At 39.4% G+C, this 72,089-nt stretch overlaps 1 protein-coding gene across 2 annotated transcripts; it reads right to left on the reverse strand.

Annotated features, from left to right (window-relative positions):
- Window positions 1–20,611: 20,611 nt before the first annotated feature.
- LOC149024362 (influenza virus NS1A-binding protein) lies at window positions 20,612–33,742 on the reverse strand. Of its 2 annotated transcripts, none has more exons than XM_089144639.1 (11): window positions 33,526–33,742; window positions 32,431–32,606; window positions 31,676–31,857; window positions 30,896–31,555; window positions 30,716–30,793; window positions 29,112–29,460; window positions 28,825–29,024; window positions 25,598–25,674; window positions 21,709–21,810; window positions 21,145–21,331; window positions 20,612–21,030 (listed from the first exon to the last, which is right to left on the reverse strand). In XM_089144639.1, exons 2-11 carry the CDS (start codon window positions 32,603–32,605, stop codon window positions 20,938–20,940), a joined length of 2,103 nt encoding a protein of 700 aa, XP_089000765.1. In that variant the 5' UTR covers window position 32,606; window positions 33,526–33,742; the 3' UTR covers window positions 20,612–20,937. The 2 variants fall into 2 exon arrangements, with proteins under 2 accessions (XP_089000765.1, XP_089000763.1); XM_089144637.1 differs by having other exon boundaries at window positions 33,522–33,741.
- Between the last annotated feature and the right edge of the window lie 38,347 nt (window positions 33,743–72,089).

Raw genomic sequence — 72,089 nt, forward strand, 5'->3', positions numbered from 1 at the left:
TCTTTTACAAGGCTATACAACTTGTTCACAATGTTAGTAAATCTACTAAATAAAGAAGTAATATCCTCATAATCTAACATTTTAAACTCTTCATATTGAAGCATGTAGATGTCTAGGTTCATCCTTTTGATATGATCAGTCCCTTCATATGTGACTACCAACTTATCAAAAAAAAAAAATTGGCACTTTTGCAAATGCAACATCTATTGTAGACTTTTTCACATTGCAAAAACATTTTTGCTTTGTGGTTTAATTGAATTTTGACCTTGTCGATCGAAGTCCACTCGGTTCTAAGTTTGGATACCTTATGGCCATGTTCATCTGTTTTGAGAACCTCATTTGGTCCACATATTATGACGTCCCACACATCGATATCATGTGCACACACAAAGTCCTCAAACCTATTTTTCCAATAGGCAAAGTCTTCTCCATCAAAGTATGGAGGTCTAGCGCTGTTAAGACCTTCAGTTCTTGAAGGAGCTTCATAAAAAGGAAAGTCCATGATCTTTGACTCTTTTAAAGATTGATTTCAATCTTAATTTGAGCTCCCGCTCTAATACTAATTGTTGGTGCAACCTAGAGGGGGGTGATTAGGTTGCAACTAGTGGATTGTCCCTATTTTTCGGTTTGTGCGGAAATACAAGATAAATTGAGAATTCAAATGAATTTAAACAATGACAAGCAATCACAACACAAGATTTATAGTGGTTCGACTTTACAAGTCTATGTCCACTCCTCTCTTGGCTTCAAGAGAGATTTCCACTAATGATTCTCTTTCAATACAATGGGTAGAGATCAAACCCTTACAATAATCTTTGTTTAGCAAGTAGGGCAAGAGCACCCCTTAACAATCTTTGTTTACGGGCAAGAGCACCCAAGCAATCTTTGTTCACGGGCAAGAGCACCCAAAGACCAATTCTAATCTACCTAGACTAGAATTGAAACAATTACAAAGGAAGGATGTTACCTTACAAGAGGTATGACACTTTACCTCTTGTGTGAATGTGATGCAATGTGAGTTGTATGCTCAAATAGAGATGTATGCACCACCTACGCCTTCAATCACTTCAAGCTTGGCTTTCACAAGCTTACTTTGTACCTTGGTATTGTTCTTCAAGGTTGGGAGAGGGTGAGAGGCAAAGTACAAGGCTTTCTTGCAATTTGAGAGCTTAGGATCACTTGGGGAGTGGGTGATCAAGTGTGAGTGTTCTTACTCTCAAATGAGGTGAATTGGGTTTATATAGAGCACCTTTGAGTGCAAAAACCCAATCCCCAACGTATAGAAAACGGACACATTTTAAGTCCACTTTTTATCCCAGACGGACGTCCTTCTGGTCAGGCAGTCATCTGTCTGAAAAGAGTTGTTAAACTAGCCGTTATAGGCTGTTTTTACACCAGACGGAATTCCGTCTGGGCAGACGGTCATCTGTCTTTGAAAAGAGCCGTTGCAAACTAGCCGTTATTGGCTAAGTCAGAGCCAGACGGTCAGCCGTCTGCCCAGACGGAAATTCCGTCTGGCCTTCTGTGATTGAAAACACAGAAATGCTAAACTAGACGGGCATCCGTCTACCCAGACGGTCATCCGTCTGAGCCCTGTTTTGCTAAATTAAGTTGGGGCTTGGGACATGGCTTGGGTTTTTGGACTTTTTGGTCAACCCTAAGCATTGTACACCTCACTAACATGTCCTAGGTCACTCTAGTAATATGAATTACATATAATTGATGCATTTACATGAATGTGTATGCGAGAGTGTCCTAAGCCCTAATTCAGCCTAAGTCTTGATCTTCGACTTGATCTTCGACTTGATTTTGTGCAACGATCTTCATGTCCATCTTGGCATGGTCATCTTGACTTAGACTTCATGTCCATCTTCATTTCTATATTGGCATGATCTTGGCTTTGACTTGAGCATATGGCTTTGACTTGGAGTTGGTCCACTTGTTCTCATCTTGAACTAAAACATCATAACTCAATATAGCCATTAGTAATTTATGCTTATTATCATTAAAACCAATGGTGGCTGATGTGGCAAATGCTGACATGGCATTTTCCAACATTTCTTTTTGTAAACTCTTTCTTCACACACCAAAACTTGCCGTGGGGGGTCAATCACACCCTCCTCTGCTTTATCCAGAAAAAGATAATGCTTCTAAAGTCTCGGACTTTAGACCTATTAGCCTGTGCTATGTCAATTACAAAATTTTGGCTAATATTCTTGCAATAAGATTAAAACCCCTGCTACCTCTATTTATATCTCCGCTCCAAGGGGCATTTGTCCCAAGGAGCCGTATATCGGATAATATTTTTCTTACTCATGAGATCTTTCATTTTATGTCTCATACCAAAGGCAAGATGTGCTTAGTAACCTTGAAACTTGACATGTCTAAGGCCTATGACTGTGTCAAATGGCAGGTAATTAGCAGTATTTTTTCTTTCCTAGGGTTTGACCACAAATGGAGTAGCCTGGTGAAAAAGCTAATGTCGACTGCCTATTTCTCCATCAAATTAAATGGAACCCCCAATCATTGGTCTACCAGCACTAGAGGCCTCCGACAAGGATCCCGCCAAGTCCCTACCTTTTTCTTTTAATTATGGAGATCTTTTCTAGACTTCTCAAAGAATACAGAAGTCTAGATCTCTTCCGAGGTATCAAAGTGGCTAGAAATGCCCTCGAAATCTCTCACCTCCTCTTTGCGAATGATACGTTTCTCTTCTGCCGTGCAGAAAAAGAGGATATACTATCTATCAAAGCTGCTATGGAACTTTTTTTAGACATAACAGGGCAACAAATCAATTTTCAAAAAAGTGGTGTTTTTTTAGCAGGAATGTCGGACACCATCTTCGACCCCAATTATTTTCCCTTTTGGGTGTCAATGAATTGAAAAATGAATCATTATATCTGGAAACTAATACGGTCTAGGGAAGAGCAAATACCAAAAATCTCGACTTCATCTTGAGGAAAATTCAGTCAAAATTTGCAACTTGGAAAGCTAGTAGCCTTTCTTTTGTAGGTATAGAGGTACTCATTAAATCAGTCTTACAACTAATGTCTCTCCACCATATGCAGGGCTTCTGATTCCCTATATCCATCAGCAAGCAAATCCACCAAATCAAATCAGTTAACCCTAATTTCATGAGATAAATGCTGCCAACCAAAAGAAGCGGGAGAACTTGGATTCAAAAGAATGGAAGATGTTAATAGTGCTCTACTGCTAAAACAAGCGTAGAGACTATTATCTGAACCACACTCCCTATGGGCTACAACACTAAAAGCTAGATAGTTCTCAAACTCAAGTATCTTTCACCCAAATGTTAGGAAAAAGGGAGGCTCATGGCCTTAGAAGAGTATCTGTAGCATTCTACCACCATTGCGATAGATGGTAAGACGACAAATTGGCAATGGTACCAATACCTCCTTTTGGTATGATCCATGGCCACAACAGTTGACCACCATTGTAGGCAAAAATTCGAGGAGGAAAATGGGACACTAAGGTCACTGTTGCACAATTGTTACAAAATGTCCAAACAAACAGGGAGTATCTCCCTTCTCTTCACAACTACAACTCAATTTCAATAGCCTCAACTTTTTATCTACAGATGATAAATTGGTATTAGCGATTACTTCAACGGGCAATTTCTCAAGCCAAATTAGCTGGCAAAGCTTTGATGAAATAGAAACAATCCATCAAAACTGAATCCTCAACCTGGTGGAGATTCTTTTGGAAATTATCAATCCACCCAAAATTTAAATCTTTTTTTTTTGGCGCTACTAAATGCAGAATTACCAGTGAAAGCTATCCTATCACAATGGATGATAGTGAACCCAACCTACAACCTCTGTGGAAACTCAAATGAAACCATATGGCATCTATTTATTTCTTGAGAGTGGACCAAAAGGATTTGGGCGGCAAGGAGACTTGGACTCAGAACACAATCATTAGCACAAAGTTCAATCACCAACTGGGGCATTACGATCCTAAACCATGCACAGATGGATTACACAACAAAGCGTGGTGTCTGTCCATCTTCATTACCACCTGCTATTTTGTCTGGTAGAAAGGAATAACTTAGCTTTCAAAAAACAATCACCAAACCCATATAAGGTTCTCACCAACATTAACACGATACATAGTTTCAAGTTGGAAAATGGTTTCTTGGATTTGGTAGAAGAAACAAATCATAAACACTCTTTTCTCTATCAAAATGGTAGTAATGATTTAAATGTGACTTGCAATATAAACAGACAACTTTATTGTGTGCAGGGGTATATCACAAACCTTTAGGAGAATGTGCAGGGGTATATCACAAACCTTTAGGAGAATCGGCCTGGAGAATGGGGGTTGCAAAGGAAGCTGATGAAGCTGACCTACTAAAGTTAGGCAATGGAAGGAAAAAAGATGGTGATGAAAGAGACACAGCCACTCATGGCAATTTGGGATGGATTGCAACAAGTAGAAAAACTTCAAATCAGCATCAAGGAAATATGGTGCAATCAACCTGCATTAGTAAGCGTAGTATCCAAACCAGATCAGTCCATATGGCCTCTTATTCATACACCACTATTGGTTAAAATTTTACTTGAAGTAAACAATCTCTCATTTTGTAACTTTAAATCCCCCACCCTCCTACAAACTCTAACTAAGGACTTAACTAAAAGGACATATACAGTAAGAATATAGTTTCTATCCCCCATAATCCGGCCATTAGGCCTATCCAGACAAGAAGTTGTAACCTTTCAAAATATCTTTAAGTAATGCACTTTTCCTTTATGATAATTAAAATATAAAAAATAAAAAATAAAAAAAAACAAACCAACAACAACATCATCCACCGTCTAGGATCATCCATTGTCTCTTTAAGGTTGGTATTAGTTTCTGTAAACCTAGTCTCCCATACACGATCTGAGAGTATTGGCCAAATGACGGTTTCATCCCACTAAAAAAAATCCAGCTTCCCATGGGGAGGTCCTGGGTTCGCACCCATCCGGCACCTATATTAGTAATATTCCCCCACCTTATATATAAATTCTTCGAATTCAAAAAAAAAAAAAATATCACCGTCAAGGATTGGCGACACATGTGACAAAAGGTTAGCCTTCTAATCTAATTTAGGCCACACACCGTAATAATTTCATATTCAAACCTTATGCATGTAATTTATGGTTTAGACAACGTTAGGTAGTTGTTATTCATTTCTTAAAATGTCAAACAAAGTCTCTTTCTTTCTTTCTTTTTTAAATACAATCAGCAGAATTAAATTTAAAGTAAAGTGAAATATAATACTTAAATATAGAATGATTTGTAATTATTGTCATGATTTTTAAAGACTATAGAGGTTTCTTTTATAAGTGTGAAAATCTTTTCTCCTTTCTTTTCTAATTTTTCTTGCAACCAAACAAAAATTTACGAAAATGAAAAACATTTTTTTTTTGGTAACACTTAAACCCCTTCAAATTTTACTGAAGTAACTTTTGATCTATAGCAAGTGACATTTTGCATTGCCTTCCTCGTAGTATGTAGGATAGACAACTAATGCCATTCCTTAAGTTAGTTAATTTATCAATTAGTCATTTATAGGGGGAAAATATATATCAATAACACCTTCTACAATTAGGAAATCAAAATTAAATGTTGATGTAAGCAAGTTAGACTTTTCAAAAAATCAAAATACCCTTGAATGGAAAGCCCTATGCTCGACCCATCTTCTTCTACCGTCTACAATCACTCATCTTATTTCATTATCGCATCTTGATGATTTCCATTCTTGCATGAATATTATTTTTTCTCTCTTTTGTCACCTTCTTCCCTTAAAATGTGAAGGTAATATTAGAAATGGATAAATAAAAATTAGCTGAGCTAATAGGATATCCAACTTATAAATTAAAAAACTTAGGGAATAACATTAATATTAGGAGATGACTCGGGGTGGCACTGAAAAATTCCTGTTAAATAACTATGGTGAACCATTGAACCGACTTAAATACTTTGTTGACCCAACTTAATTTGAACCCTTTGAACCACCAGAGTGACAACCCCTGATCAATGTGTCCTAACAGCCATTTTTTTTCCTTTTTCGAATCGTTGGTTAAAGTATGATGACCCTTCTTTCTTTGTCTAGTTGGTGGCATCTCTTCTCCGGATCTCTTTCTTTTTCTTTTTCTTTTTAATGAAATTTCAGATATAAAAGTAATATAAACAGCCAATAAAAGAGTCAGCACACGACTAATCGTCCCGCTGATAGAGAGCTCTTCTGGTAGCGACTTATTGATCAAATTAATAATAAACAACAGGGGCTGGTTTTGGGCTTACCATGGCTGTCCTGATTTCTAGCAAGCCAGACGTAGCAGCAGGTTACAGCAAAGATCTACAAAGATTGAAGAAAAAATGATGGGCCATGTGCCTGCGTTGTGGGTAGGGGTGTAAACGGACCGGATTCGGATCGGATAGTGGTATATCCATATCCGCATCCTATTACATTCGGACGGATTCGGATAATATCCTATCGGTTTTCGGACGGATTTTGTCGGATTCGGATGATAATCGGATAGTTATTTTCTTAAGTAGATTCTTCTAAACGGACATGAATATAGATTGAATACAAGTTTTTGACCATCTATTTACATCTTTACCTTTTTATTTGTGAGGGCTAGGTTTGAAATTTAAGAATTTAACAACTTTAGTAGCTATTTTAGTAGAAAATTTAGAAAAATAGTCACATATCATAGGTAAAACTTATAAAAATAAGAATAATAAATCTAAATAATTAACTTAATCGGATAATTTTATCGGACGGATAATATTCGGTAAGAAAGGGGTATACCATATCCGCATCCTATTAATAATCGGACGGATTCGGATACATTTAAACGGATGCGGATGCGACACTCTTGGCACTCCTCTTAACACTAAGTTGTATTTTCCATTTACACCCAACTATTTTGGGGTTGGAAATTATATATTGCATGTTATGTGCTTAAGTAGTTAAGTTTATAATGCACTTTTTGGACAACTCTACATTGATGTTATGTACATTAAATGGACATAGCTACATTAATTTTTTGAGCAAAATACACAAATGTATTCTTTATACTCTAATTAGCTTAAATACAAGATCCCACCCCAAAATACTCTCTAAAACCTGTTGAAACTGTACGCCAATTTTGAGGAAGAAAGTCCCCGCTTTCTCGAAATTTCCCAAGTTTCCACTTAAGTTTCAAATTTTCACCCAATCGAAACTTGAGTTTCCCTCGAATTTTTTACCAATGGTGTGTGTGTGCGCGCGATTGGGTGTGCCAAATAACCATTATCATATCTAATGTTGTCGACAAAAGACCCTATAGCTCACGGTGAGTGTTGATTGAAGGCCCCTGTAGGTGTTTGACAAAGTTGCAGGCATAGGGTTAAGTTGCAGAGGTTGTGCATTCAGTTGTAGAGGTTAGGTTGAAGAGGAAATGGCATTGGGGCTAGGGTTCACATGGGTAGTAGTTGTGAGCAAGAGTGGGTTCACCGGAGTCCGAAGAGGAGTGGATGGTGTAGTGTGTCGCCATACGACTGCCGAAGTCGGCAGCGGAGGAGGATGCAGTGGACTTTTTGTTTTGAAAAAGCTTCTTAGCGAAGACAAAGATAAATGGATAGAAATTGATCAAAGGATAATTTTGTATTTTCATAAGAAGAGGGAATATAAGACATTTTCTAACTCAAAAACTTAACGGTCAAAGGGTTTGACTATTAAAGTGAATAACTTGTAATTTTTTAAGTTGAGCAAATGGGAGCCGTGCAATTTAACCCACTCAAGTGGATAGTCAAGAATTTGAGGCCCACTAAAGTGGGTGCCTTAAACCCTAATAAAAAACACTAAACTCTCTCTTGCTGCACTTTATTCCCTTTAAAAACTCGACAGAAACAGGTAAATTTGATCAAAATAAGCCATCCTCATTTGATCAATTTTCCAATTCAAAGGTCTTCTCTTCTTTTTTTTATACCTTCTCATTGTTGTTAGACTTCTAGTGAAGGCTTTTCTTTTAGAAGTTCCTTTGGATCCCAAATCCTTCTTTTTGTGGTTCTAATGCTGAATCGACTTTGATTAATAAAAATGATGAATTAATTTAACATCTAGATGTGTTTTTCGTATAAAAAATGTATTGTTGTGCATAGCAAACTGTGCACGCTGTGCGCAGCTGAGGATGTTTTTTCGTGTTTTTCTGGTACAGTGGTGATAGCCTCTTGTATAGAAGCGATAAAATCGAGAAGATCCTACGTTCAAACCTTCATTCCCTACACTTTCGCCCTCCCATCAATTGGACCTATGAGCTCCATTCCTTGTGACTGGTTTTTGAATGTCGGCAATAGTTGATAAGGGGGTTGAAAATAACCACCTTTGCACAAGCGTCACCTCATTCCTCCTAACACTTTCAAAGTCATTACCTTGCCCCTTGCCATGATGTTCCCATCTCAATTTGTGCATGGGTTACGGTGCCCCCTCTAGATCCCTCAGCTTGGACCGTTTGTGTTTATATCAAAATGCTCTTGTTACTGTAGCTGCAGGATTGACTACTTCAAACAAGCTAGTGTGGGGTTGATAAATTGTAATAATAATAAAGAATAATTACTATTGCCCCCTTATACTTTGGTTTTATTATTAATCAAATCTCATTTTTTATGAATTACTATTCCTCCTCACTTCTAATGGAGTTAAGAGACTGTTAATATTGAATATATAATGTCTATTTTGTCTTTCATTAAACTTAGGAAGTCAAAAAGATAAAATTTTCCTCATTTATAGAAACTATAATGAATGTCAATTACATCTTTAAAATCTTATATTTTAGAATTAACTTTATATTTGAAAGAGTACCTTAAAATGTGATGAAGATCCAAATCAATAAAGTTTGTGAATGAATTTTTTTTTGGTAAAAAGACACTTGATTGAAAAGAAAAACCACGATTACAACCTACAGAAAGAAAGTCAAATAACATAAACAGCCTGATAGAGGGAGGGGGTGTGTGTACATATAAAAAAGCCTCCTAAGTTAGAGCTCCCTCCTTAGCCAATGCGTCAACTACGAAGTTGGCTTCTCTTGGAACATGATTGAAGGAAATAGATTCAAATGATGTTGCCAATGTGCAGTTGTCTTTGATAATGGGATAAAGTTTTCAAGGCACCTTTTGGGGGTACTTTTGAATGATAGTGATCAATGCTTGATTATCACTCTCCATCATTATTCTTGTCTCTTGAAAATCATGCGCCCATAACATAGCCCTTCTCATTGCCAGTGCTTCCAAAGTAAGAATATCTTGAGATATTGATCCTGTTTAAATCCAAATAACATTTTTCCCAAATGGTTCCTAGCAATGCCACATATCCCGCTTGCCTCTGCTCCTGATATAATGAGCCATCCACATTGATTTTTATAAAGTTGGGAGGGGGGGGGGGGCTATCCATTTAATAACTCCATAAGATGTAGAAGACGCAAGAACTCGAGGCTGAGGAGAGTGGTAAAACTGTAAGCCCTTCCAAATCTGGAAACATAGCTGAGCTGGTTGAGTGGAGTTAGGTGTGTCAATATTGCTCATATAAGCTTTCCAAAGAAGCCATAAGGTGAGAAGATAATTGATGATCTTGTTTGCTTCTTCATTTTGCAGAGCTAGAGACATAGATTGTTCCACCACATCTTTAATGGACGAAGCTCCGATCAGGGCCGGATAATGTAGATTATGCCACACTTTGTTTGCATATCGACAGTGGAGAAAGATATGATCAGGGGATGTCTCCATATTGCCACAAAAAAGACAAGATGTTGGAATATTACAACCACGCACGGCAATCTTGTCTGCTCTTGAATGAATTACTTCTTGAAATCTTGTATCTTCTTCATCCCTAACTCTATTAAAATATGCATCGTGGTGAAGATGAACTGTTTTACACTATAAATTTAAGCCCAAACAAAAACATTGATTTGGGAGAAAGAAAAAAATGAATCTTTCTGTATTTTGTAATTCTTCAAATTTATTTAAAAGAACAAAATAACAATAATCTCTATTGCAGCGTAATAATTGTTATTGAAGGTCTTGCTGTTGCACTTAAGAATTTAAAACACATGGATTTTCGGGCAAAATTTCATCTTCAATAAAAGCGTTGTCCCTAAAATTACTTTTCTTTTGAGAATTTAATTCGGAGATTGATGGGACCACATGCTTATGGTTATTGAAACTATTGAACTCTATTTAAATTTTCCATAATCACAATGATGGAAATTTTACAAACAAATTAACATATAAAATGTTAATTGATAGAAAATTCAGTAATCTACACAATGGTTAACATATATTAGGTGATTTTCATTTCTATCTTTAAATTAAATTTGATATTTCTTTATCTTAAGTTTCTATTTTGAAATTTATTCAATCACATCTTTCCTTTATTCTATGGTTTATTTTTAGAGAAGAACAATCACATCTTTCCTTTATTTATGGTTTCTTTTCAAAAAAAAAATTTGATTTTAAGTTAATTTTTTTTCCTATAGTTAATTAAGGATAGTATTGTAATTTGACAAAAGGATAAATAAATACAGAAATAACATTAGGGTCATTTTTTAGATTTAAAAAAAAAAATGCAGATACCACATCATCAATAAACTAATGGAGCTTAACAGTAAGGAGCCATTAGTAATTGTATAGACAAAGTTAAATGTTAGATTAATAGTTTTAAAAATACAAGGAATAAGTAGTAATAAAACAACAATAATTACCCTAATAATAATAATATTTACTACTAAAATTGGGATCATTTTAGAAATTAAACATGTAGGGTTGGGAGGGATCTATTATTTTATTTAAACTTTGTATGGAATTCGTTTTTGGCAGCATGAATGAATGAAAAATTAAAAGATTTCTCTCTCTCTTGCGTGAGTCTCTTTCTTGGCGTGGATTTCTCTTTCTTAACTAAGTTCTTCTTCTTTTCTTCTACATAATTGCTTTCTTCTCTCTTTTCTTTTCCTTTTTATTGATCTCCCCTTCTTTCTTCTCTTTCTTTTTTTTCTTTCTTTTCCTTCTTATTGGTTCTTCTTATTCCTCTTCCTCTCGGTTCCCCTTTGTTTTTTTTTTCCTCCTCCTTTCCTCTTTCGCCGCTCGCCTATTGCCTTTCTTTGTTTTTGTTTTCCCCCGAATTTTCTTTCTTCTCTGTTGCTGTACCGTTCAGTTTGTTTATTCCCTTTCCTCATTTTCCCTTTCCCTTCTTTTCTTTCTCATTTTCCTTCTCTATTATCACTTTTATTTTTGAGACAAACAGTTGGTTCCCCTTCTCGCTCGTGGTTCTCCATTCTAATTTTGTTTTTTCCCCCCCATGGCTTCCGCTCCCATTCGCCCCGCCAGAGTTCACCACTAATTAGAAATATTTTTTTCTTTCTCTTTTATTTCTATTCCTTAGATGTTTTCTAACCCAAGGTGTTTTTGGAGGCCAAGACTTGCATAGTAACTGCTTATTAAGCCTTTCTTTGAATAATTATTTTAATTTATCTTTCTTCCTTTGCATTAATTTCTTTAAAAACAAAACTTCCATAGATTTCTTTGCATCAATAATTGTTGAATTCATTGTTAGAAACTTGATTTTGACTAGGACAATACTATTTTCTTTAGAATTCTTGATATTCTTGCATTCAATAGTTAGGACTTATTGTATTTTTATCTCTACTGTAGCTGCATGATTGACTACTTCAAACAAGCTAGTGTGGGGTTGATAAAATGTAATAATAATAAAGAATAATTACTATTGCCCCCTTATACTTTGGTTTTATTATTAATCAAATCTCATTCTTTATGAATTACTATTGCTCCTCACTTCTAATGGTGTTAAAGGGATATTAATATTGAATATATAATGTCTATTTTGTCTTTCATTAAACTTAGGAAGTCAAAAAGATAAAATTTTCCTCATTTATAGAAACTATAATGAATGTCAATTACATCTTTAAAATCTTATATTTTAGAATTAACTTTAGATTTGAAAGAGTACCTTAAAATGTGATGAAGATCCAAATCAATAAAGTTTGTGAATGAATTTTTTTTGGGTAAAAAGACACTTGATTAAAAGGAAAAACCACGATTACAACCTACAAAAAGAAAGTCAAATAACATAAATAGCCTGATAGAGGGAGGGGGTATGTATACATATAAAAAAGCCTCCTGAGTTAGAGCTCCCTCCTTAGCCAACGCGTCAGCTACGAAGTTGGCTTCTCTTGGAACATGATTGAAGGAAATAGATTCAAATGATGTTGCCAATATGCAGATTGTCTTTGATAATGGGATAAAGTTTCCAATGCACCTTATGGGGGTACTTTTGAATGATAGTGATCAATGCTTGATTATCACTCTCCATCATTATTCTTGTCTCTTGAAAATCATGCGCCCATAACATAGCCCTTCTCATTGCCAGTGCTTCCAAAGTAAGAATATCTTGAGATATTGATCCCTGTCCAAATCCAAATAACATTTTTCCCAAATGGGTTCCTAGCAATGCCATATATCCCACTTGCCTCTGCTCCTGATATAATGAGCCATCCACATTGATTTTTATAAAGTTGGGAGGGGGGGGGGGGCTATCCATTTAATAACTCCATAAGATGTAGAAGACGCAGGAACTCGAGGCTGAGGAGAGTGGTAAAACTGTAAGCCCTTCCAAATCTGGAAACATAGCTAAGCTGGTTTGAGTGGAGTTAGGTGTGTCAATATTGCTCATATAAGCTTTCCAAAGAAGCCATAAGGTGAGAAGATAATTGATGATCTTGTCTGCTTCTTCATTTCGCAGAGCTAGAGACATAGACTGTTCCACCACATCTTTAATGGACAAAGCTCCGATCAGAGCCAGATAATGTAGATTATGCCATACTGTGTTTGCATATCGGCATTGGAGAAAGATATGATCAGGAGATGTCTCCATATTGCCACAAAAAAGACAAGATGTTGGAATATTACAACCACGCACGGCAATCTTGTTTGCTCTTGAATGAATTACTTCTTGAAATCTTGTATCTTCTTTGTCCCTAACTCTATTAAAATATGCATCGTGGTGAAGACGAACTGTTTTATAGTATAAATTTAAGCTCAAACAAAAACATTGATTTGGGAGAATAAAAAAAATGAATCTTTCTCTATTTTGTAATTCTTAAAATTTATATAAAAGAACAAAATAACAATAATCTCTGTTGCAGCGTAATAATTGTTAATGAAGGTCTTGTTGTTGCACTAAAGAATTTAAATCACATGGATTTTCGAGCAAAATTTTAAAAAAATATACAGGTACCACATCATCAATAAATTAATGGAGCTTAACAGTAAGGAGCCATTAGTAATTGTATAGGCAAAGTTAAATGTTAGATTAATAGTTTTAAAAAATACAAGGAATAAGTAGTAATAAAACAACAATAATTACCCTAATAATAATAATATTTACTACTAAAGTTGGGATTATTTTAGAAATTAAACATGTAGGGTTGGGAGGGATCTATTCTTTTATTTAAACCTTGTATGGAATTCGTTTTTGACAGCATGAATAAATGAAAAATTAAAAGATTCCTCTCTCTCTTGCGTGAGTCTCTTTCTTGGCGTGGATTTCTCTTTCTTAACTAAGTTCTTCTTCTTTTCTTCTACATAATTGCTTTCTTCTCTCTTTTCTTTCCCTTTTAATTGATTTTTCCTATTCCTCTTCTCTCAGTTTCTTTTTTTTCTCCTCCTTCCTCTTTCCCTGCTATTTTGTCCATCAGAATTTTCTTTCTTCTCTATCGTACCTTCTTTTTTAGGCTCACCAACCAACCTGGACTTGGATTCTTATTATTCCTACCGGATATCAAAACCATAAGGATATTTTTTCTTTTCTTTCTCTTCTTCTCTATTATCACCTTTAGTACAATAGTCTTGCTATGGTTCTCCATTCTATTCCTCTGTTCCATTCCTGAGATTCACCACTAATTAGAAATATTTTTTCTTTCTCTTATTTCTATTCCTAGATGTTTTCTAACCCCAGTTTTGCAGCCAAGACTTGCAAGTAACTTATTAAACCTTTCTTTAAATAATTTTTTAATTTATCTTTCTTCCTTTGCATTAATTTCTTTAAAAACAAAACTTCCATAGATTTCTTTGCATCAATAATTGTTGAATTTATTGTTAAAAACTTGATTTTGACTAAGACAATACTAGTTTCTTTAGAATTCTTGATATTCTTGCATTCAATTTAGAGATATGGGGTCAATATCCCCATCCCCTTGTTTCCCCTATTAATTATTGTTTAGTTGCATTCATTAGTTAGGACTTATTGTATTTTTAATCAAAATTCAGGTGCTGCAATTCCTTTTTCTTTTATTACTTGTTAAGGGTAGGTGTCTCATTTTAAGAGTCTAGTAGCCCACTTTGTAGGTCCCCTAGTTTCTAGAGTTTCCCCTACATCAATTCTGGTATCAGAGCCTGGTTTAGAGTATCAGTACTGCTGGACTTTTAGGTTTTGGGTTGTTTAAAATTGTTGGTTTTAGTTTATGTATCTTTAGGTCAGATCGTGTATGGTAGTAACCAGAAGTGGAAACGAATATTCCAATATGACTAAGTTCATCGAGTGCCCAATTGACCCCTGACCAATTGACTCAACTACTCTAATAAAATGGAGAGATCTTAAAGGCCATTCAAACAACTCAAGAGGAGTTAAATAATCAAAAGGCAGCCCAAGCCACCACCATTCAAGCTATAGAATGTAATGTTCGGACCCTTGCAACACGACTTACAGCCATAGAGGGACAACAAGAGCAACAAGGGCATAGTGCTCAAGCCAATGGACCTAAGGAATGAAAACTACCAAGTGGACCTCCAAAACTTCGACCACCACTTCAAGGATCTTCATAGAACTGGGGATAATTTCCAAGGTAATGGAAGAGGTAGAGGTCGTGGAGCATGTGGACATCTTGGTCCTATGCATCATGCAACCTATGATCATGATGATGTTCTTGACACCCATGATAGAGGGTTTGATATTAGGAGGATAGTCTAAGTAGAGGCCCCATCTTATGATGGCCAAATAGATGTGAAAGTCTTACTAGACTGGATTAGACAAATGGACAAGTACTTTGATTTTTATAATATGTCGGAAGAGGTTCGCTTTAGGTTAGCTAAGATTAAGCTTACCGAGGTTGCCCAAGATTCTTGGATAGAATTAAAGTACCAAGAGAACAATCTAGGACCTGAGCCAGTGACCACTAGGGTTAAGATGCAAGAAAGGCTTAAAAGGGAGTTCTTACTTATCACCTATAGGCTGAACTTGTTGAATGAAATGAACACCCTAAAGCAAGGGAAATTAATTGTGATTGAGTACATGGCCAAATTCAATGAACTTAAGATTAGAAGCCATACTCGTGAGAATGTTGAGCAAACACTTTCTAGGTTTATTACTGGACTTAACTCAGATATCCGATCACGACTTGCACCCCACTTAGTGGGAGATGTCCCTCAAGCCTTTAGGATTGCTCTAGAACTTGAGATGTCCATGAAGACTTTTCCTCAAAAGAAGAGCTTTCAACCCGGAGAATCTAGTTTCTGAAAGTCTACCCCTAACACTACCAATTTCCAAAGACGCCCTGTTAATCCACAACATCCAATTGATAACAAGGGTAAAGGAATTTTGGGAACTCCCCCCATGAAAGCTAGCCAGCTCCAATGTTTCAAATGCCAAGGATTTGGACATGTTGCTAGAGAATGCCCCAACAGAAACCTTTATGTTAGAGGGCAAGACGATGATCAGGAGCCTAAGTATGAAGACCATAGACCAGATGAGAACATATCTGATGAGGACTTGATATGGTATATGGGTCAAAGCTTGGAGTTGTGCGTTTTATGGTATCACAACCCAAAAATACTGATGATTGGCGACGGACTAATATTTTTATTCCCTACACTTGCCATCAAGGTATGAACTATAGAGTCGTCATAGATAGTGGTAGTTGCATGAATGTAATTGCTCAAAGTGTTGTTTCTAGAATGGGGCTCAAACCAGAGGCTCACCCCAAACCGTACAAAGTTGCTTGGGTAGATCAGTCTACTATCCTTGTAACTCTTAGATGTTTAGTTCCCCTACATTTTGTTGGTTATGAGGATAAAGTGTTGTGTGATCCTAGAGATGGATGTTGCTCACATCATTCTAGGGAGACCATGGTTATATGATAGGGATGTCACTACCTATGAGAAATCTAACATCTGTATCTTTGAGCATAAAGGGAAAAATATCCAATTGACCCCTAGCGCCCCAAAAGAGCTTAAGGTTGTAGAGCATAAAGGCAGTACCATCAAACAAACTCGCTCTAAAACACTTGGCATACTAAATCAACAAGAATTTGAAGTTGAGTGTAAAGAGTCAGGAGTTGTTTATGCTCTAGTTGCCTCGCAAAGTAATCCAGATACACATCATACATCAGACAAATTTGTTAATGTTCCAAGAAAGGTGCAAACCTTATTAGAGGAGTTTCGACAATCGTTTCCCAAGGAACTACCAGATGAATTACCGCCTATGTGTGATGTCTAGCATGCAATTGATTTAGTCCCGGGGTCCTCATTGCCAAACTTGCCCCAATATTGCATGAATCCCAAAGAACACGCTGAGTTAAAGTGGCAAGTAGATGAATTGCTTCAAAAGGGATTCATCAGGGAGAGTCTTAGTCCTTGTGCAGTACCTGCCCTACTCACGCCCAAGAAGTTGGCACGGCAGGTGGCCATATAGATCCCTTTAGGTCCTCCGGCGATGCTGCGTGATGGCGGTTCATCATCTTTCCGGTTGATCTTGGCGGGTCCCGTTGGGTGCGGGTGTGGGTGGCCTTAGACAAGGATCCCTCGAATGGGCGCCTTTTGGCTCTCCCCTGCCGTGGGTAATGGCACCATTCTGCTTTTCTGATGACTCCTCATCTATAGTCCCCGCTTCCCATTTAGTCCTTGCGTCAAGTTTTCCAGTGCTTCACGAGGTTGTTCCAATCTCAATGTGCCTTCATGAGTGTCGTCTTTCTTAGGATTTTGTGTCGGCCCGGGGTATTGGTCCCGAGAAGTGAGAGCTATTGTTGAGTGGCCAAACCGACTAACATCCATGAGGTGCAAAGCTTCCATGACTTAGCCACCTTTTATAGGAGGTTTATCTACCGATTTAGTACCATTATGTCTCCTATCACGGATTGCATGAAAAAGGAGTTTCAATGGACTAAAAGTGTTGAGAAGGCTTTTAAAAAGATTAAGAAGTTGATGACCGAGGCTCCAGTCCTGCGCCTTCCAGACTTCTCTAAAGTCTTTGAAGTTAATTGTGATGCATTTGGCATTGGGATAGGTGGTGTCCTTAGTCAAGAAGGACATCATGTTGCATATTTTAGTGAGAAGCTTAATGAAGCTAAGCAATGCTATTCCACTTATGACAAAGAGTTCTATGCGGTTGTCCAAGCCTTGCGCTATGGCGTCATTATCTTTTACCGCAAGAATTTGTGTTATATTCTGATCACCATGCCCTAAAATACTTGAGTGCCCAAAAGAAGCTAAATTAGAGGCATGCTAAGCGAGTTGAATTTCTACAAGAGTATGCCTTTGTACTCAAACATCGGCCTAGTGTTGAAAATACTGCCGCTGATGCATTAAGCTGGGTCAATATATACCTCCGCCACACAAATGCTACAAGTCGAGCCAATGTGCTACTTCAAACAATGAGTGTTGAGGTTATAGGATTTGAGCGAATCAAGTGCCAATACCCCCACTTGCCCTGATTTTAGTGAGTTATTCACTTCCCTCAGTAGAGATCCTCCTATTAGTCGCTTAGATTACCTTCTGAGAGATGGTTTCCTTTTTAAAGGAACCAAACTATGCATTCCCAGCACCTCACTTCAAGATTTCCTGATATGGGAATTGCATGCTGGGGGAGTTGCTGGTCACTTTGGTCGAGATAAGACGATTAGCCTAGTAGATAACCGATTTTACTAGCCAAGACTCAAAAGAAATGTTGCTAGGGTAGTGAATCAATGTAAGACATGTCAGACTGCTAAGCAACAAAAACAAAACACAGGGTTGTATACTCCCTTGCTTGTACCACATGCTCCGTGGCAAGACCTTAGTATGGACTTTGTGCTTGGCCTTCCTAGGACTTTGAGAGGTCATGATTCTGTATTTGGGGTAGTAGACCGTTTCTCGAAGATGATTCATTTCATTCCTTGTTCTAAGACATATGATGCATCAATTGTGGCTAAACTCTTCTTCCATGAGGTCATCAAGTACCATGGGTTACCTAATACCATAGTGTCCGATAGGGATGTTAGGTTCACCAGTCACTTTTGGCGAACTCTATGGAGGATGATGGAAACCAAACTCTATTTCTCTTCTGCATTTCACTCCCAAACCGATGGTCAGACCGAGGTTGTTAATAGAAGTCTAGGGAACTTGTTGCGTTGCCTTATAGGAGAGTACCTTACTAGTTGGGACCGGGTCCTTACCCGAGCCGAGTTTGCCTATAATAGCTCTAAGAGCCGAACCACTGGTCTGTCACCTTTTGAGGTTTGTCTAGGATACCAACCTAAGGCTCCTATAGACCTTATTTCAGTTGTGCCTAGCTCTAGGACTTCCCCATCAGCCGAGTCTTTTGCACAACACATATTTGATTGCGAATAGTACTGAGTAATGATCAATATAAGTCCAAAGCTGATGTGCATCGACGACTACAAGAGTTTCAAGAAGGAGATATGGTGATGGGTAGGATCAGACCGCAGCATTTCACTAAAGGGAAAGCGAGCAAGCTACATGCTCATAGTGTGGGACCATTCGAGGTTCTGAAGAAAATGGGAGCTAATGCCTATGTTCTTAATCTGCCAACTAATATGGGGATTAATAATATTTTCAATGTGGAGGACCTTGTCCCCTTCCATGGCACTCCTACTACTGCATCTTTTTATCCATACAACCTTGACACCCTTCCCTTTGTTTTTGATGACCTTGCTGGTAAGACCCTTCACTCCCTACTACTTCAGTACCACCTATACCTAAATTTCACAACAGAGTTGAGACAATTGAAAAGATCCCTGATGAGAGAGTTACCACTACAAAAGAGGGAGGTTACAGAGAATTCCTAGTTTAAGTGGCGGAACATCCTGAGATTGATAGCACTTGGATCACGATGGAGGAGCTACAACGACTTGACCCAGACATCCTAGAGTGTTATAAGAGCCTTTCAAAGTTGGGGAGAGTTGATGAGGACATCAGTGGGCAGTTTCAAGTTTACCGGCAATGCCGACGCAGAAATTATCCCACTACAGCATCTATGTGGATGGACGATGAGTTCAAAGATTATCGGATTGCTAGGATCCTATGGTTCAATGAGAAGCATTGCCCATAGGTAATTTGTCATGTTATTTTCCTTAGTCTTAGTGGGCTGGGTAGTAGTTTGCTATTGAATTTTTTAATTTCATGTTTGAGTCTTTATAGGCTGGTTGGGCTTAGAGTCTATTTTGGTCCAATTTTGAATTATTTTGAGTTTTGGTTATATTTACTACTTAAGTTGAGATTATTTTGGGAATTAAACATGTAGGGTTGGGAGGGATCTATTCTTTTATTTAAACCTTGTATGAAATTTGTTTTTGGTAGCATGAATGAATGAGAAATTAAAAGATTTCTCTCTTGCGTGAGTCTCTTTCTTGGCGTGGATTTCTCTTTCTTAAGTAAGTTCTTCTCTTCTTCTACCTTCCTCTCTTGCGTGGATCAGTTTTCTCTCTTCTTTTCTTCTGCATAATTGCTCTCTTCGCTCTTTTCTTTTCCTTTCTATCGATTCTTCCTATTCTTCTTCTCTCAGTTTTTTTTTTCTTCCCCTCTTTCCTCTTTCCCTATTATTCTGTCCGTCAGAATTTTCTTCCTTCTAGGTCGTACCTTCTTTTTATTTCTTCTTTTCCCTCTCCTTCTCTATTATCACCTCTTGTACAACAATCTTGTTGTAGTTCTCCATTCTAACCCTACTATCCATTCCTGGGATTCACCACTACTTAGATATATTTTTTTCTTTCTCTTACTTCTATTTTTAAATGTTTTCTAACCCCAGTTTCGTAGCCAAAACCTGGTAACTTTATTAAGCCTCCCTTTGAATAATTTTTTTAATTTATCTTTCTTCCTTTGCAGTAGTTTCTTTAAAAACAAAACTTCCACAGATTTCTTTGCATTGTTAATTGCTAAATTCATGGTTAGAAACCTAATTTTGACTAGGACAATACTATTTTCCTTAGAATTCTTGATATTCTTGCATTCAATTTAGAGTTATGATGCCAATATCCCCATCCCCTTATTTCCGCTATTAATTCTTGTTTAGTTGCATTCATTAGTTAAGACTTATTGTGTTTCTTTCTCTGCTTTAACTATCATATGAACATGCTTAATCAAAATTCAGGTGTTGCAGCTCCTTTTTCTTTTATTACTTGTCAATGATAGGTGTCTCATTCTAAGAGTCTAATAGCCCACTTTGCAAGTCCCCTAGTTTCTAGGGTTTCCCCTACATAACCCCCCCCCCCTCTTTTGTTTTTTATATACTTGATAATAATAGAAAATATTAATCAATATCCTAACACAGTTCAACTAGTGACTTCGTAATAACATCATTATTAAGTGGTTAGTCATTCATCACCAAAATATTGCATATGGTCAATTGGTGATCATCTTTCTGCACTAAGGCTGAGGCAACAGATCACAGTAAGGGCCATTCTCATTCCTCAGTACCATGAGGATTCCTTCTCTATGAATTCCTCACATTAAAGATACACCAAGAACAACCCAATCAGTCTCTCCTGTAGATGTTCAAACCTATTCTACATTTTTGACTATACAAAACTCTTGTCTCCATTTCCAGCCATGCAGGGACCAATTTGTTTGAAAAAGTGCTATATCAAAAAACTCTCATTTATACCACCTTTAATTAAGAACAATGGCAGCGAAAAAGGATCTTTTACCAATGCCTTTCAAGTTGGTCACCTCCCAACCGTTGCTCTCAGTGAAACGCTCAACCTGTCATAGTATTACACAGAAGGATTAAGCAAGGGATTTCATCAGCACTTAGAACCTCCAAGGGACTTCACACAAAACAAGGAGGAAACAAGAAGAAAAATGTCGTACACATACTGTATCTATGAAATTATTCCCATGGCACACCCCTCCAATAGCATATAATGACTGTCCAATGCCTGCTGCAGCAGCATATCCCCTAGGTTGGTTCATAGGATCACCAGCCATCCATGAACCCATTCGGGGATCAAATATCTCCACACTGGAAACCATTTCAGTTCCATCGTAGCCACCCAATGCATACCTGCACAACAAATCTTCATAGTAAAAGCTCCTTAACCGTAAAGCATCTGATCCCTAAAAATAAAGCACATTTGGTTTGTAGTTGGCCGCTCCCAAACATTTATTCAATTACTCATTCACTATATCAATCACAGCATTCTTGACTTACAAATAGCACTGAGTGAGTTTGTTTCAAAACAGTGAGGAACTAAAATAGAAAGGTAATCTTTCTGTTGGTGACGAACGGTGTGTGATTGACATCATTCCTGACAATACAGCATCTGCACATCACTTGGATGTGGAGCAGGAAGCCATACAAAATGCTACTAGAATTGAAATGTTTGAGTGGCACACTAGAGCAAAATGATACCAATAAAGGGAGGAAAAGAAACAACTTACAATTTTTCATTCAAAATAACCAAAGAATGACACCCTCTCCTTGTACTCATGCTAGGAAGCCTTGTCCAAGAAACTTCTCTGGGATCAAATCTTTCAGCGGTGCTGCAATAGTATAGATGAGCCAGAAAAACATTTAAGAGGAACTAATTATCATTTGAAATCAAGACTACGGCTAAGAGATACTGACTGTTCAGGTGCTCGTATATTTCCACATTCTCTTCATTAACACTAAATGGGAAGTGCCTTTTCATGGGTTAAGTGTAAACAATTAAACATTGCAAATGAGGTCCTGATTTGTTTGTTGGCATCATTAAATTTATAGACTTCATGCAAGACATTTCAGGGATCTGCTACATTGTAGGCCCTTCCCTTCTTGTAAGACTTTTTTCTCGTAGCCAATAAAAAAAACTAAAGTTAACAAAGTGGAGGGATTAACGAAAAAATGAGGGAATAAATCCGCAGCAACTGCTCCCTCCACCCCCATGGCACCACCTTTCTGTGACAACTTTAGCAACTACATTGTTTATACCAGAAAAGAAACCTTGTGAGCATGATGAAATGGATCATAGAGAACTGAAAGCAAGAGTTTGACGCATGAATCCACATGTGAAAGAGATGACAGAGTCAGCATTTGAATAGAGGGCAAAAACTTTGTGGAATGCCATAAGATTCACCAACTTGTTAAGAAACTTCCCCTGATGTTTTCAAACCTTGGACCAGCGGAGGGTCAAGGTAGAAATTCTAACGGGCAAATAGAGGTGGAAGTATTGATTGTTAGTCTACCATGAAAATACTCTATCCCTTTGTATTATCAGCCACAAAAAAAAACATGGATCAAATTTACCCATCAATTTTGACAAGGCAGCATTCCTAAACTGGAGTTTTCCACAAGTGATGCATACAATTTGTTGACAAAATCTGGAAACAGAATAAACAGCCACATTACGAGCTTATAGCAACCAGTGGCACTTACCAAAGAATGTTATCTAGATTTGTGCATCATGCTAATTTGTACTCATATCTAATCAGCCATAAAGGGTGCCTGTAACTCACAATATAGGGTGATTAAGAAGAGAACCATTGGTGGAACAAATCCAATAGTGGATCCAACCCATCTGACAGGAAAGTAAATATTCCAGACTCTGGTGCCATAAACCAGGCTATGTCCTCTTTAATTCAATATCAAGAAAGCTCTAGAGTCTAAACACCCTCAATCAGGCTTTTCATTTCAACCTTCCCTAAGACAGGGAAGAGAGCCCTTTACATGAAAAAAAGAACTTTGTAGTCTAAACAGGAGAACCTGACCCCAGTAATCATCAGAATTGACTACTACCCAATTCAACAAAGTGGTCCCAAATGCAAGTCCTAAGCAACTTAAATTCATTGTTCAGAGCACAGTAATCCCATAAGGATCAACAGAAAGATTTAATCACTTCTGTTTCAACATACTACTGCAGAATAACCCGTTTGATGTAGATTCAATTGAATGAGCGCCAGGTTTAGCAGGGTATTTTGGGGTTTGTATGCAGGTTCCAAGGATACTAGGGTATCAAAATTGGCTAAATCTGATGCCTGGTTTGAGAGCCCCTAAATTCGGTAAGAGTTTAAATCCTAGTAGGACTCCTATGGTTAATGGGTCTTAGAAGACTTGGATAGAGCTGTAAAACTTTTTTCCTTTTTTTTTGGGTTGGGGTGGGGGAGGACTTAATAGGGAGGAAGGGTTTCTCCAAGTTTAAGTCAATTCCAATGGTTAGATTGACATAGATCTGACATTTAAATTTGAGTCAGTTGAGAGAGCCTACCAGATATCTGAATGGGGCCTTCTAGATGATTGGATCGAGTGGAGAGGGAGTTATGGAAGGTTGTTCTTTCAGCCACAGCTAGGAACAAAAGTTGACTTCACCTAGGACCTTAGCATTTCTTCAATCCTAGACCAACCAAATTCGTTGCCACAGCAAACACCCAATAAGGGACCTCAAAAACTGAAAATAATCTGAATCATTCCTAGTGAAATTAGGTCTCAGAAACTGACATAAACTAGGACAACAGCTAAACTAGTTCTAATTAACAAAGACTTGAATGCAGAAAGCTGAATATAAAACTGTTTTGCCCTTATAAATTAAGCTAGGCAGAACTTAAATAATTAAGCTATTCACATATTTAGCGGCACCTAACCTTTAGTCCCATGACCACATAAATCTATTGAACAAAAGCCAAACATCCATATTTATCAACCCCACGTTGATTTCAAAGGAAAATAGCCAAATCCGATGCAGGATCTGCATCATCTCTACATGGCACCTCAATGGAGATCAAATGAGACAGCCTAGGGGAATCACAGGGGAGAGAGAGAGAGAATTTGCTGACACTAATTCACAGGGCACCAATGCTCAAAGTAAACTTTCATTGACTAATCATGGGCTCAACTGAACAAGTACATTGATACATGTAGCCACATTGGCTGACATAAGACTTAGGCTAGACTAGGGCAACACAGACTAGGGTTACAATTCACAGATATTGTTCATGTGATAAGTAACTTCAGCTTTCCTGTTGGAATTACAACACCAAATAAAACTTAAATGAAATTGTGATTTGTGAATTGGCTAATTGAAAATCAAAACAACATAAACTGCAACCCATACTTTTAGCCGCTAATGTGGGGGATCCCTAACACCGGACTACACCTAATGATGCTGGTCTTGGGAGTAAACCCCACACCCGAGGCTGTTTTTAGACAGCCAATTGTATCAACCCTTTTCGGTTCTATTTGATATGGTAATATTTAAGATCATGGAAGACTTGCCCTGGTGGATCCTCTTCTATCTAGGGCTACATCAAGCCAATGCCCAATGGAGATTTCTGTCCAATTCATAAGTTACCTTTGACAATCTAGTGCCAGAGGGAGAGGAGTGTGTGTGTGTGTGTGTGGAGAGAGAGAGAGAGAGAGAGAGAGTAGGCCAGGGCCCCTATAGAAATTATCCCTTATAAAATATCAGAAGATCTATTAAGCAACTCTAGGTGTTCATGCAATAGAAGCTCACGCCTGTTTAGAAGATGAAATGAAGCAATTAACTGGACAAATCCCCCTAACTTCAGCTTTCATCAAACGTGGGTCACCAACAAGTGAACTTGTCAGTTTATATTAGGCTCATAGTAGTGAGCTTTTCAGTGACAACACCGGTTGGCAGCATGTGTAATATTGCAACATTATGCCTCTCTTTTCTTTTTCCTCATCCCCCCCCCCCCCCCCAAAAAAAAAAAAAAAAAACTGTTTTCAAAATTTCTGGGCTTTTCTTGGTGTTCTGTTGTTCTGGGCACCTAGATGCCAAAAGAAAGTGACTGCCTTGGTGTCCTTGGCTGCTTGCTAGCCAATTTGATACCTAGAACCACATTTCTTTAGATCATAAGGGAAGAAGCAGAAAGATAAAGCTGGATGCCCAGGCATCCTTTTTCCTATGAGGGAGACAAAAAAACTTGTCTATTTTTTCATGCAATGCTTAAACTCACCCATAGACAAACGAGGTTTGTATCAGTAAGATTATCAGTTTGCAAGCTTCACAAGAAGTCAACTGCCTTTGTTATTGTATTCCCTTTTTTTAACCCATGCATCATAACAACCTTCTGAATTAGATAAACAGATTCAAATATGTTGAAAGAACAGCCTTTTCAAGGCAACCACCACTGACAAACACACCAACAGATCATTGCTTGGAAATTATTTGTTTGCACCTACCAGGGAGACACCAGTTCAAGTTTGCTTCACTACCACCAGACTGATACCGGCACAAGATCACCAAAAAAATAAGTTCTAACTAACCTCAAGAAAACAAGCACTTCAATAAATTTTAAACCTTTCTGGAGAAATGAAAGTAATGTGATATCTTACTTCAAGTAATCTCTACCATCAAAACCACCTACGGCATAAAGCGCACCATTAAGCACTGTGGCAGCAGCAGCAAAACGCTGCAATAATGGGAAATACAGAGAGTCCTCAGCACAAATCAATTTTCAGAAGGAACAAAACATCCACTAAAAAGCCTCCAAAAAGTGGACGGAGCTAAGCATTCACAGGAATAATAAGGATTTAGGAGGAAAAGATGATTAACAATTTAAAATCACAGCAGGATTTATAATTCAGCTAGGGAATTTAAGTAATTGCAGACTAGACATGATCAGAAATGTCTAAGGCAATTTTCCAAGAAAGAAGTCTCCAGCCATGATTGTAAAATCTGACAACAAACAAAACATGTTAGTAGGTAAGTAATTAGTTGGTACACTGGATAGACTCGCTCTATATAAAGCCTACACACATAAAGCATAGTAGCTACACTGAAGGTCATGCTGCTCATGCATGGCGTGGTCAATTGCTCCTTGCTGAATGCTAGGCCAGGGGTTCAAACAAATGCTGAAACAGGGTTAAGGCTGTGCACATTTGACCCTCCTCATAGCGGGATCTCGTGTATTAGCAGTATGGCCTTTGTTCATTTACACATCATGCATCTCAACCTATATTTAAGATGCAGTAGGATCACCAAGTAAGACTTATTTTAATGAAAATAGGCCATGGTTCGGGGTATATGTGCCAGGGCTTTGGACCATGGGGTTTTCAATGTAATAGTCAAGCCTATCGGACCCAAATAATTGGTATTAAGTATTCATAGGGAATGCTTTTATTGGGATTTAATTTGATTATTCTTATGAATAGTTTCATTGAACAGGTATATATAGTTGGATTTAAGTTGCAAGTAATAGTTATTCAGTATTTTAGTTGCACTGGATTTGTATTCCACATCCTACCAAGAAAAGGATTTGTATTCTACAAATCCTGAATACAAATCCAATCTTGTTACAAGTTTACTTCATTTTTCGGGTCAGTTTAGATTTAGCTTATTTATTTAGGACTGGGTTAGGCCATTCCTTTTTCTTTTTTTTATTCTTTTTTGTGTGCATGGTGCATAGGGGACAGGTTGTCTATGTTTGCTTGCCTTCCTTCTCCATTAAAGATCCCATCGGTTTGACCAAGGAACCTCTTGTGTGCAATAAAGGTAGATTGGTGTTTGATCCGACGAAATTCAAGGGGTTTGTAAATTCTTTAGCGTATGAAGTTCAGTGAATTTGTGATGGTGGAACCGAGAGATCTAAGATGTCTTCAGAACTAGGGTTTGGAAAACTAAGATGGAGGGGTTAGGGTTTAATAAAAAAGAAAGAAAAAAGCGGGAAATAATGAGAGGGTTCAAACTGGATCTGAAACTGACCTGCTGATCTTCAATGGAATAAGTTAGTTAATGGATATGGCATATGGAGACCAGTCACAGATTTATGGATTTTGCTTGGCAGCAGTGCCTATGTGGCACTGCTCCAAGCAATGAACACTCAAGATGCGTAGGCACTGCTCCAAGCAATGAACGCTCAAGATGAAAAGTTGAGTCTTAGATTAAATCGTCATCGTAAATTTTTCCCATGTGCAAGAAAATGAATTTTAAGTGGGAACAAACCTGGTTCGCATAGTTCAAAACCAACCATTACAAAACCAAAACTCTATTTGAAAATAAAAAATAAAAAGAAGTCATCTTCTTCCTTGGTCGTTGTTGAACAACAGATGCAGGAAGCTCTTTCTTTTGTCTTGGGTTACCTTTAACTCAAGCAAAGAAATAAATAAATAAAATAAATTGTTGCTTTGACTAAGCGAAAGGTATCTCATTCCGTTTAGAGCGATTGGATTCGGAAGAATATAGTTCAGTGAAAAGATTAGCAAAGATGATGCGGATGAGAACGAAGAAGACCCAAGGGACGTCAGCTCTGAACAACGACTTACCTGGGGGAGTCGGTGGATCAGAGGTTTCAGATTGGGAAATGAGACCGGGTGGAATGTTGTTTCAGAAGCGAAATCCAGATTCTGACCGAGCCACACCAACAATTAGAGTGAAGGTCAAATACGGCTCCTCTTATCATGGGCACCCTGTTTCAGAGCAGAAAATCAGGTATTTGATGGGTGGGTTTTTCATTTTATTATGCAATTTCATTCGACTTTGTAGGTTCAGCACCAAGGAAGAAGACAACTTAGTCAAAGCAGCAATTTTTTTTCCTTTATTTTTTTCTCTCTCTTGAGTTAGAGGTAACCCAGGATAGAAGAAAGAGCTTCCTGCATCTGCTGTTCAACAATTACCAAGGAAGAAGATGACTTCTTATTATTTTTTATTTTCAAATAGAGTTTTAGTTTTGTAATGGTTCGTTTTGAACCGTGCGAACCAGGTCTGTTCCCACTTAAAATTCGTTTTCTTGCACAAGGGAAAAATCTACGATGGCGATTTAATCTAAGACTCAACTTTTCATCTTGAGCGTTCGCTGCTTGGAGCAATGCCACGTAGGCACTGCTGCCAAGCAAAATCCCAGATTTATAGCAAGGATCTTGAACTTGAACCACCAAGAACCTTCAAACTATCTTGGATTTTCAGCACCAACTGAACAAATCCAGCACCGAATTGGAGTATTTTCCTTTGAAATTGACCTAGAATTGATAGATGTGGGTTATGGACTTTTGTTAGATAGGTTTATGTGGTCATGGGCCAATTCTATGGGCCTAACTGGTAAATGTATAGGTGAAGTACGAAAATAGGTTAATTGACTGGTTTAATTGGTCTATTTGTGTAAATTCTTGAATATTGAGCTATAATGAAGACTTGTATCTTCTGATGCTTTATTTCATCTTTAAGAGTCTAAGTCATAGGAGTCCCAAGTTTAGTAGTTTTTTAAGTTCTATTTCTTTTGGTATCTTGTTTCCTATTTCTATTATGAGTTGTGACCTGACCTCCTACGCATGTTTGCTTTTTTTTTTGGCCCAGGGGGGGGGGGGCGGATGGGGCTGTTTCCAATGGAAAGGATGAGGCTCAAGTAAAAAATTCTTTAAATTTTAATTTCATGGTTCTCACTACAAATTTTTCAACGGTGACACTAGCTATTTCAACAGCATCAAGTGTTCCAATATGTATTTCAAGCAAAAATGAGGAAGAGAAAACAATTTATCAACATGTATTTAATGCCATTTCGCCTATTACAAACCCCAAAAAAGCAATAAATATTCCGAACATATAACCTTGAATGCATAAATCATACCTTCTGTACCATTGATCGGCTAGGTATCCAGCGTCCTAGTGCAGGGTCAAACATTTCCACTTCCCAAAAACAGTCAACTCCATTTCCACCACCAATTGCATATATTTTGTTGTTCAAAGTAGCACCAGCTAAACTTCCTTTCCTCTCGATCAACGGTGCACAGGCAATCCATTCATTTTTCATTGGGTCATATCGTTCAACTTCACACGAATAGTGGCATTAATGTCGTGTCAATAAACAAAGCTATACAAGAGTAGAAGACCCGTGAAAAAAGCAATAATTCTTACCTGTGTCATACCACGAAGAACCATTTCCACCACCAAAAACGTAAAGGTGGCCATTGAGTGTTGCCGCAGAGGCATATGAACGAACTGAGTTCATCGGCTTAAGAGAGCTCCTTTTGTCCAGGGATGGTGAATAGGAATCTAATTCTGCTAACCAAGACACTCCATTATATCCTCCCGCCACTAGTATTGACTCATCAACATCTGGATATACATGAACTTCCTCACTAATTGGACAACTGTCTGATGAACCTCCTGATCGTTCATCAGAGCATCCACTAGGAGGCCCAAACTTCAATTCCAGCATCTTAACACGGTCATTCAATTGTTGAATTTGTGTTTCATACTCAACCTGAGACGAACAGGTTCATTCATAAGCCCTATAGCAAAGCCCAAGGTATTGGAAGATTTAAAGCTAGGAGATGGTTAAAAGATAAGGGATTTCATTTCATGGTATAATTACAGATTAGAAATGCAACCCCAGTATAACTCAGGCTCAGCTTTGAACCTAGGCAGGGCTTCCTTAGGCTCACCTTTCTCATCTCTATTTGGTAATCTTCACTTCAGCCTATTTCAATTCTTATCAACGACTCTGCTGCTATTGTGAGTTTATAAATCTGCCCTATTGATACAGTGTTCTTATAACCATTTTATTTTTTGTTACTGATACTCTTCCCAAATCTGGAATTCATTCTCTGTAAAAAGATCTTGTTCAGCTACCATTTTGATCGTCCAAATACAATAGTAAGTTGCAATTAGTATGTGGGTTTTCTTAGTGTTAGAGCTTAAGCATCACCACAATATTGCAAGCTCCTAATGTGACCCTTGCCTTCTCTTACGGATTGAACATTGAAGCGCTAGCGGTGGTGCACAGTGGAGGAACAATACTAGATATATGTGTTGATTAATTGCTTTCTTATCCAACAAAACCTAAGTTTATTTCTTTGATCCACTTAATAAAGTTTTACAAATGATTGGAAATTGATATGGTATAGAGTAAGTAATACAAAAATTGCAAGCAAAAAAAACCAAAAAGCATGTAATTTGATTTACTTGTTCCGATATAAGTGTCCCAAAATGGTTAAATATCTCCCTTGTATTGCTATTCTAATGTACAATGAACGCCATAATAGAAAATTTTTTTGGTTTGGCAATTACAAATAGCTGGTACCAAGACACTCCCCCTCATGCTAGTTTCACCAAAGCCCCCAAACCACAACACTATCTAAACACTATCTAATGAAATCCCCCCCCCCCCCATTCCCCACCCTTCAAAAATCTTTTGCTTTGTGAGTCGTTTAAAGGAAATCAGGAGTTATATAAGCAAATTCCAATACATGGGCATAGCAGTGCACGAGTAAGGGCTTGGGGAGGGATATAAAGTACACACCGTTAACCAATTTCACAAAAAGTCTTTTCTCCTGATTCAAACCCACAGACACTAGTCACAATGGAGCAACCCCACTGTTGTGCTGAGGCCCACCCTTAGATGAGGAAATTTAATCTCAAAATAAAATCAAAGACTGTTAAAACATTAAAATGCCTGAGCAATTCAATAACAGAATATGCAGGATTAAAATGAACCATTTTGTATAAAATAGAAGTACCAGCTTCTTCTCAAGATCATTGTTCTTCTTGAGTTGCTCTGCAGAAAAGTTCTTCAACTCCTTCATTCCCCCCATCAACTATGTGAAGGCAATAGGAAATATAAACATATGATCAAGGAACAGAAAACTGATATAACACAAAGTAAAATAAGAAATTAAGACAGCGATAGCATGAATTACCTCTGAAATAACTGACTCAAGATGAGATGAATCAACTGAAATCGCTTTGTCATCTGCTAACACTGAAGGCCCTATTGAAGTACTTCCAACCTCCATGGTCGCACTGTCAACCATAATGTCTCCATTCTTATCTGCCGAAACTGATGGCCCTATTGAAGCACTTCCAACCTCCATTTGCACAGCATCATTCATGAAAGGATCAGAAACGGGTGCAGGAAAAACCCCAGGAGGGAAATTTGATTTCTTACGGTTAAGAGCTATTTTTTGTAGCTGCATGAGCACGTTGGCCTCCTCTTCATCGATAGTCTCTGTACCACCAGGATAGGCCCCCAGTGGCTGGCTACCACCTAAATACCCAACTCCCATGTTAGGCTGATCTGACTGATCCAAATCCTCCACTGGCACTGATGGCCTATAATCCAGTTCCTTTCTTGTATCAGGAAATGAAACTGCTTTGAAAAGGGTTTTTACTTTGGGCCCATGCAACTGGATAGCAGTAGCATCAACTGGTGATGCTGAAAAGGATTTTATCAAAGCTCTTACTTGTGCATGATCCAACTCAAACCAAAAATGGGTCTGAGAGTAATAATTATCCATGATAATTTGGCTAAATTGATCTTCCAGTAGAGGTTGGCAGTGCATGCGAACACGGATCCGAACCTTAGCCGAAAAAAGCAGTTACAGTACACAATTAGGAATCAGAAACGAACCAAGTTAGTCACAAATGTATCCATTAACCCCAAAACAATAATTATTCTAGCAAGATTACTTATGTCATACTTGTGCAGGGTAAGCGGTTCTCTCAGAACCATCTTCGGTCCACCCATATGGATTGATATTCATTTGCCCAGGTCCTGCAGCCTCAAAAATACCATGCAATTTTCTATCACTGTAGTTGAATAGGAAAAGTGGCAGGCCTTGTTCAATGTTCCTCACATATGAAAAGTGCGCATTGGGTAAGCCTGTGAAAAAGTTCATGAATAATTTGTTACTTCAAGAACTGAAGCTAGCCACAACAATTAAAAACATTTTTTTTTTGGGGGGGGGGGGGATGGAAGCACCTAGTGCACAATCCCAACTACTGCAGGGCCTGGACAGGGTCACAATGTACACAGCTTTACCCCTGCTTGCTTTTTCATAGACACCAGACTCAAATCCATGATAGCTTGGTCACAACGGAGTACCTTTTACCATTGCACCAAGGACCACCCTCACTAAATGAATCAATATTTATATGACTCAATCAGATGCCTGTATTTGATCAACAAAGCATACAGATTGCAGCCAATAAAAATTCCAGAACAGTAAACAGAGAGACTCCTACACAGGGACGTACCTTAGAAATGTTTCCAACGAGAAAATAAATAAATAAAAGAAAAGAAAAGAGAGAAAGAAAGAAAGAAAAAAGGAGCAACCAAGTTGGTCTCACAATTTAGATTCCCTTTGAAGATCCAAAATGTATTAAAGATGAAGAAAATGATGATAACCATATATTAACAGAAAAGCAGAGATGCTGATTTAAATAGAAAACTAACCAAATATCTGCTTTGAGAGGCATTCCTGCATTGTATTGTTTTTGCAGCCAAATACAACCCCTCCAAGATTTTCTTTTCTCAAATTACGTGCAGATCCACTGCTATTTGTTGTAGCATATGAAGATGGAGTTCTGTCCCCCAATGTGAACGAAAATGTTTTTCTTCCAGCCCCCATCCTATTACCCCAAAGAAGTTAATACTTCATGCATATTGACAAAAACGGTTTGAATAATACTCAGAACACAGTAGGAGACCATGAAATGATCTAGCAGATACAAAAACAAAGCACACGCTACGACAAGGGAGGGGAAAAAAAACTATTTATTATCAAGCTTAATTGCAGTTCTATCCATGACCCAGAGCCAACAATATTTAGAACTTCAGAAACTTACTTCAACAGTAAAGCCAAAACTCATGAAAGCCGGTCAAGACAACTACATTAACATAATCAATCTACATATAATCAGAATATCTATCGCTCTGACAATCAGGGAAAAAATCACTTAGAACATAATAATTACTAAGTATAATATAAGAATAACATAAATAATAAGTGAGATTTTGTAGTTGTTATTCTCTCAATCATTAAGAATGTTAATTGCAAATAATATGCTTTAACGTCCAAGCGAACAATTGCCATACAGAATAATAGAACCCAAACATCCGAATCCATCAAATACTTCAATCATCAATAGAAAAGACAAAGAGATTCATAGCATCGTTTGCTACTCTGATAGTCATTTCAGAAATCAGAAAAAATTAAAAACTGAAAAAGCACAAATGCGACGAAGCATTAAACCCCCAAAAAAAAATCCCTACGACCGCATTCCCAAGCATTCATACTTTCTCCGGCAAGAGCATAAGTCCAAATGGCAGAGTTTTCCAGTAAAACTTACATAAACCCTAAACTTCCACGGAGATAACAACAATGAAACCTCAACTCACACGCTACAGACCATTACAACACAACGACAGTAACTACATTCTCGCCCCAGTTGCAGTGGGAAAACGCAGAGACTAAAATGCCTCCATGAAAGTTGAATGAGGAACAAGAACCAATATGCCATGAAAACAATGTTCAAGAAACTCACTCACTCTCAGACTGGTCCCTTTAATCAGATTAAGAGATTAAGCAGCTTTCCAATGCAATTATATCTCAAAAGCCTGGATTCCTTATAGAAAAAGAAACCGGGTTTAGGGTTTCCGGCAATCTCAAACGCAGCGTGGGAGAAGACAAAGAAGGAGAAAACGAAGCGTGAGAGGAACAGCACTAGCAGAGAGAGTACGGACAGACCCCAGTTCAGGAAGCAATTTAAGCCATCTCCCGCTTTTTGTAACAACCGTCAAATGGGCGGCGAATGGTGACACTTTGCTCGATTATAGTGGGGCCATATTACTGTGTAGTGCAGTCTACATTCCTAATCTGTCTAATCAGATCAGACCGTTGATTACTGGGCCCTACATAGTAAGATGTGATCGGCTGTCAATAACTCACACCATCGCCATTTCTGCTTCCTTTATCCCGGAAAAAAAGGAAAATAATTAAAGGTGCAAATAATTAACATTTATGGTAAAACATTTTTACTGTTGAAATGAAAATATAACATTTTTTTGTAAGAGCAACTTCTTTCATCATCCCAACATAGAGGTCCTAATTAGGAGTGTAAACGGATCAGATAGTGGTAATACCATATCCGCATCTTATTATATACCATATCCGCATCCTATTATATTCGGACGGATTTAGATAATATTTTATTTGTTTTCAGATAGATTCAGTCAGATTCAAATGATAATCGGATAATTATTTTCTTCAATAGATTCTTCTAAATTAGCATGAATACATATTGAATACAAGTTTTCAACTACGTGTTTATATCTTTACCATTTTATTTATGAGGGCTAGGTTTGAAATTTAAGAATTTAATAACTTTAGTAACTATTTTAGTAGAAAATCTAGAAAAATAGTCACATATCACATGTAAAACATTTATAAAAATAAGAAAAATACATATAAATAAGTAACTTAATAGGATAATTTCGGTAAGAAAAGGGTATATCATATCCACATCCTATTAGTAATCGGACGGATTCGAATACCCCTAAACGGATGCGGATGTAAATTCGGAAGCGGATTTTGGTTATCCATTTACACCCCTAGTCCTAATCCTCTACAATTCACACCCACAATTCCTCCCGTATTTTTGTAATTAGTATAGTTGTGTGTTTAATTTCTATAATTAGAATTAGAACTTAATTGAGTTGAATCTATAAATTTTAATTAAGCTTTGAAGGGGAGGTTGGGATTTTGCTTAGATTCAATTCTTTTATTGTGACAGTTGGATAATTAATTGCCACGTGCCACAATCTTAAATATGAATCACAGATAATTTTTAGAAGTGGAAATTATAGAGGATGTGAATCCATTGAAACCTAATTTAAGTTTCAAAAGCACATACCTCCTTTTATGTTAGAATGGTTATTTTTAAAGAGAAAATGACCATTGTACCCTTCAACAAAACATTGGGATACACATGGGAAAAAAACCATTGAAACTTTGTTGAAGTTCACGGTGACATTAGGAGCAGAAAATCATTAATAGTTTGGAGTAAATGCAACATACTTAAGAGACATGTGTTCTTAAGTTTGATATGGAGAGTTTATGATCAGACCGGGTTCATACCTGGTCCGACCCTCGACCCCGGTCGAGACGGAGAAAACCGAATCGCTCCCGAGTGAACAGGATCCGGAAGATGGCTTGTCAAGAAGAAAGCTTATTCGGTCGCAAGCGTGCCCTAATCTTACTTATGGATTAGGGTAATCACCCTGATGATGGCAGACTCAAACTGACGGCTGCGGATAATCATTATCGAAGGGATAACCATCGCATAACCTAAAGGTTATCTCAGGAGTCCTCTACTAGCCCAAACTAGTAGAAGTCTATCGCTCAACGGATCTCACTGATAAGATCCAACGACTACCCGAAGAAGGCTCAAGTGCATCCAACGAAGGAGATTCAAAGGTACACTCTATATAAACCTCACTACCATACAAGGTGAAAGACGGATCGATCGATCGAAAAGAATACTATCTCGAGACTCGTGTTCGGATACATACCGATAGACCTAAACTATCGGTGATCTCGCTATCTAGATCACCTTTCCCGCTTCTTCATTCCTTAGCTCGTACTTTTAGCGTAACCGTTTGTGATTAAGTTCATCAACCGACTTAGCCTTCTGAGGTGGACTCTCGACCCCGCGGTCGGGCCACATCCGACGCTTTGCTTTTGCGGACATCACGTGGAGATCCAAGGGCTGAGCGATTTTGGACGCATCAATTGGCGCCGTCTGTGGGAAACGACTTGAAAAGCCATGGTGACTAGATCGGCAGCCGCGCAGTCGCCGCGCACGCAATTCCGGTGTTCGATACCGGAGTGAATAATCCGGATATTCCCGGAAGCCAAAATCCTATCGAGGTGGATGATGGCCGGGGAGGACGTAATCCTCCTCCCGATACAATCCAAGATCAATTGGATCGGTAAAGATTCAACTCTTGGAGGTGAGCCAGCACTCCGCATGCTCACTGCGAGTGGTTTTACCACAAGAGCCCGATCGGCGATTCGTGGAGCGTGCATTGCCACGTGACCGGAGACTCGGAGGAAGACCGGAATGTTGATCGAATTTCCGTGAAGGAGACCGAGGAATTGGAGGATCGATGATCAACCGAGGCGAGGCGATCGGTTCGACAGGCCCGCAAGAGAGTACAACCGATTCAAACACAAGGTTGGATACAGGGGTAAAAACTCACTCACCCACCGTCGAAGAACCGTTCGTGATGATCGAGCGGTTTGTGACGAGAGGAATGCTCGAGAAGGACGGGCTGTTCGTGATGATCGAGTAGCACGGGATGATCGTGTTAATCGAGGTCGTGATCATATTGTCAAGATCACCCGACCTGTTGGTCGAGAATTGGCCAACATCAATGAGAAATTAGGGCGGTTGGCTAAGGGAAGAATAATCGAGGATATTTACTCGGTCATTCGGAAGACCCTTTTGCTGAGCCAATTGCGAGATATCGGTTTCCCCATAACTTCCGTTTGCCTACCTTCTCAACATTCGATGGCTCCGGAGATCCAACAGCTCACATCGGCTATTACCAACGGACCATGGCGCTTGTGTATTGATGAAATTTTATGCGGTTTTTGGTTCATCTCTAATCGAGCGACAAAAGTGGTTTTCGAACCTTCCCTCTGGAAGGATTGTAAGCTTTTGACGAATTGGCGCGCCAATTCATAGGGCGATTCCGAGTGGGATACAGGTCAAGAAAACGGAAGAAACCTTGTTTATTGTCAAACAAGGAAAGAGCGAATCGATCGAGAGTTTCAAAAGATTCAACAAAGTGACGATGGAGATAGAAAACTTGGATGAACAAGTAGCCGAACCGCTCTATTCACGGACTCACTAATCGGAAACTCCCGGAGTTATTACTACGGGATATACCCGCGACTTATGCCGAGTTGGTACGAGATGCCGGCGGTCAAGTCATGGAGATTCTAGATGCGCGCCAGGAGATAATAAAGTCTCCAATAAGGAACAAAATGCTCCCCGAGCGTAAGCCAAAGAAAATGTTCGCGATCGGGTTGGAAAATCCCAGCCTTGGCGCCAAAGATCCCTCGGTAAAAGTGAGTACACTCCATTGAATGCTCCTCGGGCTGATATTTTGAATATCCTCAAAAGAATAAATATTTTAAAGTGGCCGCCTAAAATTCTTTTGAAACCCGAGAGCGCAGGATCGGGAAAAGTATTGCCGATTCCACAAGGACTATGGTCATTATACTAATGACTGTCGTCATCCGAGGCGATATTGAGAGATTGATATCTCGGGGACATCTGTCCGGCTTTGTTAGCGGGAGAAGGGAGGAGCCACTGGGCCCTCGGCTGCTCCAAAGAGGATCGTTCTTAGTTCAGAACGATCGAGGAGGCCCCATCTAAGAAGAGCAGGAGGTGTTGAACTCTACTCGTCACCGATCCTTACCATCTTCTGGGGACCGAGCCCAATCATTTCGAGTCTGAAAACAAAATCCAAATTTGTTGGAGCCGAGAGGCGCGGCAAAAGCTGAATGGTGAAGATTCTATCACCTTTAGTGAGGAAGACGAAAGAGACGTTTTTTACCTCATGATGATGCTATAGTCATCAAGGTAGAGTTGCACCGGAAGTGCATAGAGTTTTATTGATACAGGTCCGCATACCTAATTTCCTCGAGTGTATCAAAATTGAAGGTGGATCGGACTTGATGAAACCTTCATCTAAACACCTATATGGCTTTGCAGGTCATCTCGAGCGGAAGGATCGGTTCTTGATTTATCTCGGAAGTTTTCCTAAGAAACAACTGTCCGAATCAATTTTTGGTGGTTCGGGAACTACCACCTATAATATGATTCTCGGCACCATCTTTATCCAAGATAGGTGCTATTGGTTCAACAAAACACTTGAAGATAAAATTCCCGATATATGGGAATTGGTCAAGTCTCCTCCGACTAAGATCTCTCCATGTTATGTTGCCTATTTAAAAGACAAGGAGGGTCCGAGGAGTTCTGCCCTCCCCATAGAGTTCGAGATGATCGGAAGAGACAGAATGCAAGGCCCGAACCGGGAGAAACAGCAAATCCAGCTGTGTCCAACAGAAGATAAAAACTGCCATTTACTATGTAGCCACGTGTTGCTAGATGCAGACCGATATTCGCTTAAGCGCTCCTCTCTGATGGCCGCCGAGCTAAGGCCATATTTTCCGCTCATCCAATTGAGGTATTTACAACTTTTCCTCTTAGTAAAGTTCTTAACAAACCTGATTTGTCCGGAAGGATGGTGTCCTTCTTAGCTCTGAGTTCCATGAGCTTTAAGCCCGACCAATCAAGGCTCGCATTAGCCGACTTTGTAGTAGAAACTACGCACCGGAGCCCACCATTGAGGATCCCATTATACCAACCACTTGGGAGGTATATGTGGATGGTTCAGTAATAAAGATGGACGCCTGAATTCTATTAAAAAGTCCAGCAGGATTTATTATTCGATATGCTTTGAGATTCCATTTGATGCAAGTAATAACGGCATATGAGGCCTCATAGCGACTTCTTGTCGCATTAGCTATTCAGATGTTACTATTTATAGTGACTCTCACTTATAGTCAACCAAGTCCGGGGGAGTATGGCATTAAAGAACCACGCTTGCAAATATCGGAGATAGTGCCATTTCAAAACCAATTTCGATTTGAGATATCTCATTTCAGAATAAAATTCATGGCATAGCTATCCCACTAGCCAATGCCAGGAAAGAATCTGACCCTTGGTCTACATTGAGAGATAACTTTTCCAGTTATCATGAAAAATTTCTTATATTAGCAACTTCTTTGATGGATCCAATAATCAGTATCTAAGGGATGACAAATTACCCGGATCCGAGGCAAGGTTGATCAAGATTCATCAGCTAGATTTGTCATTCATGGAGACTATACAAAATCTTATGCTGGACCCCTTATGAGATGTATAGGCCCCAAGGAGCAAAATCAGCTTTGGCTGAGTTCTGAGGAATTTGTAGCTCACATGGTCCACCCCCCACAAAATTCTAAGACTTGGGTTTATTGGCCTAAGATCCAGAGGCTCTTGGACTACGTTCTCATGTGGTAACTTCAAATTCATGCTACAAGATCGGCCCCCGAAACTATGACTTCATTCAAATCCCATTCCCTTTGCATGTGGGGAATTGATATCATGGGCAAATTCACCAAGGCATCGGGACGGGAATATTTGATATTAGCAATTGATTACTTCACAAAATGGGTAGAAGCTCCCCGCACATTCTGAAAGTGGAGAAATTTGTGCTTGAATCAATCATATATCCTTTGGATTCCAAAGATTATTGTCACCACCATGGTACTCGGTTCTTGTCCACAATTTGAGCATTCTGGAACATATATGATCGGCATCGTATGTCCACTGCATCCCCCAAGCAATGGCCGGTGAGGTTACTAACCACGCTCTGGAAGGAATAAAGAGAAGACTCGTCCAGCTTCATGGGTCAGAACTACATATGTCTTGGGCTTATAGAACTACGTTCACACCCCGGAGAAACTCCATTCAGGTTGGCATATGGATCCGCTTGGCCCTGGAGATAATGCAGGACGTTACGATCGTGAGTTCGGAAGCAATACAGGACTGCTTGATAGTCTTGATTTGTTGCGGTTCGCAGGCATAGCCGAACTCAACATTATCAAAGAAGGATAGCTCTCATTATAATACTCGTTAAAATCTCATACTTACTGGAATCTGTGTTGAGAACACCCTAGCTTCCACCCCGTCACCAGAATTGGACCCTTCCCGAGAGGACCTTATATGGTTGTGAAACCTCTTCAGCTTCCTGAGAACTCGTTCCCGGTTGGTCGTTTTGGATGCTAGGCATCTCAAAAGTTTTATCCTTGAGGATGATTTCAATTTTGTTCCTGTAATCATTTTCAACTCAATCTGCATTTTTGGCTTTCAACAAACTATCTTTTGATTGGAGGGCATCATACACCACATTCAAGAACAAGATCCAACTATAAGGCATCGGTTTAAAACCCGAGTGAGTTCCTTCTCGACTTATTGTATTTCTCCGAAATCCTTTAAAGGCATCGGTTTAAACCCAGTGAGTTCCTTCTCACTTATTGTATTTCTCCGAAAATCCTTGTAAGGCATTGTTTTAGACAACTAAGACCTAATACACGCTTCGTGGCTGCAAAGTTCAAGATAAAGTAATTTCTTATTTCTTCAAAAGATCCAAAGAGGCCGATCAAACAATTACAGGCTGATACAATCTTCGATCAAAGAAGAAGTCATTATAGGTGATCGTTAACGTTATACAAGATCCCACTTTGCTAGAACAAACATATTCAACCATTGGTGGGGATTCAGGAAGAAGAGAAGAAATGAGGATTACAAAAATATTTCTATGTATAAAATCCTCCCAATTTCATACTCTTTGTCCCTTGTCCAAGATGGTCCTCACCAAACTCGCTTCCAGCTCTCATATTACTTCTTCTCGAGATCAGAATCTTCCTTTGCATTTCGTGGAGTGAGATCATCTTATCCTTGGTCCTCAGAGTCCCTTCTATACTTCGTGGCACCCTATCTTCTAGGATCCTTCCTTAATATTGATTCTCATCTCTTCTCCCTCCCCCCTGCGTTATGCATTCTATCACCTTCTTTAATCTTAGCCTCCCTCTTGATTCGGGCGCTCTTCCTTTCTTCTTTCATCCTTTGGCTCCGACTTTCCACTTCGCTCCTCCCGATCTTCTCCCCGGCATCATCCAGTCCCCGCCCAATCTTATTTTTTCTCCCGCCACCTCCCAAGCTAGATTCGCGCAATCTCACATCTTTAGCTTCGAGATTTCCCGCCTGAACTTCATTCTCACCTTCGAGTCTGTCTCTTCCACTTGGTTGTGGAAGTTTCCAGACTCCCACAACTTCCGTTGCAGGCGGTATTTTTCAAATCGGATAATAAGACTTACTCCCTACTTCGTAGACTTCATCCGGTTTGGAAGAACTCGCTCTCGTCTTCCCACACCTTTCCACGCTCTCCACTCGTTTGACACTTTCCGTGGGATGAACTACACCAAGAGAGGATGAGCTTCATCACTTGTCCCCCCCCTCCTAGTGGCAAATCCTCCAACTCGGAGAGGAGGAGGTGCCCGCACTAGAGTTAGAATACCCTCTCCACCCTTCATCTGCCCTTTGCCTTGGTGCTCGAGTCTCCTTCGTGCCCCCTCCCCCCCCCCCTCCCGTGATCAGATCTTCCGAACCTCCTTCCCCCCTCTCTCTCTCTTGTTCCCCCCTTCCTTGTTCACTTTCCCCCCCCCCCCCCCCCTTTTCTTCTTTTGCTCTTTTGGGTTGATCTTGGGAGCCACTATGCAAAACAACAAATAAACCAGCCGTATCGGTAGCAAATAAACGACAACAACTGGGAAACCCTAGTTTTCTAAAGCTTCGACAAACCAACAAACTAAACCCCAAGTATCACTCCGTGCGCTTACTTAGGGGGAAGTGGGGAAAGAGATGAGTAATCAAAAAACTCACTTGTTCGGAAGTTGATAGAGCTTTGTTGGAGTACGAGAATACGAAGCGGGCCGAAGGATGAAAGGTCGCTTTGGCACTTTAGCAAATCTAACTTCGAAGTCGGGATAGATGGAGAGTACCCCGAGGCTTTAAATAGCCTCGGGTATAGACGACGGTTGAAAGCTAAGGACAACCGACGACCTAGATCGAAATGACGCTTCAAATCTGCAAAAGCAAGATCAACGGTCAGGGATGCCACATGGAAACATGTGGAGCAGCACTGATGCGAGATACCTCCAATCGTCGCACCGCCATTAAAATAACGAATGTATTTTCGATGCATTGGAAACGGTGAATGGTATGCAAAGCGGAAAACGTTTGAACTTCGCGGGGAACGTGCGGACTTTGCAATAAATGAAGTAGTGTGGAAGATTAATGCATCTTCCCGAAACGCATCTTCACAATATTTCTACAAGATTATTATTCGGGAGGAATGAAAAGTTAAGTGATAAGTTTTATCATTAATACTTTGATATTCAAGGCAAGATTTCACGAGACGGGAAACTTAGAGGCCAACATGAAAAAAGAAATGTCTATTCATTAAATTGAGGGTAAATCTTTACAAAAGGACAACTCCCTAAGCCTTTTCTTCTTTGTTGCCGGAGGGACCCCGGGTCGGGGGACTTTTCTTAGGACCGGAAGAGCCTTCCTCAAGAGTGGCATCGGCTGAATCTTCTACAACAACAACTTGAGACTCGGCTTGTGATTTCTCCTCCGGAGTGCCGGCTCGTCATTCGTATGCCTCATATTGACGGTCAGCTGGAAAAGGATCATCTTCTTCCCGGGCCCGGTCCGGAGATCCATACCAACTTTCCCGAAGACCTCTTGGTGACATACCTCACGAAAAGGAGCAGTGTCGGTCGGGATCGATCCAAGGATTCGCTCCCAAACGCGTTCGCCCCATGCAATAAGCTTGAATGTTGTAGAGACCTAGCAATTCGAGAAGGTCGCTGTTCGTATTTCCTGCACTCCTTCCGGCTCGCTTTATATGCTCGGGCTTGCTAGGGATCGCCAACTTCGGATGTTCTTCGAGCTCCCTACTTTTGATTTCAGGTCGTCACCAACCGTGGCGCTGCCTTTGCTTCTGGCCTCGCGCTTGGCAGCAATAACACAATTTCAGCTTCGGGGCTTCCTTGGGGAGTTCTTTTCTTCCTCATGCTTTTCTGCAGCTCCACGGTAGCTCCCACTGTCTATTTCTTGGCCTTGGCCAATTTCTCTTCCAAGTTTGCCGGAGCTGGTCACCAACCCGGCTCATGCTTCCATGTGTTGATAAAAGCTCAACACGCATTCCCGGGAAGGCGGAAGATATCGAAGAGTCATAAGAAATTATGAAAACATAAGTAATCAAGAGGACCGGTACCTTGTAGATTGACTAACGGGAGGTGTCATCCGGGCTTCAAACTCCCGCGATCGAGGAGCAAGCCGAGGGAGCTCCTTCGCCTTTCTCGGATCCCGTACCCCGTCGGTCATCTTCGGGTCCCGGGGGTGAAGACCTCCTCACCATCCGTCGAAGCTTTGGATTTTTTATTAGAGGGAGCATCATTGTGTCATGCCTCCTCTTGGTTCGGGCGGAGGAAGAGACATTAGACCTCTCCACCATCGGTTTCTTCCCTTTACCCGAAGCATCGCTCGCCCGATATTCCCGATACCCCTATAAGAGGGTCGGGAGAGGGAAGAACCTCTTGATCTCGGTCAAGACCCCGCGATCGTTGCTCGTTGTCTCCCCTAGCGGCCTTCACCCGCGCTTTCGTTCTTTTGGGAGCCCGCAAAGAAGAAGGACAAGAGTCGATTCAAACATATCACTTCACAAATCAAAGGATGATGGTTAGAAGCTCACAATGAGCCAAGCCCCGATCGAAGGATGGAGTTATCTCCACTTCATATCCATGTATCTCTTGATACCCGGATGGTTTGATCTTCCCGTGGCCGCCTCGCTTCTCCGGATAAGGGAAGGCCCCGTTACTCTCGGACGAGGTAAACCTCCTCCGTGGTTGGGAAGTTAAGATCCGATGGAGGCGCTCGACGGTATCGTTCCGCCATCTTTTGTGGTTAGAAGGGCAAGTTCCTTTGACAAGGATGCGCCCTCCAATCAAGTTCCCTTATTGCGTTTGGAAGAAACCCATCCGGGAGGATGGGAGATGAGGCATGATGTACAAGAGAAAGAGATGGCGTATGCCAAGCTCAAACACAAACCCAGAAGCCCGTGGCGCCCTATTGGGGGGAGCATTCCGGGACAAATGTTCCAGTGATTCAAAACTCGGGAACAAAGGATTAAAAGGGAAAGCGCCCCGCTTCGGCATCTATTCGGAATTCACCCGGGATGAATCCCCTCTCATCTGGGAGCCCTAACCGTTGAGGAGGAAGATCGGTCTTGCAGCTAAGAAGGTTTCCTCTGTAATGGAGGGAGCCGGTCCACCATTGGCCCGGAGGTTTGGGCGCCTAGAGCTCGCAATCTTGGAAGATCCGCTCGGAGGCGAGTTTCGGTTTTTCTTTCAAACCTTTTGAGAAACTTCGCGACTCCCGCGGCGTTGTTTGTTATCACTATCCCGTTCGGGGCGGAGAAGCAAGCATCCCGCTATTACCAACATGGGGTACTAAAGAGCCCTATCGTCCGCCATTACTCGTTTCAGACTACAAAAGAAAGACTAGTAAACTTCCGTTCGGCGAGCTTGGGGCAGGCCGCCAACAAAGGTTCAAATTCCGCGGAAGAATGAAACCCAAGCCGACCGCTTTTAAAACTCCCCCGGTGTTCATCTGATCGGATTGATTCAAAATCACGATCAAGATTGAAAGCGTTTGAAAGTTTGAACTCACGAATCCAAATAGGCGTTCGAAACCGTCGCTTGGATGGCGTTAGCCCGCGATCAACGCACGAGATATGTGGCCTTCACTCCCGCTCGGGAAGTGACCCCCATTAATGTGATATGACATTTAATGAAGCCGCAGAGATCATCCCCGCGATGAACCCGTTAAACCAAGCCCTCGGGATCGCCCGCTTCCGGGGGCCTGTATGGAGGTTTATGATCGCCGGGTTCATCTTGGTCCGCCCTCGCCCCGGCCAGCGGACCGCGCTCCCGCGCCGGTCCGGTGGCTTGCTAGAGAAGCTTATTCGGCTGCGCGTGCCCTAATCTTACTTATGGATTAGGGTAATCCCCCGATGATGGCAAACTCACTGCGGCTCGGATAATCATTATCGGGGATAACCATCGCATCCTAAGGTTATCTCGTCCTCTACTGCCCAACTGTGGTCTTCGCTCCGGATCTCCCGTAGATCCAACGACTCCCGAGGGCTCGTGCTCCACGAAGGAGATTCGAGGTCCTCTTATACCTCACTCCATACGGTGAAAGCGGTCGTCGTCGAAGAATACTTTTGGCTCAGTTCGTCATCCGTAGCCTAAACCGCCGTCGCTATCTAGTCCCTTCCCGTCTCCCCTGCTCGACTTCGCGGCCGTTTGTGTTAAGTTCATCACCGCTTAGCCTTCGGGGTGGCTCCCGCCCGCGGTCGGGCCCATCCGCGCTTCGTTTCTGCATCCGTGGAGATCCAGGGCGGCGTTTTGGCGCATCAAAGTTAAAACAGGAAACCACCGGGGGTGGTGGTCTAGTGGTCCCAAGCTCACTCCCTAGTAGTTTGGTAAACCTCATGTTCCAGTTCGAATCCCCTTTGCTCATTTGTTTCTTGCATTGGACAACTGTGTGCTCTTTGGCCTGGGCATGAGTACTACCGACTTCTGTGGACTATATTAGGCCTCCGGTGAGGCTCTGCCGACGGGGCCAGTGCTTGCGTTGGTAGTGCACAGGGCTAATGCTTGCATAGGTCGCACTCGATGAAAAGTCCGAACATTGTGTAGCTACTGCATCTCCTCTTTTGTTTACAAAAAAAAAAAAGTTAAAACGGGAACATGCCCATAACAACTAGTATATTTTTTTCCCCAAAGATGTTAAATAACTTCGGTCTTTGGTTTCGGATTGTTGTAGCACAAGCCTGCAACGATTGTCTTCCATTATTTTCTGATAGAAGGAAGTGAAAACCAATAAATTAACAACCACCGCACAAATTGATCAGGTTTTTCATCTTCTAAGAGTTGGGGAAGTGAATCTATACTGACGTCTCTTTTGTGGGGTTTTTCTGTAGTGCTTTATGAAATCAACGTTCCACCTAACTTGCTGTTCAATTCCAGAACTTCATTAGTCGAATAACCCCAACATTAAAGTTAGAAATTTGCAAATTAAATGACACATTTGCAATATAAAGCCACTTTGTTATAGGATCTACTAGGGAGGGTTTTGGCTTTTAATGGCAGATCAGATATTTGGAGAATGAACGGAGAAGTAAGAAGACAATGCAAGGTAGGGTAGGGGTATTATGGTAATCTTATTTACAACTAGTGATAGTTTTGGAATCAAAACAATTTTGATGGTGATTTAATGGAAACCATTAGTAGATTGGACTAATGTGTCCAATGCAAGTCCATCTTTGGGGTATCTGTTCTTATCAAACATAAAATGGGATGTTAGTATATTAAGGCCTCTATTTTGTGGTGTCGGAATCATTTGTTATTTTTAGTAATAGTGATTAACAGGCAGGACCTGCGTGTCAAGTAGTTTTCTTTGAATTAACTTACACATACATGTAATTGTAAACGTGCAATCTTAGCTTTCGACTGTTAAGCTCTTTCAACGAGGCTCACAGCGGGTTAATGAAGACATCGTTTTTTTTATACGTAGTTTTGAGTCTATAAATTTTTACTTTATAAATGAATATGAAACAAATTTGCATATTACCATAGGTATAGTTTGTTTGAAAGAATTTGAAATGGGGTGAGGAAAAAGGAGTGAAAAAAGTAAAATTTTCACAGAATTTCAAAGCATGATCTATTTGGTTCAATGGAGTAGGAAAGTTATCAAACAAGCTTTATTGATTAGGGGATCCATATATGATGACATCGCACCCAACTTTTCCCACCCCACTCCATTTTAAAGTCCTACTAAATCAGTGGGACTTTGTGAAAAAATGAGGAATATGGTAAATATGAAACCCACATATTTAGTTGGATAATTCAAGGAATAACATTAATATTAAGGGGTAACTCATCAGGAGTAACATTGTTTGTTTGTTCATCTACATTGGTCTTCTTTCATTCTTGCATCTTCATGATTTCTATTCTCGTATGAATTCCCCCCCCCCCCCTCTTCTTTCTCATTTTATTTCCTTAGAATGTGGGGATAATATTGAAAATTGATAAATAAAAACTAACGGAGACTAATGGCATTTGTCATAGGAGGTTGGATTGATAAATTAGGTAACTCCTAAGGTGGCACTAATATTAGGGGGTAACTCACGAGGTAGGACTAAAATTTTCCCTTGTTGTACTAGATGAGCAAAAAAGTTTCCTCTTAGTAAAGTTTGGTAGCAATCCCCACCCCTATTTATTATAAATGTTTTTTTGACTAATTATTTCCCTAGAGAGCTTAATAATAAGTCTTCTTTTGGAATAAGTACATAAATAAGTAAGACAAAAAACTTATGCATACCTCAACTGCATCCCTTGGAGGATAATTTTATATATAATCTAATTATACAATAGTCAGCACGACTTCTCCAATACAATTTTACAATAATTGCAAAATTATAACTTTCATTTACAATTAATTCTAATATGACAATCTTTAAAATTGTAATTTATAGTAAAAAGAACATGTAAAAAATCACCTAATATGTAGGGCTGCAACAAGGCTGGGCTTGGCTGGGCTTTTGCAATCCCAAGCACAACCCTATATATTCTTAACTAAGCTCATTTCTGCCCTGACCCTAATTCAGGGCCAATGATTATTATCCCTAACCTTAAGTCCAGGCCAAGCCAAGCCCATTCCCGCTCTTATTGGCCCTGTCATAGGCCCTAATTGGCCTTGTCCCCATCCTAATTGGCCCCTATCCCTGTCCCTAGCCTTGATTGGCCCTATACTTGGCCATGTTTGTCCCTAGCCCTGACCCTGGTCCTGATTGGCCCTATCCCTAGCCCTAATTGGCCCTATCTCTAGCCTTGACTGGCCCTATCTCTAGTCCTAGCCCTGATTGGCCCTATACTTGGCCCTGTTTGTCCTTGACCCTAACTGACCCTATTTTTGTCCATGTTCCTAATTCATTGAGATCAAGCATCAAGGACAAAATTAGGGCCATAATCAGGGCTAGGGTGAGGCAAAAAATCAGGGATGGGTCGGGACAGCCCGGCAGGCCAAAGAGTAATCCCAGGCCCGCCCTTGGCCTAGTCAAAGCCACAATATTTTGGCCCTAACCCGCCCTCAAGGCCAAAATCTTGAACCCAAGCCCTATTCGGGCTCAGGGCGGGCTTAGAGCGGGTTAGGGCCGTCCGGGCCAAACTTGCTCCCCTACTAATATGTATATTGTTGTGAAATTAGAATAAAAAAACTACCTTAAATTTCTTCTTATATAAGTAGTATTTCAATTGCCTCCAATATTTCAAATTGACTTTTTGAAAAAAAAGATAATTAGAGAAACATAGCCAGAGAAAATGACAATAGCCACAAACATTTTTGATTATCGATACGGATTTTGTAAGATTATTTATTTCTTTTAATCATTGCATAACGTGTTAATGAACAAAGTAGTTCTATCACCAAGGGAAAAGAATGAAATAAAATACTCTAAAGACACCACATGTGATTATCATTTTTAATAAACACCACAATTTTAAACATTTCCTTGTGTTCACTTTTTTTCATTACAGTTCAAAATATTATTTGCATTTATGATAAATCCACCAACCTTATAACTAATGGTTACCAACAATTATGACTTAGGATGGGTTTATCTGGTTGAGAGCTGGCCCAACCTAATTTTGACAAGTTTTACCAAATGTTTGAACTCCGCTTGATTTATAGACAAAGTATTATGGGTGTTCAAGGTTTTTAGATGAAGCATCTCAATTAGGGTTTCGGCGTGGGTACCTTGCTCAAGAGTGATGGGGTTTGTATCGTATGATGTAACAAGATGCGACATCTCAATTAGGGTTTTAGCGTGGGTACCCTGCTCAAGAGTGACAAGGTCTACTCAAATAATCTCAGCATAGAATAAATCAAATCCAACGAAACTAGCAAATGGGAACGGATGTAAAAATCCTAGGTTGAGACTCACCAGACAAATCCCAATGCTCCCTCTTACAAACATCAATTTTAGGAATCACTTGACATTAGAATCCCTCTCTTTAACTTTCACACTTCACTGGTTCTTCGTTGGTTGGACGGAAACCGCATTCTAACTGCAGAGATGAAAGTTGATTGATTTTTACTACGAACGATCTACAATTCCCTTCTAACTAGATCCCTCAAATGACAACAAATCAAGCGAAGGGAAGAGAAACCATGATGGGGCTTTTCATTTGTTTTTTTATGAATTAAAACCCGATCAAGGTTTTGGGCTCGCAAACCAAGGCCCTTCAAGTATTTGACTTTCATTCACAAAGTGTCATTTTGGGCCAAGATTCTAGGCTGCCAAAATCCAAAATGTGGTTGGCTTCATAGCTTAAACGTTCACTCCAGATGCTATGGTTGGGAACACAATCCGAGAAATTGCTCGCAGATCTGCCCTCAGGTAATCTCACCTACAATTCTCGATCAACCGGTGCCTATGTACTTTCTAAAACCCTAGAGATTACTGGGATAAGGAGTCCTCCCAGCAGTGGTGAGTGATCCGGTAAGGTTAAGGTGTAGAAAGAAGATGGGTGAAGGGTTCCCCCCTCACACATCTAAGGGAGATTGAGTGACAATTAGGGGATAATTTAGTAATATCAATTTTCAAAGGGCATTATGGTCATTTTAGGTCATTTTATATTCGACATTGAATTACTAAAACAGAATCGATGCCAATCTATTAGTTTATGGGTAATCAATTTCTTCACCTAATTTTCCGGTTAAGCTTGGGGGGTCACCATATTTGTGGCTTTCAAGATCTAGAGGACTAAGGCAAGGATGTCCGTTGAGTCCTTACCTTTTTCTTTTAATTATGGAAGTTTTATCCCGTTTGCTTGATGAGTACAGGTCATTGCACCTTTTAAGTGGAATCAAGATGGGTCGGGAGGCACCAGAAATTACTCATCTCTTCTTTGCAGATGATACGTTTTTATTTTGTAAAGCCAAGACAAAAGAAATACTTGCTTTGAAAGCAGTGTTGGAACTTTTCACGGATCTGATAGGGCAAGAAATCAATTTTGCAAAAAGTAGTGTCTTTTTCAGCAGAAATGTACCAAAAGAAGAGAGAGATTGCATGACGACAATTCTGAGGGTACCCAAAATCAAGAAAGATACTACATACTTGGGGATGACATTGTTGATGGGGACAAGGAAAACAAGATTCCTACACCCTGTGTTGGACCGGATGAATCGAAAGATGGCGTGTTGGAAGTTGAATTCTCTATCCTTTGCAGGACGGGGAATTTTGATGCAGTCTGTAATCCAATCAATGGCCCTAATCAGATGCAATGTCTAATATTCCTGAAGAGTATTTGCTCCAAATTGATGCGCTATGTCGAAGATTTTGGCATGGAAAACCCGAAAAGAACAGGCAGTTAAATTTAATCTCATGGGAGAAATTCAGTCAACCCAAAGAAAAAGGAAGGCTAGGCTTTAAAAAAAATGGAGGATTTAAACTCAGCTTTGCTACTTAAGCAAGGATGGAGATTAATTACTCAACCGCAATCGTTGTGGGTCAAAGTGTTGAGGGCAAGATACATCAAGAAGGACTTTATTTTTTTTTATCCCAAAGTGTGGAATAGAAGAGGGTCTTGGGCTTGGAACAGTATCTCCAGCACCTTCACACAACGTAAGTCAATGGTGACGCGACAGGTGGGAGATGGATGTCAAACGTCCTTTTGGTTTGATCCATGGTCACATGTGATTGATTAGGTATGATTTGGGATTGGGGAATGTCCTTTGACATTTTTGTCCTTGGACATCAGAGGGAATAGTATGGGATGTTCTCCGAAGATGCTCATCGACGCTTTCCCGGATTATTGGATGTCATACCTAAGGCTGTCTAGCAGTGTTTGGCTAGGATGTCCCTGTTATATCATACCCGATTCTAAAGGGTATTGAGACCGAACGACCCATGGTAGCAATTGGGTTCATGGGCGCTCAAGACCGGTAACCAATCCGTGAGAGGACATGAATCACATTGTGGATACCTGAAAGGGGCCATTTATTGGTAGGGTTGCATATAGTAGACTCGGGCTTATGGGCACTTAAGACCGGTAACCAACCCATGAGGGGACATGAGAGCTTCCCATCTATTATATGTGGATGATCAATAGGGTTGATGAGTCTATAGTCAAGGACTATGCTAACTCTAGTGTGAAGGATACCGGAAAGGATTGCCAGGGGCGAGGAATGGACGCATTTGGAACCGAGTTGATATGATTGAGTAGATGACATGCATTGGGCTAGGATTAACCTTGACATGCGCCAGTACTTAGACCAATGGTGATGTGAGAGAGCGGTGACCTAACCCCCAACCATGGATTGTCCCGAGGGATGGAGGACCCACTACCAACCGGCGTTATGATAAGAGACCTTCCTAAAGAAGTACGGTGCTATGACTTAAAGCATGTTTGCCTATAGAGACCAGCATACATAGAGTATAGATGCATACATACATTGTTTGATTCATATTGCATTGCATTTTGTTATGTTCTACAACATGTTATTTATGTTGATATGATTTAACTTGCCTTACTGAGTTCATTCGAACTCTAATGAACTCACTCCTTTTTGTGCAACCTTTTGTGTTAGATTCCTCTACAAGTACTGATTACCATGAAGGGAAATATGAAGAAGCACCAGTTGAAGAAGTGTACTACATGCAAGGTGCTGGCTACAATGAAGATCACATTGATGATCCCACGTTTGGTCACGATGCATACTACGATTAGACCTAATGTGGAGTGGAAACGTCATAGTTGGATTGATGAAGTCCACTATTTTGAAGACGTTATCTATAGAGTAGAAGACTCTTAGTTTAGTTTGAGTTCCATTCCTTTACTTTCTTTTGAGAACATTTGTATTCTTGTAGACTTACGTGCTACATTTCCACTGTAATTGTGGAGTGAGATTCCGCCTCACCCTACTCCTTTTTGATGTTTACATCTGGTATCATTTTTCCGTACTCTGATTTTACTGTTATTCATTTCCTTGTTTGGATATTTTATTTATAATATTACACTTGATTTTATCCGTTCATGATTATATTATTGCTTATGTGCAAGGATGATTTCCTCAATACTTGATCTTCGGGGCTGTGGATCACACACTTGTGTATGCTAGATAGGGTATCGGTTGGGTGGATGTGACACTTTATGCATGAATTTAAAACAAATTTGCATATCACTAAAAGTATCATTTATTGAAAGAATTTGAAAATGGGGTGGGAAAAGTAAACTTTTCCACAAAATTTTAAAGCATGGCTTGTTTGGTTCAATGGAGTGGGAAAGTCAGCAGACAAGTTCTCTCGAGTTAAGGAGCCTTGTTTGCTGATATGACACACTCCTTTTTCTGCCCCACCCCATTTTAAAGTCCCATTAATTTAGTGGAACTTTGTGAAAAAGTGAGGGATATAATAAATGTGGAATCCACATTTGCAATTTCCCCACAAAATCATTTCCTTTCCTTTTCTACTCCCCCAACACTCAATGTAGGTCCCCATGTTTACTTTTCCAACCCCTTTTTATCCAGCTTCCAAATGATACTACTCTTGATGAATCACCCCTTAATATGAATGCTACTCCTTGAATTATCCAACTTATATTGTGAAATCCCCGGATTTCTACCCCTGTAATACATGGTCTCAAGACCGAGAACCCGTGCCTCGAGTTGGCTACAATTGTGGACCATTCAAGTCAAGCCCGAAGGATTGAAAATGGAACCAATGTTGATGGATGACCCTTGTGATGACTCAACAACTCTCCTAGAGTTTAAGTGAAGAGAGAAGATTAATCACGATGGTGTAAAAATGGTGATTTTGGAACATTCATATATCGGCGATGGAGAATCTTATTGATGCAAATAAGGAATCAAATTGAAGATCATCGAAAGACCTTTCCAATGAGCCAAAAATCACCAAATTTGGAGTCTGTTTGGGGTTCCAACCATGGACTGTAAGTTGGGCAATTTGGGTGAACCAACCCCCCACCCCATTTTCTATTTAGGGGCAAAAACGAAATTTTGGGTTTTTAAGCCCTATTTTATGTTTTAACTCATCCATAACCGCATTTCTTTATGCAAGAACGAGTTTGTGGCTGCGAGAAGAGGAGAAACCAAGAAGAAGAACGGTTCCCATCATTCCGAAGGTGATTTGTGATTCGAATCTTCACAAAAACATTAAGAAAGGTTTGTTTTCTTTAATCCTTCTCTTATACATACATGGTTTTGGGAGTAATTTCTCTTCTCTTCTTTTGTGAGATCTTGAAAAGGAAGAGTGTTAGGTATCTTGGATGATCATCTTTTCTTGTATTAATGTTTCCCTTGTGTATGGGAGTAAATGTACGTCCCCTTGCAAAAGATTTCAGAATTTGACTCTCCAAGTTGCCCACGGATGATTTAGGAGAGCCAATTCGGGGCTTTTTGATCTTGGTCAAATTGGATCAAATTGAAGGTACTCGTATGATCCTTTTGCTGCCAATTAACTTCCCCCAAAATTTTGTTTCGATTAGACTTCGAATTGATGGCGAATTAGAGACCATTCACTAGTGAGGTTGAGAACTACCATTTTTAACCTACTTTTCAGATTTGGGTTTTCGTGGGAAGATTTTGGGATATCCTTTGAAACCCAAAATTGACTCTAATTTGTGATAATTATTTCTTTTGCATAAATAGGTTTATGTATCTAGTATCTTTAGTCACCAAGCTGTGGGAGTGAATTTTGGGACGTTGGAGAAAGGATCAAAGTAAAAGGTGAGGAATATACTTAACCTTATCTTGCATGTTTAATTATGTTAATTAATTTTTATTATTGATATCTTGACTTGCTTTAGTATTATCTTGTGATTATGTCTTCTATTTTTCAATATTTTTGAATGGTGATATGAGATGGATGAGATTGAATGGATTGAGTTTTTCTTGTTGAATCCTAAATTATTGATATAAAAAAATATATGGATGATGTTGAATTAAATTACTCTTTTTATTTTATGTTGCTTATTGGGGTTGTGGGTTCACCCATTGCCCTAGTGACATATGTGATTGCTTAGATTTTGATTGGGAATGGGGAATGCCCTTTAGGCATTTCTGTCATAGGACACCAAAGGAGGAGGTATGGACGCATTCCTATGGTGCCCTTGGTGCTTTCCCTGATTACTGGTTGACATATCTAGGGCATGTCTAGAAGTGTTTGGTTAGGTGACCTCATGAGTACTACTACCCTTTCAGTAGGGGTATTGAAGCCAGTTAACTCGCGATGTTAATGGTTGGGTCCTGTGTGTCAAGTAGGCTCACTATCATCATAGAGAGGTAGGGTTGCATATAAGATAAGGGCTCCTGGGCGCTCAAGACCGATAACCAATCCGTGAGAGAACATGGAGAGCATCCTGTCCATTATATGTGGATGACCGTTGGGTTAAGGAATGGGATCCAATAGATGCATCACGTTGAGGTTCCATTCATAGGTGGGAAAGTATTGGACCAACAGAGCACTAGGCGTGAGGGGAGATATCCGGACCATATGTAGTACGAGATCGTATGACATTGCATTGGGCCAAAGATTATCCTTGACACGCGCCAGATATGTGAGAGAGTGGTAACCTAATCCCCAACCATGGCTTGATAGGACTTTACCCAACAACCGTGGAGAACCCAACAGACGTGCTTGAGTGCCATGAGGGAAGAGTGACTAACCCAACAAACGTGCTTGAGTGTCATGAAGGAAGAGGGACTAACCCAATAGATGTGCTTGAGTGCCGTGAGGGAAGAGTGACCGAGACCGCCCAAAAAGACTGGTGTATGACTTAATGCGTATCTACCATAGAGACTTCATGATAGAGTTAGGAGCATAATAGCATAATCATTCATATATCATGTCATTATCATTAATTACATTATCGATATTCATGTTATATGTGGTGTCGAATCTTGTGAATGAATGCACAATATGATGTTAAGTTAACCTCACTGAGTTTTGTTGAAGTCATTCATTTTTATATGTCTTTTTCTATTAGATTATACTACAGGTTATGCAGATTTCTTCCATATGGAGGATTCGTTCCGGCATATCTTCTTGAAGGACGACCAAAGAAGAAGTGGACGCGCATGGAGCCTCATGCCAGTGTTAAGAATATTCTTTTGGGTTGGATTCCATTAGAGAACTAGTCTAGTTTAGTTTTTCGCTGCGATGAAAATCATTCTCTTTTCTTTTCAAAACTTTGATGTTATACCTTTTATTTTGAAGTAATGGATGATTGTAACCATTATTTCAGTTTTGATAGCTTTATATTTGAAACTTGATTTATTCTTGTCCTTTTGATTTTACTATATCATATGTTGTATGGAATTGTCACTGAACCTAGTCTTACAGTGTATCACCCCCACGGGTATTCGGGTATGACCGGATTCAGCTAGGTGGGGTGTGACATATATATCAATAACACCCCAAGCTGTTAGGAAATTAAAGTTGAGCATTGATGTAAGCAAGTTAAACTTTTCAAACATATGAAAAAAACCGTGAATGAAGAACCTCACGTTTGACTTGTATTTGTCTTCCTCTACCATCTAGAACCACTCATCTTCTTCCATTCTTGCATTTTTGTGAATTCTATTTTCGTACGATATTCCTTTTTCTTTTCCCAAGTTTTCCTCTCCTTTCTAAGAATGTGGGGGGTGATATTGGAAATGGATAAATAAAAACTAATTGAGACTGACGGCATTAGTAATATGATGGTTTAATTGATAAACTGATAACACAAGAGTCGCACCCATGACCTCTTCATTAAAAGATGTTGGTCTTAGAACTAAAACAACCCTGCGTTGGCAAGTGCAAATCCGTTCGGATTATCGACATCTCTTAGTGAAGAGGTCAGGGTTCAATCCTTCCTCATGGTATATGTAATAGTCCTAGTTAGGGTTGCAACAGGGTCGGGCTAGGTGGGGCTTTTGCAATCCCAAGCCCAGCCCTCTATGTTCAAATATGAGCCCATTCATGTCTTGACCGTAGTTCAAGGCCAAGGATTATTGTCCCTAGCCCTAAGCCTTACAAGGCCAAGCCAAACCCATTCCTGCCTTGATTGGCCCTAATTGGCCCTAATTGGGCTGGGTTGGGATGGGTTGGCCCTGATTGGCCTTGTCCCTGTCCCTGGCCCGATTGGCCTTGTCCCTAACCTTAATTGGTCCTATCCTTGGACCAAAATTTTCAAATGTAAATTCATAAAAAATAAATACATAAAAGTATCACAAGTAAACTAAAAATAAAATTCATAGAAATATAAGAAGATTCAAGCTCCTACAAAATGATAAAATAGTCAATAAGTTGGTGGTGTTGCTTTAAACATAAATAAATTCACACTCTATAATTATATATTGAGCTCTGAAAGTAGGGCTACAATTGGGCCAGGCTTTTGCAATCCCAAGCCCAGCCCTATATGTTCTAATATGAGCCCGTTCCCGCCTTGACCCTAGTTCAGGGCCAAGGATTATTGTCCTTGGCCCTAAGCCCTACAGGGCCAAGCCAAGCCCATTCCCGCCCTAATGGCCCTAATTGGGCCGGGTCGGGATGGGTTGGCCCTAATTGGCTCTGGCCCTGACCCTGATTGGCCCTGTCCCTAGCCTTGATTGGCCCTGATTAGCCCTGATTGACCCTGTCCCTGACCTGAATTAGCCTTGTCCCTAGCCCTGATTGACCCTATCTTGGCCCAAGCCTTAATTGGTCATATTCTTGGATCTAAAATAACAAATGTAAATTCATAAAAAAATAAAAATAAAAATATCATAAGTAAACTAAAAATAAAATTCATAGAAATATAAGATGATTCAAGCTCATACAAAATGATAAAATAGTCAATAAGTGAATAGTGTTGCTTTAAACATAAATAAATTCATACTCCCTAATTCTATATTGATCTTAGAAAGTCTCTCATTGCTTTAATGATGGAAATTAAAAACCTTTCCCATTACTTTGGTGATGGAAATTGAAAACCCCTCCCATTGATATCTTTATTCAAAATAATAATAATAATAATAATAATAATTATTATTATTATTATTATTATATTTTAGTTACAAACATTGCTATCTGTTCTTAATAAGTTTTTTTTTCCTTTGAAATATCACATTGGAGGCAAAAGAAAGATGTCAATATTCATGATGAGAAGTTGGGGTGTAGATTTGTTAGATATAAATTCTCTATATACTAGCTTTTATTATTTATAATATATCAATCAATATAAATGTGAAGATTAGGGTAAAAAAAAAAAAATTAGGGTAAAAAAAAAAATCTAATATTATCTTAAAAATAATATAAAAAGTGAACTCATAGTCTAATATTATCAAAATGACTAAAGGTCAAAGTCGAGACTTATAGTTATATCAATGTTAATGTGAAGATTAGGGTAAAAATCTAATACATAATCATGGTCAAATTAACGTTAAGACTAGAGCTAAAATTAGGGTCAGGATTGGGCCAAAATCAGGTGGATGCTTACTACATTGGTAATGAAGATATAATTTATTTTTATTAATTTTTTTAAACAAAACATGATCATGTTTTTAAAATTTGACAGGTGTCAAATATTCACCCATTTGGATTATAATTAATTCCTCTCCATATGGGTGGAGGGTCCAGACTCAAATTAGGGCCAAAATCATGGGCCTAGATCACGGCCAAGATTAAGCCCAACATTAGGGCTAGGATTAGGGCCAAGATCGGGTCCAGAATCAGGGCCAAAATCAGGGCCAAGATTAGGGCCAAAATCAAGGTCAGAATCAGGGCCAATTAGGGCCAGAATCAAGGCCAGAATCAGGGCCAAGCCTTAGGGCCAAAATCTTTAGCCCAAGCCCTATTCAGGCTCAGGGCGGGTCAAGGCCGCCAAGGCCAAACTTGCACCCCTATCTGAAAGTCTCCCATTGCTTTGGTGATGGAAATTGAAAACCTCTCATTACTTTGGTGATGGAAATTGAAAACCTCTCCTATTTGATATCCTTATTCAACAAGAAAAATCCATATTCAAAATCTTGTTAACAAGTAAATTACCGATAGTTTAGTATTGATATTTTTTTCGTAGTTAAAGAAAATGATATTTTAGTTACAAACACAACAATCTGTCCTTAATAATTTTTTTGGAAGTATCATATTGGAGGCAAAAGAAAGATGTCAATGTTCATGATGAGAAGTTGGGGTGTAGATTTGTTAGATATTAATTTTCTATATACTAATTTTTATTATTTATAATATATTATCTTGCCTTAGTCCCCCCAGAATAAAGTCAATGTTTTTTGGGAACTAAAAATAACTTAGTTCAAAAAATAAAAATTACCTCAAAAATAGTATAAAAAGTGAACTCATAGTCTAATATGATCAAAATGACTGAAGTTCAAAGTCGAGACTTATAGTAATATCAATGTTAATATGAAAATTAGGGTAAAAATCTAGTACATGATCATGGTCAAATTAACATTAAGATTATAGCCAAAATTAGGGTTAGGATCAGGCCCAAAATCAGATGGATGCTTATTACATTGGTAATGAGGATATAATTTATTTTTATTAATTTTCTACAAAACATGATCATGTTTTTAAAATTTGACACATGTCAAGTATTCATCCAAGTGGATTTAATTCTTCTCCATATGGGTGGAGGGTCCAAATTCAAATCAGGGCCAAAATCATGGGCCTAGATCAAGGCCAAGATCAGGGCCAAAATCAGGGCCAAAATCAGGTACATAATTAGGGTCAAAATCAAGTCCAAAATCAGGGTCTGGGTTAGGGTATAAAATCAGGGATGGGCCGAGATGGACTGGGCAGGCTAGAGAGTAATCCCAGGCCCTCCCTTGGCCCTAGTTCGGGGCTAGAAATTTTGGCCCTAACCCACCCTCCAAAATCTTTAGCCCAAGCCCCATTCGGGCTCAGGGTGGGCTTAGGGTGAGTCAGGGCCACCAGGGCCAAACTTGCACCCCTAGTCCTAGTAAGTCAATAAATAGCACCTTTAAAAAAAAGAAGAAAAAAAATCCAATCAGGATTCTTGTAAGTTTGGGCAATTTGGAGCTAGATCTGAACCAACCCAACTCAATCCAGCCCATTGATAACCCAAACCATCATAATTGGATCTCAGGATCTGTGAATTTGCATATCTTCTTTTTCTTTTTCTGGGGCGGGGGTAAATGAGAATCTTATTGAAGAAAGGAAACAAGCTATACAAGCTAAACAGTGCAAATAAGCCAAATAGTCGTACTCGTCATCGATTGGGCCTTCCTAGCTAGGTGATTAGCTACAAATAAAAAAAAAACCTTGTAGCCTCCTGATTTCCTCAACAATCAGCTTAATGGAGTTTTGCAAACAAAAACAAAAGTACAATCCTCATAATTTCTTGGAAGCTGATCAGATTGGGCTAGTGTAGAAAGGGATTGCGCCATAGACAAAATCCTTACCATCTGACTCCATGATATCACTTTACCACAACCTTAGCTAAGTGCTTCTAACACAGCTATTTTATTTTTTGATGATAAAAAGAAAATATATAAATATTAAGCTTGATAGTTACATCCTGAGTGAGACATGGTCTCAATACAATATAGTCCTCTGTGCTCATATGACAGCCTACATAGCCAATTTGTTGCTGCATCCTGATTTAAGTTACATACTTCTAGTTTAGATATGATAGGTATCATCCTTGCCAAAGCAGGAAATATAGTTGGGGAAAGTTTAGTTTTTTGCTTTCCTGTGGTGAGGAAATCTCCCAATACAATCACAGCATAGGTGCTTTAGTTGGATGTTCTTGTGTTGTGCTCTTTTGATCATTGCCCAGATGGCTTCTAGTAGATGGTTCAATAGTTGTCCCGATGAAGCATATCCTCTTTCTATGGCTTCAATCTTTCCATTCCACAGTAGTCCTACGCTCCAGCTATCTCCATTTAGTTCATCAGATATCCCTGCACACATAATCATTGATGAGTTCCCAAAGTTGCTGTTTGAATAGAAACATTTAAAGCAATTGTGTTGGGTTAATGTTTCATTATTTGTCCTCTCAAAGCTTTTGGGAGCAATTTTTAGATCCCTAATCCATCTATTTACATTATCAATTATCCGAGAAGGATGTGTATTTTTATTGTTATATATCTTTGCATTCCTTGCGAGCCAAATGAAATAACATGTAATTATGAAATTGGAGAAAAACCATGTTTTGGTATTTTTGTCAAAATTATATTCATTCAGGAAGGACAAGCATATATGTAAGAGGGAGTTGTTTCTGAATGCTTCCGTTCTGAGGCCCAGTGCTCCAGCTGCCCAAATTCGTTTTGTCCACTCGCACGAAATGAATATATGTCAGATTGATTCTTCCTTCATACTATTGCAGAGTTTGCATGTTGGGTTAGTATTTGTCCATTTGGATAGTATCAGCTTTGTTGGTAGTCCTGCATTTAGAAGACGCCAAAAGAAAGTTTTAAATTTTGGATAAATTTGTAGTTTCCAAAAGAACTTCCACCAGAGAGAAAAAGTTTGTTGGGATTCATGGTTATTCAGATTGGACAACGCAATTCTTGCTAGTTTTGCAGAAAATTCCCCTATTGTCGATATGAGAGATAACCATGAATCCTGTGTTGGGGATGGGTTAAAAGAAAGAATTATCTGAGAGAGAGAAGGGGTTAGTAGATCCATATTGTTCTGATTGTGCAACTCCCGCCTTATTTGCTGGTAATTGTCGAAGACCTCTCGCAGCTTCTTGTTCTTTTGCCGAGTAAAATAGTTTTGTTCACCTACCATGTGGTCAGTTGTTGCTTCTACCCAGGGATCAAACCAGAAGTATGTATCTTTCCCATCACCAATCTTCCTTTGTACCATTGTTTGTAGGGTGGGGAGAATGGATGTGATGCTTTTCCATACCCATGACCCTTTTTTGTTTATGACTTTTGGATCAAAAAGGGAGGATTTTGGGAAGTATCTTGCTTTGAGAATTCCTCCCCAGACAGAATTTGGATTATTAAGGAGTCTCCATCCTTGTTTTAAGAGTAGGGTACTATTAATGTGCCCCATCCTTTTGAAGCCCAGTCCTCCTTGTTGTTTGGGTTTGCAACACCGTTCCCAGGATATGAGTGTCAGTTGTTTGGCTTTGTTTAGTTTTCCCAACCAAAACCGTTGGCAGATTGTGTCCAAGTTCCTGTATACAGATTTAGGAAATCGAAAACACTGCATTAGATAAATTGGTTGAGACTGGAGTACAGATTTCATGAGTACTTCCCTTCCTGCATAGGATAAGGACGCGATCTTCCACACGGCCATCTTGCTCCTCATCCTGTTGATTAGATGATCGAAATTTTTTGACTTGATTATTCCGTGGAACAGATGGGTTCCCAGATAGGTAGCATTTTCCCCATTTCCTGGATCCCTAGCATAGATAAGATTTCTCCTTTATTGGTCTGATTCACATTTCTAGAGAAGAAAGCGCCACTCTTTTCGAAGTTAATTTGTTGTCCTGTGATATCCGAAAAGAGTTCAATGGCTGCTTGGAGGGTGAGTACATCGTCCTTGGTTGCTCTGCAGAAGAGGAAAGTGTCATCTGCAAAAAGAGGTGAGAAACTTCTGGGGCATTTCTTGCAATGCTGATCCCTTTGAACAGGTTGAGGTTCTTGTATTCAGTGAGTAACCTTGATAGAATCTCCATAATAATAAGGAAAAGGTAAGGACTTAGAGGGCAACCCTGTCGAATCCCTCTCGAGCCCTTGAACCAGTGATATGGGCAACCATTGAGTTTCACAGAGTATGAAGCAGAAGAAATCAGGGTTTTGACAAGATTGCACTAGTGGCTATCAAAGCCCCAAATTCTGAAAAGATTTATGATGACTCCCCATTCGACCCTGTCATACGCCTTGGACATATCCAACTTTAGAGCTACATATCCAGTTTTTGCTCTAGTTGTGCTCATAAAATGGAAGATTTGTGTGCAACCATGATGTTGTCAGTGATTTGTCTGTTAGGTACAAAGGCACCTTGACAGGGGGATATGATGTTTTGCAGACAGGGTTTCAGTCTTCTAGCAAGGATTTTTGTGCATTGCCATGGCCTCCCCATCAAGGGAGAGAGGAATTGGGCCGGTTCCAAAATAGCTGATACTATCTGTCCCTTGTGGTCCCTGACAATTTGGCCCATTCCACCAATTTCTTACTTCCCTTAAAAGAAGCATCCGAATTAATTTTAAACCAACCCCTTGGGGGCCTAGTCCAATATTCTTCATGGGCTTGCCAAGCTTTACTTGTGACCATTTGACATGAATTCTTTACAAAGTGATTGCATGCATTGCTGCCTACTCATCAGGATACAATGAAAAGCTTAAAGAGATGCATGTTAGTGGCCGTGAAAACAGAAAGTAGTTCCTTGGAGATATCATGGTCTACGCAAACATTTACACACCATCAATTGGTGATATACTTGAAAATCCATAGAAATATGGCAAGTCCGTCCACCTGAAGTGGTTAACAAAATCTTTCACTACTAGTGCTTTTTACATGCATCTCTTTCCCCTATTTAGATAAGGGTAATTTCAGTCAGAAGCAAATGAAGAAACATAAAAGAAAAGTGAAAGTCTCCTCAAGCCATGGAGTGGTATCCGACCAAGTTCATAGAAGAGGAGCGGAAAGTCTCCTCTATGAACAACTATTTAACTTGATAGTAATCGATACAGGTTTTGAAGAGACTAATAGGGGCTATTGTGGGTCAAGGGTTTATAAAAGCTTCATACAGTTGTGGTACCAACTCCCTAGCTCGGCTGTGACTCTTCACTGATGCAAGTACATGGTGTAGGGCTTGTCAATGCAGGGTTGGTAGATTGGTAAGATCCATACTTCTCAGTGGAGAGGTCATGGGTTCGACTATTGTGGACGACAAAGCTCCCTCTGAGGATGTAGGCGCGCAAGTTGGCTCCGGATGAACCTCAAACACCAAAAAAAAAAAAAAAAAAAAAAAAAAAAAAAAAAAAAAAAAAAGAGGGTGTAGCGTGTAGGGCCAAGGCTAATGGAACTTCGGACAAACGCAAGGGTCCTACACTATTGTCGGCCTCTCTTTTGGCCCCTTATTTGTTTGATTTGGTTCCCAGAATTTTCTCGGCTTTGATCTCTAAGTTTAGAGATGTTTCGTTGAATATGTACCTCAAGTACTTTATATGTGAAGCCCATGTGTAGTCTCTTCTCTATCTAACTTATAAACTCCTTTGTACACTTTCCTTTTATTGAGCAACCTACTTTGGCTTCATTGGAAAAACAACACCAACAAAACTACAAGAGGGTTGGAGTTGCACAAGCAAGAGAAATATTGGACTTGCCTATTGCTATTTTCTATCTAGTCATTGTTTTTTATTTTTGGAAAAATCTACTTCTCTCTTGCACTTTCTCATTCTCTATCAATTCTTACTCCCCCCCCCCTCTCAACAGTTTCACCCTTGATTAATTAAAAATAACAGAAGTGAAATTATACCTCTCCTTCTTCCCTGATATTTTAAATTGGCCAAATAGCCTGTTGGGATTTACCAAATACGCAGAAGAATGACAAGAAATAGACACGAGACACACAAGAATTACTTGATTTGGTCAAATGACCTACATTTAAGAAGAGTCCAAAGGACTCAAGGGCAATATGCATAACTAAATCAATATCAGGGGGTCACAAGAGTCTCTACAAACACACTCTCAAATCGAATGGTATTGGTGGAAGCAAAAATTATCAAACATAAGTCTCATCATGGTTTACTATTATGCTACAGCTTTTTAGGGTATTCTAATTCATATCTCTCTATGAAAGGAGTCATAAGACTCCTTCATTGCTTGATCCAAGTGGCAGACAACCTAGACTTTTTACCTATCAATAGGTGACGTAAGAGTACTCCATGCACTCGCAGGAGCTTCGTGTTGATCATGATTAGGTCCCATTGGTGTCTCCAATACCTCTTCAGAGGTGTTCTCTCATGCATAGGAAATTTCTCCTGTTTCTGCAAAGGCATCTGAGAAAAACAAAGATATTCCATAAGGATAAGTTTTAATGAACTTCTAAGGCAACAATCACATATAAACCAAGATCGGATGAAATCATGATAATGTATAAGGAAAATGACATGATATGCAAATATGCACCTAAAAGGAATAACCATGTCAGTCTCTATCTAGGCAAACATGCTTTAGAATAAATACTAGCCCTTCTCTAGGTAGGTCTCATCACTTTGATCCCTCATGGCTTGGCTACCTCTTTTGGGATCCTAAGCAAGGGGTACGGACCTCATCAACAACCATGGTTAGGGTGTAGGTCTACACTCTCTCACTACAATCATTGGTTTGAATACCATGAACTGGTTACCTCTATTGGACAACATAGAGTCACGTTACTACCATCACGAGTCACTCAGGTTGAATACCCCTGCCAAAAGTGTAGTACCATGTATGGGTTCCTAACCATGCATCTAAACCTCATGTCATGAAGGACAACAATTATGATTGTGCTAGGAGCATCAGAAGACAATGTCCCATACCACAACCCATGATATTCCAACTAGGAGCACCATGCTAAGTACTCCCCCAATTCATAGTCACATCACTCAACAACATTCCACAAAAGAAGTAAAGAAAAATAATCAGTAATCACATTTTATAATCATTGAGTAATAAGACAGTAAATCAAATTATCATGATAAGCAATTCAGTTACATATGCAATTGTATCCTTACTTGATTTAGCTGAAAAAGTGTTGAAAAACGTGCTAGATCCTCAAGCAAATACCCCAATAGATCTTAGAAAACCCCTAGATTAAGATTATATAGTTAAATTAGAGTAGGAGATTCAAACTAGGCAAAGATAGCTTCAACACAACCTTAGGAAACTGACCGGTCGGTTAAGTTAGTTGGTCAAGTTGATCAATCGCCCTAAGCAACAGCTCCATTCTTGGGCAGAATTCCAAGTCCGGAATTCAGACTTCTGATCACCCATCCTCAATCTGATTTTGGGCTAATCCAAGTCTAAACTACGTTCTTAGAACTTCAAAGAGGTCACTTAGACAACAAATCTCAGAAGGGAAAAGAAACTAGATCTACATCATCTTCTTTGATACTATCCGCAATTGAATCGGATATAAAAATACATTCCTCTTGGTGTGATCTAATCGAGATCATCTATCACATCCCCCCAGCCGGTACCCTAATTGTAATACTCAGAGGTGTGATCTCAAGTCTCAACAATCATCCTCCCACATAGCACAATAGTAATGAGCAAGAAATAATCATTGTAGTAATGTAAATTAAAGAATAAACAATGAATGGATCTTAAAATAATATCAGAGTGCGAAAATATGATACCAATGTAATCAGAGTAAAAGAATATGCGAAAATAAACTCTAATAGTCAAACGCGGTAGAATAGTCAACTAAAGTATTACATCTGAAAGAATCAAAGAAGAATCAAAGAAGTCTCAAAATTGTTCTAATTTCTACTTAAAGTAGGCCTCCTTATCAAAAAGGTAATTTAAGAACTATAGTAGAGTATTCAATCTATGAAACCCAACCCTAACCTTGACCCGAATATCCTGTTGTTTGTAGGTTCGAAGACCGAAGTAAAGGAAGAAGCCAATTATGGGTCATTTCAATGGAAGACATGGTGTTTGACCTAGAACCCATGGAAGTTGATGATGGTGTTTCATATGGAATCTTTGACAGATTTGGAAATGAAACTGCATCTTGGTAAAGATGGGACTAGTTGATGGACTTAAAGTGTAGTTGGACATGATTTGAAGGCATTCCTCTATACTAGGTAAGTCATATGTTGTGTTGGGAGAGGCTCATTGGATTTGGATTTGATTTAGACCTTCATTTCCCTATTTTGGCCTTGCTGTCTTGCTTGGTCGACTGGGTGGTCGATTAGGCCAATCGACCAACAGGGACAGAATCAACCAAATATTCCCTGTTTGGTCTGTTGGTGCTCTATATAATAGAAGTATGTGTTTCTTAGTTTCCTTTGTTTCTAAAACCCTCATAGAACATGGGAAGCCTCTCTCAAAGCCTCTCCTTGGTGTTTGTGAAGAACTCTTGCAAGATCTCAAGTTCTTCATCTCTTGTTCTTTAATCAAAGGTTAGTAATCTCTCTTGTATGGTATTGATCTACTCTTACTATGATTTATTCTCTCTATTGAGATTATGAAGAAGTTGTTGCATCCTTGCAACCATCTCTTCTACAATCTCCATTCATTCTTATGGTACTATGATCTTCATATTGATCTTAACCATGATCCTTGTGATTTCTTCATGAAGCCATGATCATCCTTTCGATTTGATTTATCTAGTATGTTAGATCTGTTTTGCATGTTAGTTCATGAATGATCTTCTGATTACGTTCTACTAGAATAAGATCTAATCATCTCTAGTTTTTCTCTTGAGTTCATAGCATGCTTTCATCGAAAACTATAAATTTTACCGAATTAGAAAGTCATGTTTTCAAATTAGTAATATTGTTTTTTATTTATTATTATTTTTTTTTATATCATTGTTAGTGTCTAATCTATGCTATTTTAGTGTTAGATTACTGTTTTAGAGGTTTCCTCCAAGTTTCGTAGTGTTCTGGATATTATAGAATGAGTTTCGGATAAAAAATCGGATTTCTGCTGCGTACTGTTCAGGTGGTCGATTGCTTGGTCGATTGGGCCAAGCTACCACCCAATCGACCAAGGCTGAGAGTAGCTGTGTTCTTCGTTTGATTTGATTCTTTTGATCTCCGATCTTATAGGCCTCTTTCTTAATGTTGTATCTATGCTTGTTTAGGGTTTATTTGCTAAGTTTGGAACCATTCTCTTTGATCTTTGGATATTCATCAAAGCTATTTAAGGTAAGGACATTTGTTTCCATATTAACATAGATTGCAAGAATCTTAGTTTCTATTTTGGGAATTTCATAGATTCACTGCCGTTCTTATACTTTCATAGTATGATGCTACTGCTGTAAGTACTTCAAGTCATGGTAAAAAATTCGAGGGAAACTCAAGTTTTGATCGGGTGAAAATGGGAAACTTAGGTGGAAACTTGGGAAATTTCGAAGAAACCGAGGACTTTTCCGTACAAGTTTCGACAGGTCTAGAGAGTATTTTGGGGTGGGATCCTGTATTTAAGCTAATTAGAGTATAAAGAATACATTTGTTGTATTTGCTAAAAAAAATCAATGTAGATATGTCATTCAATGTACATAACATCAATGTAGAGTTGTCCAAAAAGTACATTATAAACTTAACTACTTAAGCCCATAACATTCAATATATAATTTCTAACTTCAAAATAGTTGACAATAAAAGAAAAATACAACTTAGTGTTAAGAGGAGTGCCAAGAGTGGATTCATCCTGTGAGCTGAGTAGTACTATGCCTGTAACATCCTCTCCTCCAACCAATGAACATAGACATCCCATGATATTTTATGCCTATGGTTGTCAAGTTAATCGATAACTGTAACTTTATGAGTCTGGTCATCAATATGCTTAAGATAACCAACCTGAGGGAATACGCACTTTGGATAGGGAAGTCCTGATGGAGGGGGTATTTGTCGTGGGTATTTGGGGGAACATGAAATAAACAAAAAAATTGAAAATTTGGGAAAACTACAAAATTTACAGGAAAAAGTCCCAAATTTCCACAAAATTTCCCAAGATTCCACAAAAACTTCCCAAGTTTCCACGAAATTTGGGAATTTTTTTCCCTCATGAACTAGTTGGTCCAACTGGGTTGAACCAAGTTTTGACAGGTTTCGAGGTTTCGACTAGTTTCGACGAAATTTCGACAGTTTTGATCGAAACTGAGGACTTTTTTTGGGTCCCCATGAGTCTCGTTTCACATTTTCCAAAATGGGAAATTTCGGTGGAAATTTTGCAAGTTTCGATGGAATTTTGTTCTATGCTTCAAGTACAGTAGTACCTTACTCATGTGTCTCTTTATTATTTGATTCATGTATGATTACTTATCCTCATCAATTACATATGCAATTGATCATGTTTATATGTATCTGTTTGTATGATGAGTTATCAGTTGTGTATGTTATGACTGAATTGGGAATGTGATTGATTAGGTATGATTTGGGATTGGGGAATGTCCTTTTTACATTTTTGTCCTTGGACATCAGTGGGAATAGTATGGGACATTTTCGATGGTGCCCTTTGATGCTTTCCCGGATTATTGGTTGTCATACCTAGGGCTTGTCTAGCGGTGTTTGGCTAGGAATACCCTGTTATATCAGACCTAATTCGGAAGGGTATTGAGACTGAACGACCCATGGCAGCAATAAGGGATTTGTGGCCGCTCAAGACCGGTAGCCAACCCGTGAGAGGACATGAATCACATTGTGGGGGCCATTTATTGGTAGGGTTGCAAATAGTAGATTTGGGCTCATGAGCTTTCAAGACCAGTAGCCAACCCGTGAGAAGACATGAGAGCTTCCCGTCTATTATTTGTAGATGATCAATAGGGTTGATGAGTCCGTTGTTCGAGACTATGCTGACTCTAATGAGAAGGATACTGGAAAGGATCGCCCGAGGTGAGGAATGGACGTATCTGACTCTGACTTGATATAACTAAGTAGAAGACTTGCATTTGGCTAGTCTTACCTTGACATGCGCCAGTACTTAGACCAATGGCAATGTGAGAGAGCGGTGACCTAAACCCCAGCCATGGAATGTCCAGAGGGATGCAGGACCCAACTACCACCGACAAAGCCCCAGATACCTAGATGCTTGAGGGAGAGTGACTTGACCTACCCAAAGAAGTATGGTGCTATGACTTAAAGCATGTCTGCCTATAGAGACCAGCATACGTAGAGTTAGATTCATATATGCATTGTCTGTTTCATATCATATTGCATCATGCTATGTTTTGCTATCATGTTATTTATGTTGTTATGGAATAACTTGCCTTGCTGAGTTCTTTCGAACTCACTCTTTTTTGTGCAAATATCTTTGCTAGATTATCTTGTAGGTAAGGGTGTCGATTCGGTACGGTATCGGTAATTCGGTACGGTACGGTACGGTTTTGAGTTTGAAAACCTCATACCGTTTTCGTACCGTACCGAATTTATACGGTACGGTATGATACGGTATTAAAAACGGTACGGTATGAAAATGGTAATAATTCAGTATGAAAAAAGGGCACGGTTCGGTTTTGTTATGGTATGAAAATCTGTATGGGTTTGGCATAAGAGTCATATATGCTATTCTTATGATTAACTTCAATATTTTCTGTTTGAAAATGTTAATCAGTGAATGTAGTAAATTTGATTAAAGCCAAAGCTGAAGGGTTATTCTTATTCGTAATTTTCTTGCTCGAGTCATAGCAAGACAAAGCTTATGAATAAATGGAACGTCTCCGTTCATCATTCTCCTTTGCTCTCATCTCCTCTATTTCTTCCTTATGTTCAGTTTATTGCTTTGGTATTTCCCTTCTTGAATTCTTCTCTGTGTCTTCCTTTCTTGTTTCTTATAACTTGCCTTCTTTGTAAGCAAAAGCCAAGTTGAGCTACAGAGGGGATGCAGGGCTTCTGAGTTAAATTCACTAATGTAGTCGTAGCTTCTTTTGTGCTCTTCAAACTTCAAAAATGCATTCAGCTTTTCCTTCTTTTTGGTCTGGCAATTTGAGCAACACCAATCAGTAGAAGCAATAACCCTAATCATCCCAATATCAGAATCCATCATAAGAATTAAGAATGACTATATGCCTGAACATTTAGCTTATCCTATAATTCGCCTGTCTGTCTCCATATCTTTCACCTTAATGGTGCATCGTTTCATCCCTCTTTTGTTTCACAAAATGATGGGGGAAATCCGAGTCTCCTATAACTTTCTCAAGGTATCAAGAATATACATGGGTTTGTAGCTACTTCCAGGAACACCAAAATTCACATTAAAGGCCTCATTTGAACAAAATGGGCAACCTTGATTACTCAACAGAATTACAAAACCATTCTTCATGATGCTTTCTATAAGTGCATGCTCAGTACCAGCATATGGCATGAAAAGGAGAACACGAATTGCTTTGAGGAAGAAGACCAACGACCCAAAAGAAAGCAAAAAATTTAATAAATTTATATGATCAAAGTAATAGACATTGTACCCCATTTGTGGGGTTAAACTTGCCTCAGAGGATGATGAGGTCTCAGCCCCATCAGCATTGCTTCGGCCATGGAATTTGGCAAATCGGTTCACGAGACTAAAATCCTAATTTAGGAGAGGGAGCAATTTACAAATCTTACCCAGTTACCTGTAGATTGTAGTCTTTACCCAGGTCTCAGACGGTAAGAAGGAAGGAAGAACGAGATTTGTAGAAAATAAAAAGAAAATAGAGTAGAAGAAGAAACTAAACGAAGGAAGGAAGAGCGAGAGGAAGGAAGAATGAGAGGCATCACTAGGATTCAGGCTAGACTCTTGCCTCTCGGCCCTCTTTGTTCTCTTCGAATGGGACGAACAAAGCAAAAGCCAGTTTTTAGGGTTTAAATTTATTATCGGTATACGGTACAAAATGCGGTTTTTACTACGGTATACGGTATTTGGTAAAACGGTACGGTATACGGTATATACCAACGGTATGGTACCGTATACCGAAACCATACCGTACCGAATTTCCAAATTCGGTTTCGGTACAAACCGTACCGAATTTGGAAACGGTATGGTACGGTGCGGTTTAAACAGTTCGGTACGGTGCGGTAATACGATTTCGGTACCGAATTGACACCCTTACCTGTAGGTACTAAAGAATATGAAGGCCAGTACTACGAGACTCAAACTGATGAAGCACACTTCGCTCAAGGTGCTAGTGGTTACGAAGATTACATTGAAGATCCCTCGAGTGATTATGTTGCATACTAAGATTAGCCCTACTCTGGAGTGGAAGCGGCCTTGCTTAGTTTATTTTGTTTATGTTTATGAAGACATTCTTTATAAGATCGAAGAAACCTTAGTTTAGTTTGATCTTTTCTTTTCTTTCTTTCTTTCGAGGATCAGTTGTAATCTTTCCTTTTTAGATTTGAACTACATTTCTGCTGTATTCTATGGAGTGATTTTCCGCGCACTCTACATTTTGATTATTATATATTGGTATCATTATTTCCGCACTCTGATTATATTGTCATTCTCTCTACTTATCTTGATCTCTTGTTTATGCTATTACACATTGATTATATCTTGTTCATGATTATGTTATTGTGCATGTGGGAGGATGATTTCCTCGATACTTGTTCTTTGAAGCCGGGGATCACACACTCGGGTATGCCAGGTAGGGTACTGGTTGGGTGGATGTGACACAATCTGCTTATATTGAACTCTAGAACCAAACTAATCATGTTATTTGTTCAATCATGCGAAGAAAAAAAATAAGGTACTTACCTCCAGCCATGGAGACTCGTTTCTAGAAGTTATTTGCAAGTTCCTCTCCAAGAAGATCGTCCTCTTCAACGTCGAAGAAATCCACTTCTCTAAGAAGATCGTCCTCCACAACTTAATCCAACTTGACCTTCGGGTTGTCGGACCTGAAATACAGATTCCAGGTTAGAAATACGAGGGTTGTTACAGAAGGAGAGAACTAGACATCTATTGCATTATTGTTTACTAGATTCATACTCAATTTAGTTTTCTAGAATTGTTGTGGAGGATTCCTCACAACACTGACAATTCTTCTCTGCATAGAACATTAAGGTGTCTTATTTTGGCAGCAAAACTAGCATAAATCATCGGCATCCTCCACCATGGGGGTGGGTGCTTCTTGATTGTTATGGATCGGTGAGTGGTGAAGCTAGCAGTTATGGCAGCCTAGTTCAGAAATGCAGGGGGAACATTGTCTTTTCTTACATTGAGGTCAGGTTGTTGTAATATTGACATCCTGCATGATGAACTTCTGGCAATTCGTTGCAGCCTTCGTCATGCTCGACAACTTGGTTGCCTGAAGGTTCTAGTTCACTCTAACTCTGAAGTGGTTATCAAGACTCTATTGGGCATCTTCCACCCCAACTGAAGAGTCCTTCACCTTGTTGAGGAGATTCTTGATCTCAATATGCTTTTTGAGGAATGCGTTTTATTTCATGGAGTTTGGGAGACCAATCGTTGTGCCAACTATCTTGCTAGATTGATGCCGACCAACCAAGAAAATTTCCTAGTCCATTAGGGTTGTCAAACCTGCTCTCCCAATATGTTGCTGAGCCGCCGCTGATTCTTAAGAACCCAAGTCTATACCACTTTATCTTGTATCATATTTATATTCAAAGCAAATTGCTCAGACACCCCAAAATAGAGGTCTAAATGCACTGACACCCCATTTTATGTTTG

This window comes from Hakea prostrata, chromosome 2 (genome assembly GCF_041222555.1).
Source record: "Hakea prostrata isolate BN-2017 chromosome 2, UWA_Hpros_2, whole genome shotgun sequence".
In the NCBI taxonomy this organism is placed as follows: Eukaryota; Viridiplantae; Streptophyta; class Magnoliopsida; order Proteales; family Proteaceae; genus Hakea; species Hakea prostrata.

Excerpts from the sequence above, each read along its gene's own strand:
- LOC149024362 (XM_089144639.1), bottom strand. The coding sequence starts at position 32,605 with ATGGGGGCTGGAAGAAAAACATTTTCGTTCACATTGGGGGACAGAACT. Across the intron at positions 29,025-29,111 it reads TTCTTCGTGGTATGACACAG|TTGAACGATATGACCCAATG; the intron begins GTAAGAATTATT and ends ATTCGTGTGAAG. Across the intron at positions 21,811-25,597 it reads GATGGTAGAGATTACTTGAA|CACCGCTGAAAGATTTGATC; the intron begins GTAAGATATCAC and ends ATACTATTGCAG.